At 39.0% G+C, this 62,120-nt stretch overlaps 2 protein-coding genes, 5 non-coding genes and 1 pseudogene across 11 annotated transcripts in view; 3 read left to right on the top strand and 5 right to left on the bottom strand.

The window, feature by feature from the left end:
* Positions 1-8,625: 8,625 nt before the first annotated feature.
* Positions 8,626-8,843, top strand: LOC119900015. The gene has a single exon (XR_005443985.1). It is a non-coding gene; the product is annotated as a small nucleolar RNA U3 (small nucleolar RNA).
* Positions 8,844-9,592: 749 nt separating this feature from the next.
* LOC119900016 lies at positions 9,593-9,778 on the top strand (annotated as a pseudogene).
* Positions 9,779-14,401: 4,623 nt separating this feature from the next.
* On the bottom strand, positions 14,402-14,615 carry LOC119900028. The gene has a single exon (XR_005443996.1). It is a non-coding gene; the product is annotated as a small nucleolar RNA U3 (small nucleolar RNA).
* Positions 14,616-15,826: 1,211 nt separating this feature from the next.
* LOC119900027 lies at positions 15,827-16,042 on the bottom strand. Its single transcript, XR_005443995.1, has one exon. It is a non-coding gene; the product is annotated as a small nucleolar RNA U3 (small nucleolar RNA).
* A 4,278-nt stretch (positions 16,043-20,320) lies between these two features.
* micu3a (mitochondrial calcium uptake family, member 3a) lies at positions 20,321-57,704 on the bottom strand. Of its 5 annotated transcripts, XM_038713928.1 has the most exons (16): positions 57,376-57,704; positions 52,373-52,520; positions 50,909-50,940; positions 49,743-49,821; positions 46,238-46,285; positions 45,015-45,097; positions 43,879-43,950; positions 42,047-42,088; positions 39,716-39,811; positions 32,464-32,558; positions 31,149-31,320; positions 30,151-30,156; positions 29,345-29,453; positions 29,046-29,203; positions 24,858-26,526; positions 20,321-20,567 (listed from the first exon to the last, which is right to left on the bottom strand). In XM_038713928.1, the coding sequence occupies exons 1-15, from the start codon at positions 57,637-57,639 to the stop codon at positions 26,428-26,430; spliced, it is 1,503 nt and encodes a 500-aa protein (XP_038569856.1). In that variant the 5' UTR covers positions 57,640-57,704; the 3' UTR covers positions 20,321-20,567; positions 24,858-26,427. The 5 variants fall into 5 exon arrangements, with proteins under 5 accessions (XP_038569856.1, XP_038569857.1, XP_038569858.1 ...); XM_038713929.1 differs by lacking the exon at positions 30,151-30,156 and having other exon boundaries at positions 57,376-57,703; XM_038713930.1 differs by lacking the exons at positions 20,321-20,567; positions 24,858-26,526; positions 30,151-30,156 and adding an exon at positions 27,450-27,518 and having other exon boundaries at positions 57,376-57,703.
* LOC119900025 lies at positions 22,164-22,379 on the bottom strand. The gene has a single exon (XR_005443993.1). It is a non-coding gene; the product is annotated as a small nucleolar RNA U3 (small nucleolar RNA).
* LOC119900026 lies at positions 23,541-23,756 on the bottom strand. The gene has a single exon (XR_005443994.1). It is a non-coding gene; the product is annotated as a small nucleolar RNA U3 (small nucleolar RNA).
* A 4,075-nt stretch (positions 57,705-61,779) lies between the features above and the next one.
* The window catches only part of LOC119899385 (fibroblast growth factor 20-like), a 2,893-nt gene continuing 2,552 nt past the window's right edge, over positions 61,780-62,120 (top strand). The window contains exon 1 of the mRNA XM_038713926.1: positions 61,780-62,120. This exon is cut by the window's right edge and continues 304 nt beyond it. Within this exon, the coding sequence (XP_038569854.1) occupies positions 62,091-62,120 (30 nt within the window). The 5' untranslated portion in view covers positions 61,780-62,090.

Genomic DNA, 62,120 nt, shown 5'->3' with positions numbered 1-62,120 from the left:
ATCATATTGACTAATCTAAGATAATGAAAAACAATTCCATAGCACTTATCTCTTTAGTTCTTTCTAATAATTTCTATTAAATCAAAATGTATTCTTTCCATTCTAAGATTTTGGATAATTTCCCTCGGTTTTCTCTCATACTTCTTACAGTGTACCATGATGTGTTTGATTGTCTCTTGTTGCTCACAGTATTCACACCAGCCGGTGTTATGTTTACCTATTTTGAATAAAGTACTGTTTAATCCTGTGTGCCCAAATCTAAGTCTTGATATAAGTGTCTCTTCTCTCATGTTTCTTCCTGGACATCGCATTTCTCCCACTCTCCTCTGAATTATGTAAAACCACCATCCTTTCCTCCCTTCCTCCCATTGCTTTTGCCACCTTTTCTTCAGCTTCTGTTTAATAATGCTCTTTATTTCCATCTTACTGATGCTGTCTGCCACATCAATGTCTTCTCTTTTCGTGGCCTCCTTTGCAGCCTTATCTGCCATTTCATTTCCTTTGATTCCAATATGTGCTGGCACCCACAACAATATGACTGCAATGCCCATCATTTTAATTCTATATAATGTTTGCTGTATTTCTATCAAAATGTCTGCTCTGCTGTCTGAGTGACTGCTCTGTAAACTGATTAGTGATGAAGTTAAATCTGAACAAATAATCACTCTCAATGGTCTTATTTCCTCTATCCATTGCACTGCTAACAGGATTGCTAGCATTTCTCCTGTGTATACTGATACATTATCACTGATCCTCCTCTCTATATAACAATAAAAGCTACTCCTATCTTGTTAACTAAACTCTTTGATGCATCTGTGTAGATCTGGATGTAACTATGGTAACTATTAATATATGCCTGAATTCAAAATAACCCCCCTGTCCTTGTTTTTCTTTTCTAATAATGTAAAATGAGGTTTCAGGTAGTACCCAAGGTGGTACTGCTGGCAGTGGTACTGTTGGACTGAATTTTAAATCAGTTAATTCTAACTCTGTTGCTTTTTGTCTCCCTCCTCTCCTTTTCCCAACAAGATTTTAAAGTGCTTTGTGCTGGATGATCTTCCATATGGCCCTGTAAATTAACCCAATAGTTCAGAGATAGCTGTATTCTTCTCAACCCAACCTGTTGGAGTTGTTTTAAATGCCCCTGTGCATAATCTCAAAGCCTGAAACTGAATGTTGTCTAACTTTTTTAGAGATGTGCTTGATGCAGATCCATACACCACACAACCATAATCCAGTACTGATCTAATTAATCCACAGTAAATTGCCTTCAGTGCTGTTCTGTCAGCCCCCCAATCACTTCCCACCAAACACCTCATTTAACACCTTCCTATATTTGTCCAGTACTTTCTGGATATGTACACCCCATGTTATTCCCTCATCAAACCATAACCCTAAAAACTTACAAGTGTTTCACTTTCCAATTCCTGATGATATAACTTTAGTTTTACCTCAGTACCAATTCTTTTCTTTGTAAAAAACATTGTCTTTGTCTTATCTACTGAGAATTTAAAACACCATTTATATGACCACTCCTCTATTTCCGTAATAGCTTTCTGTAGCTTTTTTACAATAAATTTCAGATTTCTTCCCCTCTTCCAAATCGCCCTGTCATCTGCAAAAAGTGAAAACCCCACCCCATTCTCTATTTCCCTGAAAACATCAGCAATTATTATGGAGAATAATAAAGGACTTATTATGCTCCCTTGAGGTGTTCCGTTCTCAACAATATATTTTCTTGAAAATTCCTATTCTAACTTGTATTAATCTCCCTTGTAAAAAAGTCCTTAATCCATCTATATATTCGTCCTTTGATACCTAATTGAGACAGTCTAATTAACAATCCTTCTCTCCACATCATTTCGTATCCCTTCTCTATGTCAAAGAAGACAGCCACTACATTTTCTCTGTTTACTTGTGCTTTTCTAATTTCATACAGCTGGATCCATTGTATTTCTTCCTTTCCTAAAGCCACTTTGGTATTTGGCTATATATCCTTTCTTTTCCATCTAGTATGTTAACCTTTCATTTATCATCATCATTGTGTAAATAAAGTGGAATGCATTTGGTTTACTCTCTTTTCAAACGACGGAATTAGTACCTGGGTGATCCCATCTTGTATACCGTACGTGTCCCCCTCCACCACCGTCATTACTCAGGAGAGATGCACCTTCCTGCGGATCGGTTATAACCTCTAGTGCACAAGGATTGAAAAATTAGCATATCGTGCAAAAGTTCATTTATTTCAGTAATTCAACTGAAAAGGTGAAACTAATATATTATATAGACTCATTACATGCAAAGTGAGATATTTCAAGCCTTTATTTGAAATAATTTCGATGATTATTGCGTACAGATTATGAAAACCCCAAATTCAAAATCTCAGAAAATTAGAATATTACATGAAATCAATAAAAAAAAGGATTTTAAATACAGAAATGTCAGCCCTCTGAAAAGTATAATCATGCATATGTAATCAGTACTTGGTTTGGGCCCCTTTTGCATGAATTTCTGCCTCAATGCGGCGTGGTATGGATGCTATCAGCCTGTGGCACTGCTGAGGTGTTATGGAAGACCAGGATGCTTCAATAGCGGCCTTCAGCTCTTCTGCATTGTTCGGTTCTCATGTCTTTCATCTTTCTCTTGGCAATGCCCCATAGATTCTCTATGGGGTTCAGGTCAGGCGAATTTGCTGGCCAATCAAGCACAGTAATCTCATGGTCATTGAACCAGGTTTTGGTACTTTTGGCAGTGTGGGCAGGTGCCAAGTCCTGCTGGAAGATTGAAGTCAGCATCTCCATAAAGCTCGTCTGCTGAAGGAAGCATAAAGTGCTCTAAAATGTCCTGGTAGACGGCTGCGCTGACTCTGGACTTAATAAAGCACAGTGGACCAACACCAGCAGATAACATGGCTCCCCAAACCAACACAGACTGTGGAAACTTCACACTGGACTTCAAGCATCTTGGATTGTGTGCCTCTCCATTCTTCCTCCAGACTCTGGGACCTTGGTTTCCAAATGAGATGCAAAATTTGCTCTCATCAGAAAAGAGGACTTTGGACCACTGAGAAACTTTTTTTCTTTAGCCCAGTTAAGACGCTTCTGACGTTGTTTGTTGTTCAGGAGCAGCTTGACAAGAGGAATACGACATTTGAAGCCCATGTCCAGGACCCGTATGTGTGTGGTGGCTCTTGACGCAGTAACTCCAGCCTCAGTCCACTCCTTGTGAAGCTCCCCCACACATTTGAATGGTCTTTACCTGACAATCCTCTCCAGGCTACGGTCATCCCTGCTGCTGCTTGTGCACCTTTTTATTCCACACTTTTCCCTTCCACTTAACTTTCTATTAATGTGCCTTGATACAGCACTTTGAGAACATCCAACTTCTTTAGCAATTACCTTTTGAGGCTTTCCCTCCTTGTGGAGGGTGTCAATGATGGTTTTCTGCACAACTGTCAGGTCAGCAGTCTTCCCCATGATTGTGAATTCCACTGAACCAGACTGAGAGACCAATTAAAGGCTCAGGAACCCTTTGCAGGTTTTTTGGATTAATTAGCTGATTAGAGTGACACTTTGAGCCTACAATACTGAACCTTTTCACAATATTCTAATTTTCTGAGATTTTGAATTTGGGGTTTTCATAAGCTATAAGCCATAATCATCAAAATTATATCAAATAAAGGCTTGAAATTCTCACAGTCTCACTTTGCATGTAATGAGTCTATATAATATATTAGTTTCACCTTTTCAGTTGAATTACTGAAATAAATGAACTTTTGCACGATATGCTAATTTTTCAAGTTTCGCCTGTATGTGCACGTCTTACCCACCAAAAAACATGCTTCAGCTTCACCAAAAGAAACGTCAGTGGCACACTGACTTAAATTTCTGTTTTGTAGCTTTTCTGTCAAAATTTGTCACCCTTGTCATCATGCAGTCAGTACATATTAATATTAATGAGGGGTGTTTCACTGACCATTTATAGGGAACTATGGACTTTAAAGGGCTGGACAAGGAGCTTGCTCACATACGCCACATTTCAAGTTGATTGTGATTTATAAATGGAAATCGGCATATTTTTGTTTGTACGCACTTCCTGCGTTTTGTACAAACGCAACCTTTAGAGTCTTTTCTACGTACAGTTGTATAAATGAGACTCCTGATCAGTCAAGTGAAAACACCTATCACATTAATAAAAACACAGGTATAAATTAAAATTAATGATGGCTGAATTCCATTTAGCTGCTTCAATTTCTCATTTATAAAACCTCACTAAAAGTGTACGTGCGCCCAAAAGCCAAAAATGGCGTTCGTCAAAAACTAGTCAAACTTATAAAACCGTGCGTACGCACAGGTGTAAGCAAGTTCCCTTTATAAATCACAATCAACTTGAAATGTGGCGCATTTGAGGGAGCTCCATGTCCGACCCTTCAAACGCCCATAGTTGCCCCTCATTAATATTAATACGTACTGACTGCATGAAGAAAAGGAGGCAAACTCTGACAAAGAGAAGCTACAAAACGAGATTTAACTCAGTGTGACACTCATGTTCCTTTTGGTGAAGCTGAAGCATGTTGTTTGATAGGTAAAAAAACGCACTTTCATGCAACACTTGTGCACCGGAGGAAAGGGGCACCGATCTTCAGGAAGGGGCATCCCTTTTGAGTAGTGATGTCACTGACTGGAGGGGGATACACACATGCAAGATGGGATGATCCAGGTACTAATTTGGATCCCCCAGTTTGAAAAGAGAATAAACCAAATACGTTCCACTTGTGTTTAAACATGTATTTAGCCCATTCACTTGACGAGGCTGGCAATGAGTTAAAAGAAATAGCCTGTGACTTGTTGTAAATGACAATAAAATAGTGTTATTTTTCCATGTGTTTTTACAAGCAGCGCATCACATTCACATGCTGGCGTACAGCGTTTGGCTCGATAAGGAAACGAACGCGTGATAATACATGAAACTATTCACTCGTATTTGCTTGACTGACACATTTAAACATAATTTGTCCTCCTTATTTATGAGAATAAATTTCAATGCATGAAATATTAATTAATATGATTCCTGATTAAACTGTCCAACATATTTGAGGTGTTCTTTTGCAGAAACAGATATCTCCGTTTGTGTTTATTATCCTCAGTCATGGTTCTTTTGTGCACCGCAAATTATCTTAAATTAGCCTATGTTTTTTTATTGCGCACTTCAGGGAAAATCAGTCAAACGGGTGTATGATTATTTAGAAAGGCTTTAAGTCTATACTACTCAGTGGTAATATTTCGATATATTTTACACAATAGTAGGCCTTCATTTCAAACAGTTTCATCCTTCTGCCATGTGAGTCACCGTTTCTCATTTCTCCTGTTTATGTGCGTACGCATGGTTCAGAGTTTGCTTACGGGACCACATTTTCCCGTCAAGTTTGTTTTTTATAGATCACAACCTTTGCTTGGGAAGTGGCGTACGCACGTTTCAAGCCCTGTTTTTTCGTACACACCGTTTATAAATGAGACCCCTGTTCTTCATATGTGGCTCGACTAATTCAGGCTAACATACTGTTATCAGGCTACAATAACCATGTTAATGTTCATGTTATTTCTCATATAGCTAATGTGGTTCTTTGAAAGCAGTTCAAGGATTGATGTGTTAATCCTGGATTAATTTATTTTGAACTCAGCCCTTAATTTGAAGTAAAGGCAAAACAAGTAAAGAGTTGAAACTGCAGCATGTGGGTAAGGACCAGTCATCAGTGTTAATATGACTGGCTGAGTGCTGATAATGTGATTGCAATTACATGAAGTAAGCCTAGTTGTTTTTGGAACCCTATCTGAAGGCATTGGGGCAAGATTCAAAGATGTGGAACTCTCATTTGATGTGTTCCTGAACTTTTACTGGTGTTATTTTGTTCTACATTGTGTTCCACAATGCTTCTACTGTCTCCATACGTTCATCACTATTAAAGACTAGATGTTACCAGTGAATGAAGATGGATTATGAGTGATGTTGGGTGCATGATTGATGTGTTCCTGATAAGAGAGCCTTTTCAGTGTTAATCAGAAGGTGGCATTGCATGAACAATTATTAAATTTTACTGTGTTCTGCAGTTAAACATTTAGTACAGTTTGGTGAAGATATCTTTTTGTTATCTGACTTCACTATCCCTAAAAACAAGACAACACAATGCTGGTTATCAACTCGGTAAATCAACCCAGAGTTTCCCAATCCAGCCATGAGTGCATTCACATAAAAAGGGCAGTGTTTGTAGCAGATGATCACATGGACAAGTCTGCTGGCAGCAGAGCAAACTACAATAAATAAGAATATGTTAAACACATAATCCAGACTAAAAGCAACACAGGTGCAGCTGCCACATGCAGGAAAGAGTGAATCTATACATTAAAAGGCTTATAATATCACTACCACATCAGCAGGGCATGAGTGGATCTGACTATAATTACATTTATGTTTCATTAAATTAATATGTTGCGTAGATGTATTAGTGGCTTGCTTGTATGACAATGTTAGCCTTAGACTTTCAGCTGCTTTTCTGCTTCCTTTAACTCCCTCAGCTGTGATGGCGGCCCACTGAGTAGCGTGAACAGATCATGTCCCAAAAAATTCCGGACAGTCCCTAATTTAGCTAGCGTTAGCTAACTAACAATACACAGCCTACATTTTTCTTTATTTGTTTCAGGTTCTTCTCTTCTCCTTTCAACATCTCTGGGTAGCGATTTTAATTGCTTGATTGTAAAAGCTAAAAAAACAAGGCTTTTTTTTTGCACACAAATCATTGGAGTGCAGCCATGAAAGTGTCAGACCTTAGTTAGAGCTAGTACTATACTGCACTGTGATTGGCCAGCTGCATATTGAGGGCGTGGCTTAGGGTCACTTTGCTTCAAAGCACAGCAGCACAGCACACTTCCTGGGGGCTTGCTCAAAAGCCCCTCAGCAGGCTTCTGGAAAATTTGCCAATCAGAAGAAAGTGGACGTTTATAACACCAGTAAAAGTTCAGGAACACATCAAATGAGAGTTCCACATCTTTGAATCTTGCCCCAATGCCTTCAGATAGGGTTCCAAAAACAACTAGGCTTACTTCATGTAATTGCAATCACATTATCAGCACTAGACGTTTAGAACTTTAAACACAACTCACTGCTTACACTCAATTACCAAATTTCCAACACACTCCTAGCAAAATTATACACATGTATGGCTATCATTAACACTATTTTGCCAACTGTCTGGCACACTTTCACATGTGAAAACTGTTTTAGATAATTAGTTCACTTTGCAATCAGCCTAAGCACTATAAATAAGCCACAGATAAGCTGTCTGTGTGGAGTACAATGGAACGAGCACTAAGAGTGAGAAGAGGGAGAGGACGTGGAGGTGAAGAAGTTAGAGGAAGAGGACGTGGAGTTGAAGAAGTTAGAGGAAGAGGACAAGGAGGAGCAAGAAGAGGACAAGGAGGAGCAAGAAGAGGACAAGGAAGGGAAAGAGGAAGGGTAAGAAGAGTAAGAAATAGAATAACTGATGACATCAGAGCTACAATAGTGGACCATGTCATCAACCATGGGATGACCCTGAGGGAAGTTGGCCAACGGGTTCAGCCTAATTTAAGCCGCTTCACTGTGGCAAGCATCATTAGGACATTTCGAAATGAGAATCGGTAAGTACTTTGTAGCACTGCCATACTCTAATGAGAAACACAACAGTACCATACATGCAAAAATACTGAAATTGTTACTTTACAGAATCGCTACACGTCCACATGTTGGGGGCTTCCATACGGCTGCTTTGGTCTGCAACTGGTTTACAGACCACCCATTCTTCATGGCACTCAACCTCCCTCCATACTCTCCATTCTTGAATCCAATTGAAGAGTTCTTCTCTGCCTGGCGCTGGAAAGTGTACGACGGTCATCCTCATCAACAGGTAGCCCTTTTACAGGCAATGGAGGAGGCTTGTGGAGATATTGACCAGGCATCATGCCAGGCATTCAAGGAGATATTTTCCCCGGTTCCTTGGACTGGAGGATATCGCATGCGATGTGGACGAAATTTTGTGGCCGGACCCAGAAAGACGACATGATGTAGGCTGATAGTTGTTGTTTTTTTGTGAAATTACTATTTTGTGTTCTGACTTTGTCTTGGTTTTGATGAGTGTGAATAAACACCAATACTTGAAGTTTGGATCCTTGTATGTTTACATGACACTATGACAAAAGTATGACCTCAAATTGACATCTGTACACAGAGAAAGCAAAAGCCAGATGTGTTTTGTATTCATACCATCAGTGTGTAGTTGGCACATTGTGTGCTTAGTAGATGATGGCTTGTGTTTACTGTTTGATACGAAAACACCATTTTTACGAAGGTGTGAAGAGTTAATTAGCTGTGCAATACACAATGTTTTGATAATTGGGTGAAAGGTTCTTATTTGTGTGTAGAGTTTTGCAAAAATAGCCAATAGTTACAAAAAATGTGCTTAAGCAATCAGAAAAAACTGTAATGTGAGGACACCGGGTCGGACATAGCTCTGTGCACGCTCCCGAAGCCAGGAACCCTGAGTGACATTACCTTTGCAGTGAATGGCTTGCAGTTTTAACCCACAGGCTTGTTAAGACTATGCTTTCAGGGACCATTTCTATAGTTTCTGACTTGAGAAATGTGTTTCTAAAGGGTTTGGTCTTGCTGGCTGCAATGATGAGTCGTGATGTTCTTTTTTTTGAGCAAGAAGAAGACAGAGGGTAATGATTCACTTCATATGCTCAATATCACTGATAACCGTTTGTTGCTACTTTAGGGAGTAATGATGAAGGGAACATGGACTGAGTGGAATCAGTGCAAATCTGAGAAAAACATTTTTTATTAGAAAACTACAATATCAAATCTTTAATTACTTTTAGGATTACATTAAAACTTTTAAAAAACATTTATTAAGTACTACTGGACAATAGGTTCAGTGAGAAAACCACTAGATGATGGATTGCCAGAAAAGTAATCAACAGTTTTCATAATCAGCTAAGCATTTTAGGTCATTCACGATTGCTGGTCAAAATTGTGTAATGTGGCCATTATTGTAGGAAATAAGGCAGAAACAGAATTATTACAGTAAGAAACTGTCTGAAAATCACATTGAAACACATTGAAGTGTATATTTCAGTGTTCTCAAAAACAATATAGATTTTCCCATGAGTCATCCATTTTGTTATTCATATGATCACCTCTGGAGGAGTTGATGTCTAGTAGTGATTAAAAAATAGCTCAGTCGAAAGAAATGACACAAAAATCCTTACAGTATTGTGAATGTTTATTGGGACTTTTCTTATTTCAATCAGTGAGAGAAATTTAGCTTCTGACTCGCTAGCATTTGAACCTCAACTTTTCTTACTTTGATACAATATTTTTCTTTATCATCACTCAGTTCTGCTTGTCTCTTCTATCTGTGTGCTGCCATGGTCAAGCAGTGATTGGCTGCGATATGATGTTATCACACGAACTGGAGGAGCTTGTTGATGTCAGAGAGGAACCCTGAGCAAGAATCATTGTTCTGTGAATGAGATTCTGTTTCCACCCTCAGTTAAGTAAGACTATATTTTCATTTTTATTATCATTTCTATAGTTTCTGATTTGAGAAGTGAGTGTCTAAAGTGTTTAGTCTCAATAACCATGATGATGAGTCATAATGTTTGTTTTTGAGTGTGAAGAGGGCAGAGAGTCATGATGCACTATATCTGTAGAGTGTTGGTCCTGGGAATATGATCTGAGTGGATGTAGGTGGTACAGTGACAAATGAATGTCATAAGTGTTTCCCCTAGAGTTTTCTTCAGGAGCAGTGGTAGACCCCTGAAATTACTAGTGTGGTGGAAAAAAAGACCTTTTTAATACCACCTAGGATAAAATTTAATACCAACTTCACTGCCATATAATGGAAAATCTGTATGAATTTTAAGAAATAAGACAATTATTAATTTCCAAAGTTACATTTTATTATTATACATTCGTATTTAACACAATAGTTTTTTGGGGTGTGTTTGATAAGATGAAATGAATCAAGGACATCACTTTGTGTTGAAAAGCATCCACACGAAAAGGGAAAGAAGACATGGCTGGTAGTATTGTCTTGGCAGGAAGCCATCTGACTGCGTAAGGAGCAAGCTCGTTGATGTGTGCAGGAAGAGTAGGCCAAGAGCTCTCCCGTCTGACTGATCCACCAATAGGAGAGAAGTTCACCCTTTGAAACACAGCCCCTCCTCATTTGCATAATGAGGCAGAAATGCATAGAGAAATGTAAAAAGGACAGGCAGAAATAAATACCATTGGGGAAATAAATAGGATAGAAAATGCAACTGAACAATAAAACACAAAAATATTAAAACACACATAAATAAATACACTTAAAAAATAAGTAATTAATAAATAAAGTTGAAGATTATAACGGACAATAAATAAATAAAAGGTCATTATTACAAAGGTGAATAAGTAAAGAAGCTAATTGAAATAGATATACATTTATGTCTCCTTGTATAATTTAATTACAGTCTACATTTATTTATTTACTTTTTATTTTTTTGTGCATTTAATCGGATGCTTATTTATTTATTGAGCATTTATTTATTTATGTATTTATTTCTGAATTTGTCAGGATCAGTACTCCATACTCTTAAGGTGTGAAATCAAAAATACAAAATAAATAGTGCAGTATGAGTTGTTACAATTAGTTACACCGTGGCTATATAAGGTGATGTAATGTAATATAATATGTCAATATAAATGTCAATTGCCTCAGTGATTATTCATCCTGTTCTGTTTTTGCATCTAAAGGCTGCTTGAAATATAGTATTGGCTTGAAATATAGTATTGGCTTGAAAGCAGCGGGGATAAGGAGTTGGGCTCTGTTTTTTTTTCCCTCATCCCAGTGATCAGCCCATCTGGGTGATGTAAGTTGAATGTGCGTTAGTTAGATGTTTCCATTTACATTACGTTACACTACAACAGCGGCACAACGGCGACACACAGACATCGTTTTGTTGCATTACATTGTCTTCACCAGCAGATGATAGTGTCGGGCATTTTCTGAATGAAACTTCGAATACTGAAACATTTTCGACACAACTGACGCTTCGCTAAGCCACGCCCCGAATACGCAGCTGGCCGATCACAACGTAGTATAGTCACGCACTAACTGAGGTCCGACACTTTCATGGCTGTGCTCCATTGACTCGTATTCAAAAAACTTTGTTTTCTAGCTTTTTTTGGCTGTATTTTTCCAAGATATGGTCAAACGCTGTTCTTTGCTACCCAGAGAAGTTGAAAGGAGAAGTATGATTTATTCACTTTCCAAAACCTATAACAAATCCAGAAAAATGTAGACTGTCTATTGTTTCTAATGTAATGTTATGCAGTTTTTCCATTACCACTACCAGCTCAGCTCGCCTCCACTCGACTCAAATATACACAGTATATTTCTCACCTCAAAACTTCTCAGAAGTGGACTTGGTGACTTTCTGTTGCTGGCCTCCGTCAGGCAGGCACAATGATGACGCAGTCAATAGTGACGATTCTCTCTGACCAATCAGTAGTCTGCGGTGTTTTCACATCACATTTTAGTATCGCCTCAGCTCGCTTGGAACCTCAACGGAGGCGATAGGCAAAAAAGTACCAGGAAGCAGGTACAGGCACAACTTTTCCACAATGGAAAACAAAAAAAAGCGAGTAGAATCGAGGCGAGTAGAGTAGAGCTGGTACCGTGCAGTGGAAAAGGCTTTAGTTAGCTAACGCTAGCTAACTTACTACTGAATGTAACGTTATAAAGCCCCATTGTTCTGCTTTTTAATGATTGTAATAATGCATAGAGACCTACCCAGCTTTACAGGAACAGTGTTAATCCTTAATATGGTTGTCCTTTGTCTCAATCGTGAGGTGATATGGTGGTTAACTTTTACTCTGTGATTGGTATGCTGGTCTGTATTTGTTTCACGTCAGTTTGACAGCCTAAATACAACCTTCAAATGTGTGATGCAAACCTTTCTGTCTCCTCTCTATCGCTTTTTTAAATTTTTCCAAAAATATATACAATATTTCTCCAGGAAGTGCAGTCATAGACAGTGGTAGCGCATTCATAAATCCCACACGTCCGAGTTTGTCGGACTTAGCAACAGTAACTAAGGGGGGTGTGGTTTGGTGAAGGGTCAATTATGTCAGAAAGCAATTATGCTTTGGAACGCTTTATTAGGCAATCACTAACCGTAGCTACCCCTGACTTGACAATGGACTAAATCACCAGCGTTATTAGAAATTTAAGATATCGATACTAGTAGGGATGGGACGCTTGATTCTGACGTGTCGACGCTGTGTCGATATCCCGAAGCACAGACGTTTCAAAACACTGCTCCAAAGCGTGGTTCAAAACATCAGTGTCAAACGAGGCTTCGGTGCGTTTCATCCCTGTTTCGACAGGTGGCACATCTGCCGCTTTTACGCTTGATTCACAGTGTTTGGAACAAATCACCACTCATCTGCGTGCCTCTAACTCCCAGAAGGCTTAAATGTGAAGCTAAAACATCCCAACTTCGAGGGTTTTACTGAGAGAAGAAATATTTCAAGAGACAGCAACATATAGAGGGATTGACTGATAGTTCGGCTAGATATTAATACATTAATTGATAGGCCAATGAGAGACATCAATTTGGTACGGATATAATTGGCCTAACATTTTAATAGTGATAGCTTGGATAAATTTAGTGACATGTAGGCCTATAGCCTAGTGATAGAGAAGGTGAAAGAGACAGATAGCTTAGCACTATACAGCCTAGGTGTGTAATAGATAGTTTAGATTAGGTTGGAGAATCCACGTAAGGGATCCCGATCTCTTGAGTGGGAACACATATCATTCACAGTGCAACTGCTGATGCCACTGTAGCGGTTTGAATATTTGACAGATGCTTTTGTTCCAAGGATCCTTTTATTTATTGGCAGGTGCTGTGTATCTGCACCTGTATATGATGGCACAAAAATACTTATGCATGCCTGCAACAAGTGTTCCATGTGAACAAATCTTTTCCAATGCTTGGGATGTCATTTATAATTTAAAAAACCAGCATAATATTTCTGAATAAAATTATTATTATTATTATTACTTATTACAAATGTGAGACATTGTTCCACTTTTAATTTATCATTCTTGTAAAAAACTTCAACTTTAATCAGCTAATTAATTAAATTTTTAATATAAGTAATTGAATGAATAATAATGAGTACTGTTTATTATTCATTATTATTACACTAGGGCCTATTTCTTTCCTGCTATTTATTATTAAACCTCTGTTAATAAGCTACTGTATAATACTGTAGATATCCACATTTATTATAATTTATTATTATATTCTTAGATTCATTTGTATACTTTATTATATTCTCTACTCAATAACTTCAACCATTATTTCCATTCCTTTTTTGCCTTGCGAGCATCTCTAACAAAGAATTTACCCTTGGGGATAAATAAGTATTCTGACTCAAAAATATGTGGCAATGGTGTAGTGGAGAAGACGCATTCTTTTGGTGTAAGAGACCCGGGTTCGATTCCCACTATGACACATACTAATGTGTCCAAGACACTTAACCCCTAGTTGCTCCAGAGGCCTCTGATATCCTTTATATAGCAATACATGTTTCACGTCAGTTCAACTAAGCGTCAACTAAATGACTGATTTGGCCTGCTTATGAAACAACACACAGATGTGTTTTATTGAAACACACTTTTATTGCAATCCCCATCTGCTTTCTCTGACAATCTGAAAGCCTTTGTGTGTGTATTGATAAGACGTTTAGAATTGTAAACGCTGGTCAGTCATTGTTTCAATGAAACCCCTATGAAGATGTGTCAATATCAAAAGTGACCAGTAGATGTCACTGTGGAGACGGGTGTCAGAGTGTTTTGAAGCCTCGACACAATTCTGGCACAATTGCTTTGAACGTTTCAATGTTTCACAAAGCCTCACTTTGCCCATCATTAGATACTAGTATATGTAAAGCTGTCTAACAGCTTCCATACTACAATTGTTCTTAATGTTGCAAGAAACAGCTGTGCTTTACATAAACTTATTTTTCACAAACTTATCTACCACTTACCAAACTTACCTGTTCCCTTCCTCCCTTGCTCCACAAGGAAGTAAAGGACAGTCATCAATAACAGAGAGCATATGGACTGAATCATTACTCTCTGTTTTTAATGATTTGCTTAGCGCAAAGGTTTTCAAAGTCTGAGATTGAGGGCCTACCCCTCAGAAACAGGTGCCGCCTCACCCCTGGGAGGGATAGACAACAACAACAACATAATAAAGCAGATTCACAGTATCAGGAATAAGCTCCCTTGTTACTATTGACATACTTTAAAACCACTCTGATCATGTTCCCTTCCTCATTACTCCACAAGGAAGTAATAAACGGTCATCAATGACAGAGCATATGACATGAATCATTACTCCCCATCCGCTTCACGCTCAGAAAAGAACATCACGACTCATCATCGTGGTTAGCGAGACCAATCACTTTAGAAACACATTTCTCAAGTCAGAAACTATAGAAATGATCCCTGAAAGTATAGTCTTAGTTTGAAGAACGGTGAAAAAAAGAGGTCATTCACAGGCCAATCGTTCTCACTCAGGGTTCCTCTCTGCCATTCACAAGCTCCTCCAGTTGCTGCTTCTAGTCCAGTCATGTGTGTTTATGTAAATGACACAGCACAGCACAGCCAATCACTGCATGACTCTGACAGCACATGGACAGCACATGGTAAGGAGAGGAAGGCAGTAGTACTGAGGTAAAGAAAACTCAGCTAGAAAAAGTCTTAAGTGACAAAGTAAGAAAAGAAAAGTTATGAAAAGTTACAAAAACTTTAAACTCAAAGTTTAAAGCACTGGCAAGACAAAAAGCTACTTTCTCTCACAAACTGGCAGAAGTAAGACAGGCTGTATTAAAGTCCACAGTGTTTCCCACAGGATTTTGTGAGACTATGGTGGGTGGACATCAACCCTCTAGGGGGGTTCAGGGGTGCCCCCCCTGACGAAAAATGTGTGTATTTTAAAGTTAAGTGTATTAATTTGGTACACTTTGCACTTAACATTACTTGATAGTGATCTCACACGTGACAGTTGAAACCCTCAACGCTGTTCAACATTACCGTAATTACCTCAAAAGAAAAGTGGTTGTCTCAAGTCAGATGCCAAAGTGTCTGCGCGAGCGAGTTTACAGCATTTGGGGAGAAGCGGTGCAAAACCGCTTAGAAGTCTTTAATATTAATATATTTTTGCTCAATTTTGAAACTATGATAGAACAAATGAGACTGTGGCGGACCACCATAGTGTTGTTAATTAATGGGAAACACTGAGTCCAAGTTTTCGTGACACTAAGATTTGACCCTGTTCTCATTTGTTATAACTCATCTAGTTTTTAATCATTAGACAAGCTTTTTTTTATGAAGACTAATTGTACTGTGAAGTCTGATCTTCAGACACTGACCTCTCCTCTATTTCTACCTGTTTCCTAGTATATTTGAAAACACTGTATTCTGTTTCTCATAACAGATAAAAATTTATTTTCTGAATGTACAAAACAAAAATTTAACCTTTATTTTTTAATGATTTGTTTGGTGCAAGGATTTTCTGTGACTGTGGGCCTACCCATCACAGTAAGCTTGGAAGAAGTGCTCCTTTGCCCTGGGAATACTACTCCCCCATTTTGCCAGCCTACAATTCATTTTACAATTAACCTATTTCACAGAATCTGGAACAAAATCATAACTTGTTTTATACACTCTATAACCACTCTGATCATGTTCTCCTCCTCATTACTCCACAAGGAAGTAAAGAACGATCATCAATGACAGAGAGCATATGACGCGAATCATTACTCCCCATCGGCTTCACGCTCAGAAAAGAACATCACGACTCATCATCGTGGATAGCAAGACCAATCACTTTAGAAACACATTTCTCAAGTCAGAAACTATAGAAATGATCCCTGAAAGTATAGTCTTAGTTTGAAGAACGGTGAAAACAAGGGGTCATTCGCAGGACAATCGTTTTCACTCAGGGTTCCTCTCTGCTGTCACACATGACAAACACGACCAGCTAATGTGTAGAAAACATAGTACAACCGTAACAAAACGACCATTATACAACTTTAGTCTAAACCGCTCTTGATTTATCGTAAGAGTTGAATAACATAAATCCCACAAGGCTTTGCGGTGTGAGTCACACCTTAAACTCAAAGTTTAAAGTACTGGCAAGACAAAAAGCTACTTTCTCTCACAAACTGGCAGAAGTAAGACAGGCTGTATTAAAGTCCACAGTGTTTCCCACAGGATTTTGTGAGACTATGGTGGGTGGACATCAACCCTCTAGGGGGGTTCAGGGGTGCCCCCCCTGACGAAAAATGTGTGTATTTTAAAGTTAAGTGCATTAATTTGGTACGCTTTAAATGCAAAATTAAGAGGTTAGATCTATGAAGAACTTTGGACTCCTGTTTACAATTCTGTGCCCTAGTAAACAATTTGATAATAAACACACTGTATAGATATAAATAGTGATGAAACAGCAAAAAGGGCAATTCGTGTAATGTTTTTTAGCAACCCTAAATAAAAGAATAATTTGTAAGAAATTCCCCTAATATTTTATTTTGCTTTTAATGGACATGTAACATATTTTATACATACTGTAAATATAATCCATTTAATCTTATTTCCATTCTGTATACATTGTTCTAACACCTTATTTTGAAAATCTGATTTTGTCACAGGTGTATCCTCCATCCTCGCACTACATTCACCAAGGCCGATTTTGATAAATTATATTGTATGTCGTGCTCGTATTGCTTGCTAGAGCCCGACTGAGCTGGGAATATTCAGTCTGGTGCCGATTTTGATATTTGAGGATTTTAAAATCCGTTATGTCGATATAATCCGTGCATGGTTCGTTCTATGATTATTTCATTTCAAAACCAAATAAACAAGCCGTTTTTCGTTTCTTCTGTTTTAAAACCAAAAGAGAAAAATGGAAAACCAAAAAACAGACAGACAGAGTTTTTTGGTTTTAACAGAAAAATATTGATTTTGATATTTAATGATTTGTGTATCTTTGTGTGTTACACTTGATAAACCTGCAGCAGATACACTTGGGCGATGGCGCTGCCTGATTAAATGTAATTAAGATGAGCTTGAACATCAACATAAGGGGGTTTTTAGTTAGAAAATCAGGACAATATTATATAGCTGCAGTACCGGAGGCTGCAGCTATAATATTGGCTCAATACTGGTCAAAGATAGAACGGTCAGGGTATCTGTGGATAATCCGTAAACAAAAATACCGTTCATTCGTTTTTTGTTTCAAAATGAAAAACCAAATAACCCTTTTTTGTGTCAGAATCAAAAAACGAAAAATCAACTAAAACGGCCCGTTTTTGGTTTTTTGGTCATTCATTCATTCATTTATCATTATTCCTTTTGGAACAAATAATGAAGAGAGTCTGTGAACTTCAGTCAATTCATTTCTCGTTATAAACCAAAAATGGAAGTCACATGGTCTATTCCTTTTTTGGAAGGGATAGTAACTGGTAAAGCCTTCAAAATAAAAGTAGCCCATGTACCATGCAATTAGAAAGGTGATTTTAGACTAAAACTAAACTAAAAGAACGTTTTTTTAGTAAGACTAAAGTAGCACTGGCTGTAAAAAAAAAACACTTTAGTTAACTGAAATAAAAACAATAAATAATAAAATAATAACTGTTAGGCTGTTAGGGAGAATTAAACATTTGTAAGACCATTGGTGACCTGTAACTTCAGATTAGGACAATTTAATTAATGTTATATGTAGCTTAGGATCGCAGTTAGCCTATTTATTTAAGTTTATATTATTTAATTCATATTTTAATTTCTTAACACATATAACATATAAGATTTTTAAGTCTTCTTGCTGTGTGTGAGTTCCACCAGCAGAGGGCACTCTGCCCCCTTGAGACCTTCTGTGGCGCCAACAGCCAACAAGCTTTTGACCTTTTGACTTGTGTTTATATCAAAGAGAACCAGAGGAAGCTAATCACTGAGTTTGAGGGGTGTGCAGAACTTCACCTGCCTCCAGCTTCTCTTTCTATGGAGCTGCTAAAAACTCTCAGCTTCCACCATCTGCTGTTATGAGTCAGAACAAAACTCTTCCAAAACAAATCTGTGGAGTTCTAAACTTCTTATTTTCCTTTGCTATTTTCGCCCGTGTAAACTACTTACGTTAATTAAGTAGATTAAATATTTTTAATGCAGCCTGTAGTTCTCATAAGTTAGGCATACTTATGTGTGAAACCTGGTGAGCATTAATAGCTCCCGGGTTTTCAGATTTTTTAATGCTTTTTTGGGTTTAATTCTGTTGGATGAACCACCAGATAAAGGCCGTGCTCTGTCCTGTTTATACTTGTGTAAAGTAAAATAAAAGTGAAGTTGAGTCATTTAGTTTTTCTCCCTGGTACTCATCTCATATGATATAAATGTGTATTAAAAGACAGAAGTTGACATCATCTTTATTTACAAAAACAGTGCCCAATTACAAGGTGTGGTTCCCATAAATCGTGATGTAAATATCTGAAAGTGCCAACAGGACCCTTTTATAATGCTGGAGGAAGGAGTGGTGTTCTGCTTTGTCCTGCCAGTCCAGCATTTATCTGAACAGAGAGTGATGGTAGGTGATGGGGCCAGCCTAGATACTATCATCCGTCCTCAAACCTGCACAGGCTCACATCCTACAGGTACTGGGGAAAATCTGGGAGGTCCTGAGATGAGTACCAGGGAGAAAAACTAAATGACTCAACTTCACTTTTATTTTACTTTACACAAGTATAAACAGGACAGAGCACGGCCTTTATCTTGTGGTTCATCCAACAGAATTAAACCCAAAAAAGCATTAAAAAATCTGAAAACTCGGGAGCTATTAATGCTCACCAGGTTTCACACATAAGTATGCCTAACTTATGAGAACTACAGGCTGCATTAAAAATATTTAATCTACTTAATTAACAAAATATATTCAATATTTTTCTGTTTTAGTTTTTAAAACAGAAAAACAAAAAAACATTTGTTTTTTTTGTTTCTGTTTTTCATTTTGGTTTTAAAATTAAATAATTAAAGAACAAACCATACATGGATTCGATATACTGGCTGATATTCTTTCCACCCTTATTATAACAAATGCATAACATAAACAAAGATTATCCCTACAATTTTATTATGTTGAGACCATACCAAGATATCCTTGACATAATGTAGTATAAAAAGATTTTGTTTTGTTATAAATAGTACTTTGAACAAAAGTATAACAAAACATATTAATGTTTTGATAAATAAGAGTCAAATAAAACTACGGACATTTTTTTAAATGTCTGATTTGTTATAATTTACAGAGTACTACTACTAATGAACATTTAAGTAAATAGTTGTGGGGGCCAGCAAAACAGAAACTATAAAAAATTCCTACATACTACTAATACCATATATCATTTCTCATGTCATTGCTATAATAATAATGATAAACAGGGCTCTCCTACTCAGGCAAATTATTATATATATATATATAGTCAATAGTTATTACCTTACATATCATCTGCCACAATAACTGCTTTCTACTATGTAGCATATTCACATCTAGTTTATCCCTTTACCAGCACTGTTAATTCTATCCAAAGCTGTGAGAAACCGTTTCCTAACCACTGGCTCTAAACATATCATCTATGGTACAGTGACACAGAGGAAACGCTGCTGTTTAATTAATTTAATACTACATGACTGTCTGCAACGAGGACCTGCAACTCTGACATTTCACACTAACGTTTCACATTCAAAAGAAGTGGTAATGTTAGAGAACTTTGTTGGGCAGGAAGCCATGTTAGATACTTGTACAGCTCACATTTATTCACAAGTCCGCTCTGGTTTAATCATTTCTGACACGCCGACTGTAACTAGAGACAAGCAGCTCGCAGATATATTTAGAATGCGTTAAACATTATAGTTTAATTGCTCATTAATGTTAGCGCTCCTCCACTGATAAACACAGCATTGTCTTTGTGGTTAATTTGGCAACGGGCAGTGTTAGCTGCTATAAGCCATGTTAAATAATATTTAGAAGAAATTAACTAGGGAGAAATGAGAGGATCGTTCACTAGGAGCGACATTAGCCTCCACCACTCACCCATGGTAATCCTGCTGTGACCCGGGATAGTGCAGTGAAAAACGGGAGGGTTAGCAAGTCTGGTATGAATGTTTTCAGGAGAGGAGAAGTGATAAGGGCTGTTTTTATTGTTATCTAAGTCATGTTATTGAAGTGATAGTGGATAGCACTGTATCCTCACAGCAAGAAGGTCCCAGGTTTGAACCTCTGTCGTCCCGGTATTTCTGTGGCGAGTTTGTATGTTCTCCCCCGTGTCTCCGTGGTTTCTCTCCGAGTGCTCCGACTTCCTCCCATCATCCAAAGACACACGGACTTTCGCCCAATGTCAGCTGGGATTGACTCCAGCCCCCTGCGACCCTGTGCGCAGGATAAGCAGTTGACAATTGATGTAATTGAAGTGACAAATGACCAACTCACCGGGAACACTGAGGGTGAGAGCTGCTGGCGTCCAGGCTCTGAGCTCCGGTAGACTGCGGTCAGCTGATGTTTTGTTCTGTGGTGCTGCAGTGTTTTGAACAGAGGAGCTGCAGCGCCCCCCCTGGTGGGGAAACTATGCAACACTGACCTTTAGTGAAGGATACGACTCTCTCTTTTTAATAGTCATATATCGGCTGTTATATAAACGCCGATGCAGATATATCTGAAAGTAGCTTATTTCGGCTGACAATATCTGCTAAAAGACAAATCAGTCACGCTCTATTGCTTACAAGTAAAACTTAATAGCCTCTCTTTAGATAAGACTCTCATACTGCAATACTTGTTACAAAGTGAGAAAATGACAGAATAAACTTGTTAACCCTGCCTTTCAGCTTTCTGTGCTCCTTTTAACTGCATTTACCATAAATGCTGTAATACCTGTGCATTCAAAATTTAGCAGCTAGCTTCATAGTGATCTCATGAGTGACAGTGGAAACCCTCAACGCTGTTCAAACCCTTAGTTAACATTACCGTAATTACCTCAAAAGAAAAGTGGTTGTCTCAAGTCAGATGCCAAAGTGTCTGAGCGCGTGAGTTTACAGCAGTGGGGAGAAGTGGCGCAAAACACAACGTTAGTCTTTAATATTAATATATTTTCGCTTAATTTTTAAACTATGACGGAACAAATGAGACTGTGGCGGGCCACCATAGTCTCGTTAATTAATGGGAAACACTGAGTCCAAGTTTTCGTGACACTAAGATTTGACCCTGTTCTCATTTGTTATAACTCATCAAGTTTTTAATCATTAGACAAGCTGTTTTTTTTAAAGACTAATTGTACTGTGAAGTCTGATCTTCAGATCTTCAGTCTTTTGGCTACAGCCTTTTTTTTTGCAGTTTTTATGGTTGTAGTAAATTTATAAAGATGCTGTTTGTTCTGTTTTTGTAGTTATTCCACAGTAAAGCTATATTTGTTAAGGTATAAGATGTTCACAGTAACCAGGCAAAGGCTGCTATGGTTTAAGTCTCTAACACAGATTGAGTGGAATCCATGTTTCCTAGCAATAAAATAAACAGTTGTCATTTCATGATACTTTATCATCTGTTAACCTTAACACTTAATACATTGTTTTTAGGACCAATTGAATGAATATACAGTATACTGTATAATGCTACATGATAAATAAAAGGCTCAAAATAGACCCAGTGATTGGTGATCGGTATCGGCCGATAGTGCTTTCACCAATCGGTGATCGTCCCACAAAATCCTGTTCGGAGCACCTCTACCTAGTATTTTGGAAAACACTATTCTCTTTTTCGTAAAATAACCAATAAATTTTCATTTAATTTCATAATAATCTGTTTAGTGTAAGGATTTTCAATGTCTGAGACTGTGGGCCCATCCCTCGGACAAAGTTTGGGAAAAGGTGCCCCCTCACCCCCGGGAAGGATAGACAATAATAACAACTACAACATAATAAAGCAGTTTCACAGTATCAGAAATAAGCTCCCTTGTTACTATTGACATACTTTAAAACCACTCTGATCATGTTCCCTTCCTCATTACTCCACAAGGAAGTAATAAACGGTCATCAATGACAGAGAGCATATGACATGAATCATTACTCCCCATCCGCTTCACGCTCAGAAAAGAACATCACGACTCATCATCGTGGTTAGCGAGACCAATCACTTTAGAAACACATTTCTCAAGTCAGAAACTATAGAAATGATCCCTGAAAGTATAGTCTTAGTTTGAAGAACGGTGAAAAAAAGAGGTCATTCACAGGCCAATCGTTCTCACTCAGGGTTCCTCTCTGCCATTCACAAGCTCCTCCAGTTGCTGCTTCTAGTCCAGTCATGTGTGTTTATGTAAATGACACAGCACAGCACAGCCAATCACTGCATGACTCTGACAGCACATGGACAGCACATGGTAAGGAGAGGAAGGCAGTAGTACTGAGGTAAAGAAAACTCAGCTAGAAAAAGTCTTAAGTGACAAAGTAAGAAAAGAAAAGTTATGAAAAGTTACAAAAACTTTAATCTCAAAAAGCTACTTTCTCTCACAAACTGGCAGAAGTAAGACAGGCTGTATTAAAGTCCACAGTGTTTCCCACAGGATTTTGTGAGACTATGGTGGGTGGACATCAACCCTCTAGGGGGGTTCAGGGGTGCCCCCCCTGACGAAAAATGTGTGTATTTTAAAGTTAAGTGTATTAATTTGGTACACTTTGCACTTAACATTACTTGATAGTGATCTCACACGTGACAGTGGAAACCCTCAAAGCTGTTCAACATTACCGTAATTACCTCAAAAGAAAAGTGGTTGTCTCAAGTCAGATGCCAAAGTGTCTGCGCGAGCGAGTTTACAGCATTTGGGGAGAAGCGGTGCAAAACCGCTTAGAAGTCTTTAATATTAATATATTTTTGCTCAATTTTGAAACTATGATAGAACAAATGAGACTGTGGCGGACCACCATAGTGTTGTTAATTAATGGGAAACACTGAGTCCAAGTTTTCGTGACACTAAGATTTGACCCTGTTCCCATTTGTTATAACTCATCTAGTTTCTAATCATTAGACAAGCTTTTTTTTATGAAGACTAATTGTACTGTGAAGTCTGATCTTCAGACACTGACCTCTCCTCTATTTCTACCTGTTTCCTAGTATATTTGAAAACACTGTATTCTGTTTCTCATAACAGATAAAAATTTATTTTCTGAATTGAAAATGATTTGTTTGGTGCAAGGACTTTCTGTGACTGTGGGCCTACCCATCACAGTAAGCTTGGAAACAGTGCTCCTTTGCCCTGGAAATACTACTCCCCCATTTTGTCAGCCTACAATTCATTTTACAATTGACCTATTTCACAGAATCTGGAACAAAATCATACCTTATTTTATACACCCTATAACCACTCTGATCATGTTCTCCTCCTCATTACTCCACAAGGAAGTAAAGAACGATCATCAATGACAGAGAGCATATGACGCAAATCATTACTCCCCATCCGCTTCACGCTCAGAAAAGAACATCACGACTCATCATCGTGGTTAGCGAGACCAATCACTTTAGAAACACATTTCTCAAGTCAGAAACTATAGAAATGATCCCTGAAAGTATAGTCTTAGTTTGAAGAACGGTGAAAACAAGTGGTCATTCGCAGGACAATCGTTTTCACTCAGGGTTCCTCTCTGCTGTCACACATGACAAACACGACCAGCTAATGTGTAGAAAACATAGTACAACCGTAACAATACGACCATTATACAACTTTAGTCTAAACCGCTCTTGATTTATCGTAAGAGTTGAATAACATAAATCCCACAATGCTTTGCGGTGTGAGTCACACGCGTCCGTGCTTATAGTATATTTGTTGAAGAACTGTACCAGCCAAAATCATTACAGTTGACCGGAATGTCTGGATAATTAACAATAAGACAACATGATCGACGAATTAAGTATTAAAAATACTTCAGTTTGGCTATACAACATTTACACGAAATACGTGCTGAACGGTGCGTCATTTGTAATGTTCCTGACAGAAACCTGACAAAGACAAATCTGTTCCGTTTCCAACGCCAGATCCGCCTCGCTGTAATGGGTTTCAGAGGCGTTAATAGATTATAAGTTAAACGTTAATACACACGCAATATAGGTGGTCTAACACTTGAGATAGCTAACAGCCTTATGTCGAAAACCGTGCTGACCCTTTATTTATTTTTGCCGTACGGACCCATGGGTACATCTGGACCTGTCTTCACTGCAGCCGTTTTTACCTGCAGTTGGTTTGGTAACGTTACGGCACATGAGGGCAGCATTTCGTCAACGTTATCTAACAATTTCATCGACGACAGTTTAAACCATAGACTGTATGTTTTAAACTTTACCATTAGTATCACAGCATAACATGTCAGACTAACAGGGTCAGTATAACTTTATAACTTGTGACAACTTATAACAACACTGTTATTATTGAACTTTACAGAAAAGCTCATTAGTCTAACATTAACGTTAGCTGGCGTTCCCATAGCGTCATCGCTTTAACTTGACGAGGCCAAGTGCGATTATGTTAATTTTTCTGTTTCTGTGGTTCGACGAACTGACGTTCATTCAGAGAAACCTAAGCAAACACATATTATAATAAATAAAATGGGGAAAGAGAAGACTCCACTTTCCGTAAGTTAGCTCATGTTAACGTTAGCTCAACAACCGTTAACGTTAACTTACCTTTACCGACCGCCATCGTGTTCGGTTAGCATTTTCACCTCACAGCATCCTTCTGTGCGGCCATCTAACTTTTTCTTGATGCCTCAGTATTACAAACATTGAGACACCCAGTTTAGAAACGGCGGGTCTGCAGCAAATTTGATTTATCTGGCAGGAGTTTTAACGCCTAAACTCAGGTTTAACCTTTCTGTCTTCGTCAATGTGTATGCGTAAAGGGATTCGTTGCGCATGCTCAGTGAATGTCTTTATTCATGCATGAAATGAATTCACCAGGTCAACTGATGCACAAATACATGAATCATTGGGAACAATGACAATAATTTACATTATGAGAAATAAACTTATAAACCCCCACCATTCCCGACTTCTTCCTTCATTTCAATATATTCAAACTAATTTCCATATTTCAGACATACTAAGACATGTTATCAACAATAAATGATTAATTGAATGAATGAATAATTAATTCATGTTCAATGCACGTTATCCAGTTCCGTTGCTGTTAAAAGCTACACAGTGCTTAATTATTTTCCTGAAAAAGTGTAGTTTCCTATGTGACATTTTTCAGATGAGAAAGGGAATGTATAGAAGGCACATATGTGGATAAGTATATAACCATATGTTATACATGCGACTAAGACACAGAAGAGGTCAAGACATTAAGGATTCATTCATGTCAAATATTGAAATTGCAAAAGAAAACAGCTGTCACATCCAGGTCAAAGGATATAGCAATATTGTTTATATTCTCTCTTAGTACAATAAAAAACAACTACACCAGCAAGATGAGATCAAACAAAATTTAAGGGAAAAAAGACTGAGATGATTAAAATGAGATGAGGACTATACATACCCCATTTAATTATTTAATTTTAGTGTTCTGCTATCTGTTAATATATTACTTGTATATTCCTGTTATTATGGATAGCGTTCATCATCAAATAATGTTATTTAATTATTGTTGTGCTCTATCAGTTGTGCAGTTCAGTGCAGCAGGTCAACTAGGTATTCTTAGTTTAAAAAAGCATACCTCATAGTTTTGATAAGTGATTGGTAACTTCATTTAGTGAAAATAGCATTTGTTTGGTAGAAGTTCAAACATGCTAACATTTGCTTATATATACTGTATAATATTGTTATAAAATGAATACTTTTTATGTATAGGCTGGCCAGAATAAGTAAGTTAATTAAAACATGTTTTTAAAGCTTAATTTTAAAAATTGACAGATTTATCCAAAATAGAAATAATGATTAGTTGCAGTTTTACTGACTGTTGCGGAGGAGCCATGCTTGGAGAGTAAAGTCGTATTGCAATTTAAATCTGTTTTGTTTTAGTACACTGTAAGTCATGCATGGCATGATTGGCATCAAGATGACAGGATGGCATTGCTTGTTATCAGCTTTCAGAGCGTCAGTCAGCTGTGTGCGGTCATGCTCGTAGTTATCTGCATTGTTGGTCCACTGGAGATCTGGCCTTAAAAATACTATACATGTCAGAGCTCAGTTTGATTTATTCCATCATCAGACTTCTTCCTTCATGTTTTTTTTCTGTCTTCTCCACCTCTTCCTTCTACAGCTTCTCCTTGTACCTCCTCCAGAGCTGGTGCATTTGTCTTCTGGCCCCGGAGCGAACACAGCTAGAGAAGGAGGTGTGGTGTCGGTCCTTCACCTGGTAAACACAGAGCAAAGGGACGGACCACGGTCATGCTCGGTGCCAGAATTCGGTTCTTTAAACTGTGAGTTATACTATAGCTGCAGTGATAACACAATAGTCCAGTTGTGAGGAAATGGAAATTCATGGGTTTTCCCTTGGTCTTTTCTTGCCCTATTACAAATTCATTGCACATCATTTTGAGTTGTCCACACATTCTGGACTCTCCAAAATGAAGACATTCAAGAACCCACTGCTGCAACTCTGTGCTTCTACTGGCACACTATGTAGTGACCTTGAAAATGTGCTAGTTCACAGGAAGTACAAGACTGTAAAATGGGATGAACAAATCCAGACATGGAATGTATTTCTTAAACAAGTGTATTTGATGAAAGAGAGACTTAGCCAGCAAAGTAAAACAGTAATGCATCAGGTAATTTTTCCGTAATGAAGTGGTCACCACATGACCTAAATCAGATTTACCCATGCTGTTAATGCATTGCAGTAGGACCAGATACTGAGTCAAAACGCTGTATGATTAAGGTAAGACAGGTGAATGAGAGATGTTAGAGATGTTTAAAGTCATACTGCTCCTTGTTTTTAAATATTTACAGAAGACACCGTCGTCTTTAGATTATATAGGTAGTAGATCAGAGGTATTGTTGTACTTTCCTAATTTACGTTGAAAATTATAGGTGACACTTTATGGTGGGGACTGAAATATCATTTAATCCAGTAATGGTGCTATTGGTCATATTCATGGTCAAATGGTTAAACATCAGAGGCAAGGTGAGGGGTACTCTTGATAGTGATGCTGCAGTCACATCAAGATATGGGATTAATACGTTTTTTTAAAAATCACTCAAACTCTAAATATAAAGTATAAAAATAATGATGAAAACAATGACCATCACAAACGCAATCCAACTTGTTGGTGATACTTATCTGCTTGCCAGCTCCCTCTTCAGACAGGATTTAAAAGAGGTGGCACGCTCCACCGATTTATAGCCCTGAGAGGTCAGTGCATCACAGCAGAGAAAAGACAAGGAGGAAGAAGGGAAACCACAGGGAGAGGTCGGAGACAGGGAAGATGGAAAGACAAAAGAGAGAAGGGGGAGGTCAATGCATAGGAAAGAAAGAATAAATAATGTATGGGTGTTGTAACACAAGAGAGGTTGAGACAGATGATAAAGAGACAAGATTGAGGATGCAAGCAAAACCAGGAGCAAGGGAGAGAAAAAGAGAACACTGTTAATAAGCCAAGACTGTGAGGCCAAGACAGCATCCAAAGAAGCCCATAGGCTCATAAATACAACTTCCAGGTTCACTGCAATATTAGTGATGTTGAAAATGTAAGGTTGTAACAACCTGACACTCTCATGTACGTGTATCACTAGTAAATGAGGTTCTGGACTGTAGTATTGTGTCACAATACACCACTAGAGGGCAGTATCCCTCCTCGGAAAAAACACTATGAAGTCGCTCAAGGTGATTTCCAATTCAGTGGGAATTTTTCATGAGTTCGAGTAATTCATTGAAGTTGTTATCGGCTTCTTCCTAAAAGATTTAACCTCCTGACAAAAAAACATAACCTTGTCAATATGCCATTTAAATGTTTTTTTCAGCCTTATATTCAATGAATGCTCATAATTAAAAACACACTGTATGGATTTAATTCTATTTAGTGTAGTCTTTGCACATGCCAGTGTACATGTTAAATATGACATATTTTCAAAGTCCTTTTTTTCTCTGTGTTAACTCCATTTGGGCAATAATACCCTTTGGTTTTTTAAACCCATTTACAATAAATGTGAACAACCTTTTAAACAGCATGGTGGTCTAGTTGTTATAGAGACTATTCTTCAACTAGATCAACTGGATTCGAACCAACAGAGCGCCTTTTACAAAAACAACTGAGGATGCTGGATGTTTGCCCTTTTTAGGTTATTCGCTATTGTCCACTTAATGTTTGTTTTTTTATGTTAACCCATGACTTCACAGTTCAGCACAGGTGAAGGAAGGCTGGATGTTGTATTAAAGGTAAAGATTAATTGGTCATTGTTAAAAAAAAAAAAAAAACGAAATAAGCCCTCAAGAATATTGTAATTGTTTGGCATGCTTTACCTGGAAATCGTATGGTTTTTATTCATGCTTCACAAAAGAAGATTCCTCTGTGAATTTCACCACAACGTGAGAGGTGATATCATTGGACTATCTTTATAAGAGTAACAACAAAAGATCTGTTTCATTCATAACCTTCATACACAAAATGTTAAGATTTTTAGGTATTGCTGCATGCCTTAGAATTTTCACTGCCACCTATAAGTTGCAGTAATTCCCAACAATCTCCTCATATCTCTCCTGTAGCAAACTCTGACCTCCAACCTCTAAATTGAGGGAGGTACGTTCCTCTAACGGAGGAAGTGGAATCCTGCTATTTGGATCATGGATCCACCCTCAGTCACTTTCCTATTGTTTTTATCTAAGTCAAACAGTTCAAAGCCTTTCTGTTTCTTTCACACACAGTTCCTCCTCACCCTGGCACCCCTGTTCAGACGGTCCTTCATTATCCCGATGAACTCTTTGTAGGAGAGCTGGTCATCGTGATCTACATCAAAGATCTTGAAGATGGTGTGTACGAGGTGACGGGTCAGCTTCAGCCCAGTGGCCACATACACAGCTCTTGCAAACTCATCTGGTAGGAGAGAGAGAGTAAAAACAAGTTAGATCATTTCGGCTGCTTGTTGCACAAGAGAGGGAAGAACACATCAGTGGTGTTTATAAGCAGGCAACCCCTCAGTGCCTGTGGCCCTATCTGCCACTGTTCTCTCCCTACCTTGTCCAATGGAGCGAGCGGCGAAATTGTACATCTGCATGGCAATGGCAAAGTCCTCGAGGTTGTTGAGAAACTGGAAGAAGGATCTAAACTCATCAAAGGTGATTCCCTGAAATACCAGGAAAACACAAGTTAAGCTCTAACCAACCCAAGAAAAAGTTGAGGGAGATGCATTGATAAAAATGTCCTTCTCTGGTCGAAAAAAGCCAGTGTTTCAGCACAGACTTCCATCCAAAGGGACCTCGACAGACGTGCATACAACATTCCAGGAGGCACATCCAATCTCACTTGTCTAAAATATGATCTCCCCCGCCAAAGAAATAAGCAACTGACCACAAATCATACTAACATTCAATAACTCAGGGGTTCCATGAAACAGTCCCATTAATGACATAAGGTCATTAATGACAGGATGTGTGTTCATGATATGGAACATTTCAACAGCAGCCTTCTTGCAGTGTTTCAGAATCCTAATAATGTAAAAGCCATTCAACAAGTAGCTTTAACCATCACATGCTCTTTGCTGTAAATCAAGATCAAAGCTACGGTGACTAGATTAATAACAAACATTACACAAAAGAAGCAATCTGTAACTTTAAACAAATCAGGGAATGCAATCTTCATTGATTGATAAGAAAAGATGCAGGTTAAAATACACAGATAAATACAAAGAAGTAGGTAGCCGTGTATCTTAACCTGCACATTCCTAGTATGGAGAAACAAAGGAGATGGCGATCTAACTAAATAGCAGGATAGACTGACAGATTGTAACTGCAGGTTGTATGTTGTACGAGGTAGAGACCAACCTCCTGCTTCTTCCACAGCATGAAAAGGAAAAGAAGGGAGGGACAGAAATAGAGTTGGGTTGCATAAGGACTACATGCCATCTATCTTTCTATCTAGATAGATGGATAGACATTCACATGTAGCTGTGTGTTTGTTTGTGTGTGTGTGTGTGTGTGTGAGTGTGGTCAAGTGGAGCAGTGGAGCGCTGAAGTGTGGAGAGCCACAACAGCCTCAGGCAGAGACAGTGGTGGGAAATTACGAACGCTGTAGATGGCTGGAAGGCGGGAACACCCGTAAATAGAATAAATTAAACAGGTAGATAAAGGATCAGAAACAAATATCTGGTGTTAACTAAAGGAAAACTGAGAATCTAAAATCCTGGTCAAAACCGTATAAAACCGTAAAATAAGTTCAGCATTCTATATTTTCACAGTTTACTACCACCATTTGGCTATTCTGCAGTTCTTTTGTATTTTTCCCCCATGTTTTTACTTCTATTTGCTGAAGCTGTCCATGCTACAAAGAGGACCCTCTTTACTGTAAACTGATTATCACATTGCCATCTTTATGAGAGCCATTAATTCCCAAAAGGCAATACAGGCGCCAAGTAAGATGAGCAGGGAAACACAGTTAATCACCGCTAAAACTACAGCACACATTCTCATGTTAATTTTGACGGCCCTTTTTTGTTAATGTTTTGATTACAGTAAATATAGTCAGCTATTATAGCTCACAACAGACCTATATAAACCATGATTCTATAATGTTTTTTGTTGTTGGATAAGGATATAGGTCTAGTTCAGCGGACTTACAGCAACGTTACCCAACATTATCCAAACAAACAAAAATTTATCCAAACACATGACATTATATTGTAGAGATACATCCATGCACAAATAGTCAACATGAACTCAAATTAACTGGAATGAGATAGATAGAGTTTGTGCATTTTCACTGCTGTTGATTTGTCTGTGTGTTCCTCTCCCAGTGAAGAACTGTGGGCATGTATGTACTGTACCTTCTCATCAGGTATACACTGGCGGACATTCTCCAGGTAGGCGCTGATGTTTTCCACATTGGTGAAGCGCAGAAGGATTTTAGCAAAGTCTTCTTCACTGATGGTGGTCATCCCTTTAGAGTAGGTCAGAAACTCAATTTCCAACACTTCTGTTTGAAGGTTATCCATAAACCTGAAAAATATCAAGGACGGGAACAAGGGAATAAATTTCATCTAACAGTTGGGGGGGTAAACATAAAATGTCTGCCACTCAACATCATGCTGAGCAAAACCCAACACAACAGTAGATCTACAGCATTAGCCCAAGATCATTCACACACAGGTTTATCGCTATGTTAGTTGTAGTAAGAGAAGCTTTGCTTTGCTTTTTTCCTGGCTGATTCCAGTTATAACTGACAGCATACACAAACATCTTTGTAACTTTTCTTAGTAATTTTTATTAGGATCCCCATCAGCACCAGCATAAACATTCAACTGTATGGTCAACAACGCGTCTCTTTCTGTGTGTTTCTCTGCAGATGTAAATTGCAAGCGTTATGTCTTCTTCACTCCAGTGAACAACGTTCACACCTAAGACATGTTAGCGTGTGTTTGGCTGTGACAATAGGCAGTTACTGTCTGTGGCGCTGTGTCCATGATGTGAAACACCGTGCGTGTAACGTCCAATGTGACCGGCAGAAAATTGGATATTTGACATTGACATTGGATATCAGGGCAGATTAAGCTGTACAACAGATTATTCCAGTCCCTATTCGATTGATCAGCGCATCTCTTGCTGTAGTGGGCGACTTACTATACAACAAAAAACACATAGGTTATCATATTTTTTGTCATGATTACTTTATTAATGACCCAGCATCATCTCTATTAAAGAGAAAAAATCGGTTCATCTGATGTTCTAAGTGAATAACATAACCCGGCCAGCCTTACTGGAGTTCCACAACTACTGAAGGGTGCAAAATTTCTCTCCCTCTGGAGAGTTGTGTGTGTTCGTGACGAAAAGGGGGAAAGCAGGCAGTCGACCAAACTACCATGAGGCAAAGGAGGGGGGACTCGAAATGTTTCTAAACTTAAAACGCACTTTTATTTCCCCATTTGCATTTGTATTGTTTTACTACTTACATAGTTATTTTAAGTATATATCATTATTTAATGATTTTTCAGGGGTGGACAACCTTCAGAAGGAGGGCGCCTGACCCCCCCGACACCTGCCAATGGATGGTAAAGAGATTTATCTAAAGAAACGTGTCTATTTTGTGATTTGGTTAATACTGTTTATAGCATCAGTTTCTGACCACTGTGTATCTTCTAGTACCTGTAGAAGTCATCAAACGTAAGCTCTGCCTTCCCTTTCTTCCCAAAGAAATGGACCAGTAGGGTGGTGTCGATGGTGATGCTCTCATCTGCTCGCTATGAATCATCAGAGGGGAGAACAAGAGAGAAGATCGATGAGGGACTAATCAGTAAACATCAGGTATTTTCATTGGATGAGAAGCAGTGGGCGGGACGAGGTCCATCATCAGTCCAACATGGTTAGCAGGAAGCAGGTTACCACTGCACGTGTGCAGAACGTGCACCAGATGAGCAACAAAATTCATTCAAACAAATCAGCTCAGACAAACAGTCAGCGGCCATCATGACTTCAGACATACCAGTCTAGGCAGCAATAATGATTAAGTTAAACTTCTGGAATTGGATAAGTGTCAGTATAAAAAACAGGCGGTTTCAGTACACTGCCAAAGTTTCTGTAAGATAGTATGGTACAGTATGGGCAGGTAAAATTAGGTAATGAGGTAAAATATTTCAACATCATCCTTATCATTGGTTTTTAAAAGCAAAGGACTAAAGCAATAAAATAAGGTATGGAGCTATTTTGTTCCCATGCCGCCTAGACTGGCAAGGAGTGTTGCTGTTGCAGCATGAAACACAGACCAATACTGGTCTGGTGAAGACAAGAGGTGTTCAGGTAGCAGCACACATAAAGATACAGAGTCACGATGAAACACAAGAGTCGTGCAAATTCTCGTTGATCCATGGTGTTGTCGTGTTGATCAGAGAGAGCACAGTTGTCAGAGGGAAACAGAAGAGGTGAAAGAAAGAGGGAAAGAACACGTGGAAAAACAACTACGGGCGAGACAGACAAACACACTGAGCAAACAAAACATACACAGATACATTAAAGCCACCACATCTCATGCATTTCTCTGCTAATGCCACATTGACACACCCCAACAGAATGTAATTTCACAAACACGTAAGCACAAATGCAGAGAATGTGAGCCGATTCCACCTTTTTCCGACAATGGACAAGAATCAGTGTCATATTGGCAACTTTGCTCTTTTTTTCTCCTTTCTACATGTTTACTCTGTTTACATATTCTACTATTTTAATCCCTCTGTCTTCCCTCCACAGTTTGCAAGTGTGTCTTTACTGAATGATCCTGGTCATTTGAAACCCATTCAACAGGCTTTGGGATGTTTGTTATGTTTGCTGTGTTCTCTTAATCCCTTACAAAAACAAGATGACATGGGAACGTTTTATGAGCCTTTAAGAAAACTGTGCTTAAGTGTGCATTTCACTCGTTTGTATATGTTTATGCTCGTTGACATACTATCTCAGAAAAAGGTGACAGTGCTTTCGAGCAGTTCCAGGAAAGACTCAGCCAGCGTCAGGGCAGAAAGAGAGGATGTTCTCTCTCCCTGCCATGCTCCTCCCAGCCAACCCCCCTGTCCAATCCTTTGCCATGCTGAGGTATATGCAGACATCAGATTGGGTGGAATCTCATGTCCTTCTAAGGAGGAAGAGCAATTAGGCCATTTCCATCATCATCATCATCATCATCATCATCATCATCATCACGATGCCATTTGTGGTTCTACCTCAAGAGTAAAATCCTAAAATCCGATGTGGGACAAGAAGAAAATGTCAAACAAGATGACACAGGTTTATAAAAGAGAATAAAAAGATGTTCAAGCTGGTAAACTACACAGATTCACATCTTTGGCAGATGTTGCGTTGTTGTTATGTAGTTTTTTGTGTACTCATTCTCTCAAAATTGAGCAGATGACTATGACTGAAGTACTGGGATAATGATGGAGAGAAAACATTGTATGTCGATCTGGGTGAGAACACAGTAAGCGCTGTTTAGAGGTCAAGTTATCTTCCAAGGACAAGTTGCAAGAGAACCAGGAGTTTCTATCATAATGGTGAAACTGATATCAAAAGTCATGGGCTAAGATTAGACAAAACATTTATACTGAATACTTTTTGGAGGCATAAGGAGGTAAAACATACAAAAGAAAAAGCAAAGATAAATGTCCAAAAAACTTGTTGATCATTTCTTCCCAGGTTGGGAACCACTGGGAAAGATTATTAGTAAACTAAAAACTACACTGGCTAAAGTCCAGTATGTAAGCACTCAAAACTGTTCAGGTCATAGGTCCCTTTAGTTTTTTAGGTATTTAAGGCTACCAACGCACATTAGTAATATTCTCTACAGTGAGATGTAGTAGATTAAGGCACTAACCAAGTTGCTAACAAAATGCCTTGCTTTACACTTCAGTGTGGGTTAAATGAATAAATCAATGCTTCAAAATGTGTCTGATTTTATTATCGTATTATTGTGTAAGTAGGCACATTGTGAGCAGTGTACAATCCTGAGTCAGATTCCTTGTATGTGTACACATACCTGGCAATAAAGCTGATTCTGATCTTCTGATTCTGATCTTCTGAAAAGTTCGACAACCAATAACAAGGGGCCATAACGGTAACAATTCAAGTGCAAGGATGGATCGCCATGGACTGTCCGTGACCCGACTTCAAACACAGAAGCTGTCCTTGGACATTTTGCCATGTTTTATGTTGTTTTACTGTTTATTTTGTGGAACTGTGTGTGTTTACTTGATAGACGTGCCCTGAAGGTAACGAAATAGCTACTTGTCAAACTGCAGATATTATTTTACTTGGCAACATTGTGTAACTTTGACTAGCACCCAGCAGCTAGCGTGGTCAAAGCATAAAACTGCAGTTAGTGGCTTCCTGGGCAGTGAGGTGAGATCCAAAGATACACTTACTGTGCATTATTTCACCAATTAACTTAATTTATCATAAATAAAGTAATTTGCCAAAAACGGCCATATACAGTCTATGGTAATACCACATACCACACTGTTGAGCCACAATAAATCACTGCAGGGGAAATTTCTTTCACCGCGACGGCTCTAAGAAGATCCCAATGTACTGGATGCAGATTGGTAACTCACTGGATAAAAATGTCTTCTGGAAAACAAAAATTAAAAGTAAATCCTCGATAATGAGAGTGAGATTGAACAGAGTGAAGGAAGTGGTCTTAAATCTCGCGCCTGAGTGATTTGCAGGAACCTCTGTCCACTTGTAAACGCGCAGGTGGGTCCAGAGTATAACTGGATCTAAGTGTCCTGCGGACAGACATGTCCTGGTTTCTCTGTAGTGTACGAGGGTTTTTGGAGTTTCAGTGGACCCAAAGATTGCTATGGACTATTGCTATTGCTATTTGAGGGTCTTTTAATTATGCCTCTGATTATGGACAAAGAGGACAAAAATATTTTTCTTTTATCTTATAACTGACACATTACTGCTGTCTTTATGACACATGAGCTGCTCATACATCTAGACAGCATCCAGGTGGTGTGTCTCTGCCTCTCTTCCCTCCTTTCATCCCTTCTATCCTTCCGTAACTGTTTGTTTTGCTGTTTTGATACTTCCAGTGACAGGAACACAGCAGACAGGTAAACTAAAATCAATCTTATTGTAAACGGAGATGTGTCATGAAGAAATTCAAAATGAATCTGATCATTGTCTAATCACTGTTGCAGTGACTTATATATAAACATTTATTTAAACAGGAAATGTCCCATTGAGTCCTGTATAGCACAGAACTTATCAGTCACCAAGAGGTTTGAATGTCTTATGTATGATTAAGTATAAACCCATTTGGTGATTTCAGATTGGATGGGTTCATGTGGCACTGAGTGGAAGATACTTTGGTAGTGGTGACTGATTTTAGTTGAACTGAGCAAACTAGCAAGAAAGGTTATTGACTTTTGGATGCTGTGCACCCTGGGAAATTTAATGAAATTAAATATGGACCTAGAGGCTAACATCTTCATCTGCATCTGTTCTATTTTCCCTATCACCACTAAAACAAATCTCATAACTTAATTAATAAAGCTGCATTGCCATTTTGGAACTGCAGAAAAAGTTGTAAACACAATATTGCCTTATAAAGTTGTTACGGTGAGCATGTTAACATACATTTAATAACAAATATTGGTATTAATATCAACCCTTTAAGTAATCCATATCAGTCTAACCTCAGATAGACCTAATGACACATGTATCATAACAAGCGTATCATTCCTGGAAGTGGGGCAGCACCAGCGTGAGCTCATCATCGCCATGAAGACGTAATGGTCACCACACCCACAAGGCACGAGCCAACACCTGGTGTATGCCTGTGTCTATTTGTCCATCTGTTTGTGTGTGTGTGTGTGTGTGTGTGTGTGTGTGTGTGAGCTTCGACAGACTTTGATCATGAAGCCGAAGGTAAAAACAGTAATTACTGATGTAAACACTAAACGGTCTTCCTCACCCTCCCAATCTGTGAGTAATATCTTGGAGGAAGAGCTCATTGCCGGTCTTTAGTCAAGTCAGTCAGACTGTCAGTCAGTCACACCTTCCAGGGTAAAAACAGCTAACCCTCCCTTTCCCTTCCCACGACCTGTTCGTCTCTCTCCCTGCACCTCCCTCTTTTTCTTTTTCCTTCCCTCTCCTATCACTTCGTTCCCTCTTATCCTGCCCCTGCTCTGATTACTCTGCTTTCCTTTCTCCCCATACTACCCGTCAGTACCTCCTTCACCTGACAAACACAGAGGTGAATCGTTCTTCCCTTCCCTCCCTCCTTCTCAGCCTGTCAGTCAGTCCCTCCTTCTCCAGACAAAAGCAAAGAGGTATAATTGTGACTAATCTGTTGAGTAAACACATCTTTGTCTAAATACAACCTGCTTCTTTCTTTACTTCTAAATGTGCTTCCCGAACTTCTTCTCTCCCACCCACTTTGTTCCTCCACATTTGTTCCCTCTGCTGACCTGTGTCATCTTCTTTGGGCCTCTCTCACCTGCTTGTTGTCTCTCTGATTTTATCTCTTCCTCTTTTTTTTTTCTTCAAAGGCTTTATACATTTTCAAGGCTGTATACATTTTCTTCTTATCTGATCTGGTGTTCCTATAGATTGGTTACAATGTTTTCTTTTTCTTTAACTAATCCCTTTTTCTTGTTATTGTGTCCTTATGTCTCACTAGTTTTGTTCAACTGGCTTCATTTTATATTTTTTAATCCCTAACACTTTTAATGTCCTTAGTTTTCTTCCTTTTATTCTCCTCACACCATCCGTCTCAAGAATCTGCTTGGTGTAAATACAATGTCAGGTTTGTGCTTCCAAATCCGAGTCATTTTTATTTTTTTGTCACGTGCAAAACAAATTGTCTTTTCAATATGTCTAACACAAGGTGATGTTTCCGGTAATGATTAACAATCGCTAACAGTGCTAGCAGGCTAGCTGAGTAATAACAAGCTATGTGCTGTGGTGGCAGGAGAAGCTGATGTGAAGGTAATCACAGTGGAGTGTAAAGGGACTGACCTGGTATTTACACCGAGCAGCCTTTCATCTGCCAGGATGTCAGATGGAAATCCTCCAAAATGTGAGGTTTTGTACATAGACGGCATTTTTATATTAGCATTTAGCTGCTGGCATGGCTGTAGACATACTATGTTTTCAACAGATAGCGGCGGGACGGGGCACGTGGCGGAGCGGTGGAAGAAGGGAATTAGAGGAGTTAGGGTTAGTAGTAGTAATCTCTCTAAAAGTTGCTCTGATGATCAGCTTAAAGCTGATGATACACCAGCAACATTGCCCAGCAACATTGCTCAAAAAGTTGCCCCTTGTATCATCAGCTTTAGGCTACGTTCACATTGCATGCCTGAATGCTCAATTCCGATTTATTGCCCAGATGCAATATTTTTGTTCGACTGTTCATTATTTTTAAAATGTGGCCCATATCAGTCTCCACTGTGAACTAACCACGGCCTGAAAGTGACCCGCGTGGCCAAAAGAATGATATGACAATATGCGTAGCACACTGTTTCAGATGGAAGAAAGGGAATATCTGAGCAAATAATAACAAGGACGAGGAGAGAGAGGGTCACATTTTTAAGTATGGCTTTTTGTGGAGCTTTTGCGTTGACTGCTGCTCCTGCTAACGCAGAATTGTGACAACGGTCGCTCTAGAGTGATGTCAGAGTCACGTGATTTTCTTATGACTCTGGCTATTTTGTCAGATCGGAGTCACATATGAGTAAAAAACTAAGATTTGATTCACTTTTGCCTGTACTTTGAATACAGCCTTAGTCTTGTTTTTCTATCAGTTCTGTACAAAATTACTTGAATGTGTGATAAATAACATTTAACATGTCTAATCTTAGAAGCAGAAGGTTTTTCTTTTTTTTTTACAGACTGCTGTTCTCAAAATTACTCATAAATTCTACGTGATAGTGTGGTGGTCTAGTGAAGGTTTTCGTATGTGCTCTGCGGTCAGCCTTGTTATCATTATACCAGTGTCATTAAACATGTTGTGGTCTAAATTGACAACGATTTGACACCAAAGCTACAACACTAGTCACAACACAACACAGATAAACAAGGCACAGATATGCATACAAAAGCATAATGAAAAGACTAAATGACAGAAGGCAGGTGAGAACCAGAACAGGTTATTAGAACACGAATATTAGAATATCTATCATTTAACTAGCATTACTTGATCAATACAGTCATACCAGCACAAATTCTTTAGAAACAATAATCAATAAGAACAAATATAAAGAAATATATCATATTTGTTCATCAGGAATAAGTGAGTGACACAATGCAATATGGAAAATACTTCAAACACTTCTCTCAGTTTTAGAGACTTTTGTGTTACCAAGTATTTTAGAGCTCACCCAAAAAGAAATTATTTCACATGGGGAAAGGGAATGGAGGAATGGACAGACAGTATTACTTAGGTTTCTAAAACAGTGAGATAGAAGTATGGCAGATATTGGGTAAACTAAATTATATAATGAAGTAATGTTGGGAAGAAAAAAAGAAAGGAAGAGAGAAAGATGACAAGTCAGTCTCTGTACATTATCAGTACCAAGCCAAACCAGAATAAAATAGTTGGGGTGGTCATAACTTTTTACAACAAGCCCATATTGACAAATATGTTTCGTTCTTGGTCCAAAAGAGTGTTGAGCAGCTAGGCATGGTTGCTCCAGAAGTCAACAATTAAAAGCTGGCATGTTCAAGTGTCAAGGAAAGATTTTATTTTGAAGGTCAACAATTCTGGTTTTATTCTGGCCAAGCTTGATGCAGCTAGATGAATCTATTGGGCTAGTTGGAGGATCAACATGAACTACAGGGAACTGATGCGAAGGAGTGAAGGATGAAAAATTGAGAGATGTTGGGACAGAGAACAGTTGGGTCTGTGTACCTCCGCCAGATCAGAAAAGAGGACTTGACTGGCGCTTCGCCTCAGAATGTCCCAGTAACTCCGCGCCACAAACTCTTGACTGTCTTTTTTTAGCACCTGTAGGAGCGGTCAAGCAGGGCCAGGGTCAGTTTACCACCAACCAATTCAGGAAGTAAACTTCAAATATTCACTCTATCAATGCTCAATAGGTACAAACAGATACATGAAGTTGTCTCTTGTTTTAGAGTAGATATACTGCATATTCATGAACAGTGTCACATAGAGAATTCATACATAATAAATACTTGATTAATTCTGATCTGGCATCTGCCGCTCAGTGAACTACCAAATATGGGGTAACTCATCCATTCTGTTTTTCCAAACTGGAGAGAATAAATATTAAACTATAGGAACTGTAAAAGGATTTGCTTACCCTAAACTGGTGAAATGCTGTTTATTAGAAACAATTGCTAATACAACCCAGGAGAAAGAAACATCAATACAATTAACAGGGGTAATATCTATTTATAATGTTTAATTTAACTACAAATTCACCCCATACACTGTAATAAGCGCCCCTCTAATATCAAACAAAACAGGAATGAAGGGAGGAAGGCTTAGATTTAGGTAAAAACTCTTGTCTTCTCTACAAGTGGAGATACAGTAAATCACAGATAAAGAGAAAGATGGAAAAAAATAAAATATCTAATGTTTTCCAGTAGTTTTGATTAACAGAACTTTAAGAAATCTGCTAAACTACCATTCCTTACTTTGCTTTTCTATCAACAACAAACACCAGCAAAATCTGGCATATCTAACTGATCTATGACGTAAATACACAATTCCTCCACTCAACAGCAAGTTTTCACTCTTATGATAGCGAACAACCTGAACATATTGCTGTCCCAGACGCCACAAACAAGAGCTGGTTCTGTCAAGGGTGTAACTGCCTTTATAAAAGACAACCACGACACTGAGCTCCTGACCACCCACCATGTCTTTCTCTCCAGGGGGAACTCAGCAGCAGCCATTTTAACATGACCCTGCACCGCTCTTAACTTCACAGTGACAATGCAGCTATCCATCACAACACTGACAGGACAAGGAGTGTCTGTGTGTGTGGGTAAGAGAGAGAGAGAGACATAGAAAAAGAGAAAGAAGGGAAGCTCATAGTTTGAATAGAGACTAGTGGACTAGACATCTGCTACACTGTACTCCATCTCCATTACAGTATTAGTATTAGTATTAGTAAGTATTCACATTATCACTCTGGGTGATTAACAGTGTATCTCAAGGGGCAATGAGGACCAGTGTCCAAATCTCACATATTCCAATTTTGTCATGTTGATTTTGGAAATTTAACAATATAATCTTAATTTTGTTCTTAATGTTCTGTCGAGTGAATTTCTTTTATTTGAAGTAAACTGTTTAATTTTGGATTCCATGCCACTCAGCAGACACATGTAACCTGTTTGCTTTCTTTACAATATGAATGAATATAAAATGTGAATGTGTGTGTAGCCCAAACCGTCCTTCAATAAAAATTCCCTTCTCTTTCTTTCCATTTAGAAAACTCCCCCAGCAGGAACACATACACTACCAAACAAACAGCATGCGTCCTAAAACAGCCTGAAATGGACAGTGTATGATTGTGTTTGGAGCTTTAGGGTGCCTCGAGTCATTCTAAATCACATCACTCTCTTTTTGTAAGAGTTCATCTCTCCTGACCCCTTAAATCTATTACTGATCTTCTGCCATCCCTCTCTCCATTCATCCCACCCTCTGCCATCTTCCCTCGATCAATCACTCAGCTGACCTGACAGATGGACACCCTGTCTTGAAGGAAGTCGTTCCCAATCCCTCTCTTTCTTTCTAGCTATCCATCCTTTCAAGGAGTCCACTGTGTACATTTTACTGACAACAGAGGATCAGGTGGACTGGGTTAGGGTTAAGGCTTTTTCAAAGACCGGGTCAGGACACAAAGTGGGTGACGGGGGCATTAAACAGAGTCCTCTTAGAATCCCCATATCATTGACATTTACATCTAACAAACCTACTAGAGTCGCCAGAATGATGGAAAATAATCCAAACAAAAATATAATGAAATGTTGTGCATAAATTAACTCTCTACCATGACTGCTTAACCTTTAATCACCTCCATGTTAAACACATTGTGGTTTCATCTCGTGAAATTGTCAAATTTACTGCGTTATTTCCCCCCAAATGACACCATGTAGTAACCCAGCTGACACACCTAGCACTCGCTTTCCCTGTTCATCCTTCCATCCATTTCTTTAACTATCTACAAAAGAGCAGAAAGGAAACTAGGGGGTTATGGTTTTGGATACATACGCTGTTCATGGGGGCAACCTGATATCCATAGAGCTGCATACTCTAACACAGAGAGAGAGAGAGAGAGAGAGAGAGAGAGAGAGAGAGAGAGAGAGAGAGAGAGGAGAGAGAGAGAGAGAGAGATACACGAAGAAGAGAAAGGGGAGGACAGAGGACAGAGCATGCAGTCAGAGGAGGAAGAGGAGAGAAGGTAAAAGACATGTTAGTACATGCAAGGAAAGAGGCTGTGGATACACTCTGCAGAGGGATGTGTCATTTTCAACACATCTATGATTACATTTTAGAACAACACACGCTTTGCATTACAACCTTACCAGGACAGATCTACAAGACATTAAGCGCTCAGAGCAACAGATGCATAAACGATATCACTTAACATGATTCATTTTAATCAAAGCATCTCTTTGATTGGATCACAGTGTGTCCTCTGCTAACATCTCTTAATGAGTAATGAATAATAACCATTTATGAATGACTTATCAATAACTGAAAACCAATACTGGATTTTAGAAGGAAATACAATGTCTGTATTTGATTTTAAATGATATATCTACCATTTTTCATATATTTACAAAAAAAACATTTTTTAAGTAGTCTATTAAGGAATTGTGACTCAAATACAAGTGAATGTTTACAGTTGAAAAATAAAGTTTCCATGGTTTAACAACTATGCCATGGCAACACAGTTTGGTAAAAAAAAAATAAATGCATTCCAGTTCTTTGGCATTTCTGTACTGACGTATTGTTACTTATTAGCCAACATACCTATATCTCTGTAAAAAGCTAATATTCACCAAGCCTGAGCGATTTATTATTTGACTCTAATTCTACTAACAGGCTTTAAAAAGAGCTTAAGTCCCTCCCCTTCCGGTGGACCACCATGGGACCTTACTTCGGAGAAAAAATGTACGGTGGTCAGTGGCAAGGGACAACAATTTTTTGATCCCGTTTGAATTGTGCTCTGAATTACACATATGATGATGGTCAATTTAAAATATACATTTAAATGTCAGGAAAGTTGCAGTTTGATGTAAAACTGTTTAAGTAAGACTGTGAAAATACATAATTACAAAAACCACAAAACCCAAAAGTCGTGCATGTGATGTCGTAACCATTTCTCTCAATTACTGAAGCTAACGTTACTGAAGCTAACGTCAAAGAACTTACATCAGAAGATGATGTGATAAAAGGACAGAGAGTCGCTGGATTAAGCATATTAGGTGAGAAATATTTCTGTGTGGAACATAGCTAAGTTACATAGCTAGTAGCAACCAAGCAATGAACGTTAGCTAACATTACCGCGTTAACATGTTGGTGACATATATTGTGCAAGACGAGAGATGTAGTTTCACACAAAACGACACGTAACTGATTTACAACAAACTGCAACTTTCTTGACGGACAAAATTATCTTTTAAATTGACAATACGTGTAATTCAGGGCAAAGTTCAAACAGGATTAAATAAAAGTTACATGACTGACCAGAAGGTTACATGACTGTCTCATAATCGAACAATTCGGTGTAGTAAAGCAAGGTGACTTGTGTTGTTCAAAAACTTCAATCACAGAAGTGTTGAAACGGACCAATTCTTTTAAGAGTGTATCCAATTTAACATGTACACAGTAGGGATAACTGTCACAGTAAAAAGAGAGAAACCACACAATCAAAAACCTATAAGGCGGCATGCACTTAAACATGGTATCAACATATATCAAAACCCAGGACATTTTGGATCTTTGTGTGTCAAGTTTCAAGTTTTTTACATCCACACACAAATGTATCTCTCCTCACACACAAACAGATCCTCGTCCTTCGTTACCAACTTTCTTACCAGCTGTGCTGACTTATCAGCATCTCCTTTCCTCCCTCTCTTCTCATTTTTCTTCCGGAAGATCTCCTGAAGCTGTAATAAGATAAAGAAAGATCTCATTGACATTTCAAAGCCAGATTCAAAGCTCTGTTTGAAGCTTACATGTTCATCTGTACAAACATTCACTGAGTTCACAAAGTCATTCACTCTTTCATGCTGGTCTATGATGTGATTCAAGCATTGGCTTTCTGACAACATGATGAAGAGAGTGTTGGTTTTCTAGTTTGGCTTTCAAAGGGACTTTTGGTCACATATATTAAAGGGTAAATCAATGCTGAGTCACATCTGGCAGAAAACTGCAGCTGTGCAGCAATCAGTATTTCAGTATTACTAGTTCTTCTTAATTTAATGAGCAAGTGGTCATTTGTTTGTAATTTTCTTTCAATGCACTGGATCAGGAAAGTATCATCAACTGCAGCTTATACACTGAAAGATTTTTCATTAATTAATTTTTATTACTAATTTGAATTGATAATTTAACTTGCCTACAGCACTAAAGTATACACTTCCATTTCAATTATAAAGGGACATCTCCAGGAACATTTTAAGAGACAACAAGAGCAACTGACGTGGATTTGGGGATTATTTTAATTAAATATTCCCTTTATTTGACTAAAGATGTCCTTATCTGATCTGAAAGTCTGAATTCAAGACAGCAGAGAAATCAGAGCCTCCTGCCAAACCCGCAATGTGGGAATTCTTTTTTTGGTCCCGCACCTGCCCACTCCCACAGGATCTTCAACCATCAGCCCGCACTCCCGCTGATGTGCCATCCCACTCCCACCAGCCTCCACAGAGATTCTGACCACTTCCTGCCTGCAGCAGTGTTTTCAATTGAAAATCTCTGTCCCATCCCAGATGGAAAGTAAGACACATGTAGCCCTTATAGCTTTTAAATCTAGAGAAATGCTATTACAGAAAGGCTACTCCGCTGTTTAAAACACTAAAAGTGAACTAAAAATCAGCTTTTAAATGCTTTAAATGTGAAAAAAGCAAAACAAAGGGCAGTGTGACTTTAAGGTTTGTGATGGGAGAAAAAGGTGATGTTAATAATAACATAAATTCAGATGGATTTTCTCTCAGTATCAGAGACTTACCACCAAGAACTCCCTCTTGTCCACCATCTGGTTGCCGTCTGCATCAAACATATTGAAAGCAATCTTAAAGCCAGCATGGGGCTCTGGAGAACAGAGAGGAGAGCACATAGGGTGAGTGTGTAAGTATATACATGGGTGTGTGTTAAACAGAAATAACATGGAACAGGAAGAAGTGGCATATAGATTAGACAGGAGGGAGACAGGGCAGGTGGATCAATCTATTTAGACTATGAGCTACAGTTAACATTTGAATATGTCCTATACCACTGGTCATGTTTCTTAGTGATCGGTTTTAACTGTTGATCTACCAAATCAGATAAAGATTGTATTACTTTTGTCTTTATTTTAGAAATATAAATGTATGCTACTGATTAACCACACAAAAAATACATTTTTGGTACAAAACAGGAATTGTTTCTACTTCAGCCAAGACATTGTATACATTCATTTAGTATTATTATTAAAATTTATGCAGGTACAAGGAGCATATGACTAGTTTAAAATTTACCAACTAAATTTCAACAATCAATTCAACAGTTGTTCTTATTATTTGTAAGAAATGAAGACTTTTTGTTTTTGTCTTCCCATATAAGTTTCAAATTGACGTTGATTAAACTGATCAAACAGCGATAACACAGACCCTTTACTGATTAATGAGGTCATGATTAATGGCTGCCCTCCCTTTTGATGCGGACACACACTGAGCTGCACTAGATGCAAAACTCCTGTGACTTTCTCAAGGAGGCAATGTCCTCCAATTTTCATTTTATTCAGTTAAAAAGGATAAAAGCATTGACAATTTGGTTTTCTGATCAATTACAGGAGAGAAAAATACTTTGTTTCCTGAATTTAGGGAAAGAAGAGCAGAAAAATACTTTTACTTTAACGAGTGAGAAATGAGTGCAGTAGTTTTTCGTGGAACAAGCCTGACATTCCTGTCTATTTAAGTTTTGAAATGTTAAAAGTAGAGGTTGTTTTTTTTCTTCTCTGTCTCGCTCTCAAAGTCTGTCTCAGCCCAAGGGGAAGGGGAAAACCACCAGATTTGTCTCATAATTGCCTCTTGTTAACTTGTGGGTGGGCCCGAGGATAGTTCATATCATGTACCATGTCCTCCCAAAATAATCATAGCATGCTGCTATAGTAAAGCGAGAGAAAGATAGAATAAGAAAGTAGAAAATGAGCTGGAGCGATGAAGGATGTGTAGAGAGACTGAACTGACTCACTTGTAAGGATGCAGAGCAGGAACAGGTACTCTGTGTATGAGATGATGCCTGGTAATGAGACAAAGACAGACAGAGTTAAAGAAAAGGTCACATTCAACACACACACACACACACACACACACAATGTTTACAGATGTTCAGAGACTGTGGGCCTCCTGACACACACACACACACACACGCACACACACTAACACACATAATCCTTCCTTTCATGAAGATAGTATCTTAAAATGTGTCTTCTGGAGCTGAGCTCCCAACAGCCATTTGGCCACACACCGTTTCTTTTTCTACACCCCAAGTGTCCAAAGCAAAGACACTGGCTGGTAGGGGTGTGTGCATGCGTATGTGTCTGTGTTTGGATAAGCCAGTGAAAAATGTTTTAGGAGATGATCCTTTCTTGCCTCAGGCCCATTTAGGAATCTTTGTAGCTCCAACTCATCTCTCTCTCCCTCTTTTTCGCTTTCTGTCTGATCATTCAGATAGTTCAGGGTGACTCGCTTGAGTGTTATGGGAGACTGCTTTCCCATGTGTGTGTATATGCGTGAGTGTGTGTATGGGTGAACATGACACCAGCTAAGTCCAGTGTGAGCCTTGTGTCTTCCTGATGCTCGACTGCTTTGTGTAGAGGAGCTGGTTTGGAACTAAATTCTCTTTTTCCCCATGTAGCCTGAGCTGTGCAAAGAGCAGGAGATACACTCTGAACCTACTCAGGTTTCTAAAATACATCTGTGTATGTTTACACTCACTTTCAGTGATAAGTAGCTGAATAATAAGGTGGGTTAACACTGATACCCAGATAGTACATCATTAGGGGAACAACTTTCAGTCAAAGTCAATGATCAGTCAAAATTATATTTAATTTGATACAAAATTTATTTATCATCACATTAACTTATCATTTATTTCTGCAATGTATTTATATTTGCTAGTGTCTGAGTTAACTATACAGTAAATAAGAAGGTTGGTGTTTCCATTATATCCCTAATTACCTAGCATGTTAAAAAAGTTTTCTGCAGGAAACACATATTAGGCATGAAGCTTGTTAGAAGAGGAGCTCTGATTTATGATCACTGAAATCTAATCATTGCTCCACAGATACTTTGGTTCATCCTTTCGAAGCTTTTCAGCTGGTCAGAGGTTTTAAATAAATGCTTAAAATGTAATCCATATCATTCCTTTTAATATGAAAGTGTAAATCTGATCCTACTGAGAATCAACATCACAATCCCCTGCAGCTTTCAGCTGATTAGATTAGCAGTTCCTCATCAGTCACAAAAACTCTCACCAACCCCCCACATAAAGCAGACATCCCTAGCTAGCATATTCCCTCAAGTTCACAGTGAACTAGCTGGCCACCTTGAAATGCCACATACACAAAGTAAAAATGATCGCAGGTAAGGAGAGATAGGGATCAAGCAAGTATAAACCACCATATATTTGTGGACCAAACCAGAGCTAACATGTAAACAAATCTTAGACTTGTATTTTAGCCACAACTTGATCTGCTGATAGTGTGTAAAAAATAGCACCGTCAGGTTTATTTGTGTTATCAGTATCAGTTACCAATATCAGATACGACATCTCAGTGGAATAACCTTTCGTGACTTAAATTAAGTTCTTTGAGAAAACAAGAAAAACCTCCTAGCTTTATAAAAGCTGCAGTTACCTAAATAAATCAATGCCACACACATGTTCAAATCTCAAATGAGATAATTTCCAATGCTATCAATTTTGGGGTTTGTCAAAACTTGATCTGATAGAAAAATAATAAAACATCATCCATAAGCACATTACAAGCATTGAAATGACATAAAACATCATTATAAATACAATATAGGAATCTGTTTCGTGTTAATGTGCATTAGCACCTTTGTCATACTGGGTAACATACAGTATAGCAGCACTGTAACATAGATTTGAAATCACCAAGATATGGGACAGTTCTAGTTAAAAATAAAGCTTTTACATAGGTAAAACATAAACATAATCTCATTACACTGTACTTAAACATTTACTATGAGCTGTTGTCTGTCATGTAAATTTCCTGCATGCTATGTTACAATAATCACCTTAACAAAAACTCAACACAGTGCTGAATACATCTGATCTAAATTAGTAATAATTTCACTGTGCCAGGTTACTGTGTAACACATGGCCAAACAAAACTGACATACTGATACACACACAGACAGACACACACACACCCACAGACAGCAATGTTCAGGCAACACTCTGGATTCCTTTGTTTGACATTCTCAGAAAACCAAAGCCATCCCAAGGATTTTAACTGTCCTCGCTCATCATGGCATGAAGAAGAAAGCATGTCCTGACATCAGTATACACACACACACACACACACACACACACACATATATACAGCTTATCCACATGGGATTGGCTTGCTGAACTGATGTGTGAATCAACAAATGAGTGGTTTAGGGGTAATAAAGTGTGTGTGTGTGTGTGTGTGTGTGTGTGTGTGTGTGTGTCTGTGTGTGTGTTTGTGTGTGTGGCCTGGGCAATATGCCATCAGTAATTTGAATAGACACATAGATAGATTTACAAACATTCTCTGTTCCCTCTTTGTCTTTGTACTCCCCACTCCTCTTTTACTCCCTCAGTCCTCATGTATTTTATGGTCTTTTTCTCTGCTCCCCTTTCTCCTTCTCGCCATCTCTTTTTTCATTTTCTCTCAGCTTTTTGCCACTGTTGTTGCACTCCCATCTCTTTGATTTAAAGAAAAAAAATGATGAAGGCAATACTCCTGGATACTGGTCCTAGAAGTGCAAACATAACACACACTCACATACACTAGTTACATCGTGTAAAACATTATCATGGTAGAGGAAGAGAGGGTGTGTTATATTTAGCATCCCCCTGTGTGTGTGTGTAATTATCACTACGGGGACTCATAACCAGACTGTGTGATTCCTCTGTCACATACTCCTGAAGCAAATGCTTTAATTAGGGGTAGCTTCTCTCCCTCTTCCTCTCTCTATGGTGCTGTATAATTTGTTCTGTTCCCGTATGCAAAGAGAGGAGAGAAGAGGAGGTTTATTTTTAGTTTTTTCAGCAGGTTGTTTGGCTGTTAGGAGGGACAGCATGGCTCCAACCCCGGATTAGAGACACCTACAGTGACACATACAAGCTCACATGCACTATTTAGTCACACATCGGCAGGTAAGCCCTGGTATACATACACACAAAGAAGTGTCCTGAAAAGCTGCAAAAATTAAGCAAAATGTATAACTGTTCCTCATTTACTCCTCATATCAGCAGAAAATTTAAACGTATATATTTAAGATATAAAGTATATTTTTAAAAAGCAAATTAAACTGTAATGGATAAAAAAATCCTAATCCTACTCCTCTGACATTCACTGACCTTGTTATTTTCTGACTGATACTTATTTACTTTGTGTGTTTGTATTAGTGGGTGCAAAAGTACTCAAGGTGCCTTTGCTTCTGTTTTTTGTATGTGTGTGTGTGTGTGTTTTCTCTCCGACCTCGTTCTCTCAGGTTGCGGAACAGTTTGGAGGATCCTCGCCATACTGGTGGAGTTTCTGTCAAAATCTTCTCCAGCTCCTGAGGCACATGCACAAAAACATTTTGCAAGTGAGTTGTCTGATGGCACACCACAGAATCACAAACCTTCACTGCCAAACTTCAGACTTTTACATAGACAGAAACAGAAAGAGAGGATGGCATGCCAATGAAGGGAGGATAGGGTTCATCAATATACTGTTCATTGTCACTTGTTTAAAGAAACATTTGAAAACAAATACAAGTGTCTTGAAAATATATGAAGTTGCACGTGAAGTGCCACTGAGATTGTGCTTTAAAGAGAAATGTATGGACACATGAACTGCATACATCCATTGGTGGCAAACGGGTAACTTGTGGAGTTTTTGACTGCTAGTGGCGCTGTGGAGCAATGTTTGATTAGCAGGTTCCCGTATCGCTGGTTTTTCACGCTCTACTGGAACGACCTGCCTACTGTAGGGAGCAGTAATACAAATGTGTACTGCATGCAAGCCGCAGGGAAGGCGGGGCAGAAGAAGACTGCTAGCTGGTATAAACATGCATGTAAAAATATGTTCTGTGGAATGAAATGCATTCAACCCATTTGTTACTCTTTAAGGATAAACATGATACCTTTGGTGAAGATGTACTGAATGTAAACATAACAGTTTGTTTATAAAAAAACTTAAAAAACCTTTAAGACTGTCTTAAGATTTCATCTTGGTAATAGTAATAGTACTTATGGAAGCAAAGGACCTGAATTGCGCTAAATGAATGGATCAGAGGCTGCAGAATTCATAAATATTTGTTCTTTTGTAATAATTCATTCATTCATTCATTCAAATTAAAATGATAACACCATAAAGTGTTCAAAACGTGAATGGGTCAAGCCTGGCACAGCATCCAGTGTTTAATGCAGTTTGGAGGCCAATAAAGGCTTGCAATAGTCTCAGTTGTTTTTTATAATAGAGTGACAATAAAGAATTATCTGCAATCATGCACTGATGAATCATGCACTTGATGTAGAACTCTTACATTTACATAAAGAAACTCGTCAGCAATCCTGGCAAAATCTGAATTTTAACTTTGTAGAGTATTAAAAAAAAAGCCTGCAATAGATGTAAAACGCAACATGGAGTGTGTCTCCCACCTGTTTGGTCAGGGACCTCCAGGGCTTCTTGTCTGCCAGGGAACAAGACAAAAGAGGAGAGAACAAGAAGAACAAGAAGAACAAGAACAAGAAGGGAAAGAGGAGAAGAGAGTTTGGGTGGGCTTGGTCAGATAGCATCTGTATGATCTAGAAATGGGTCTTAATGTGCCGGGTACAGTCACAACACACACACGCACGGACACACTCACTATATATACACTGTCATCATCACAGGCCCATTTGTACCATCTAAAGTGCCCCGTGCTCGTCTTTGTAGTAGGTGGAATGTCCCCGTAAAAGCACATACTACTTTTGTTCTGTTTTATACAACAAAGTTCATCTAATTCAACTTCAAAGGGGGCATTAGAGGATGTCGGCCGCTGAGAGGGTATGTGCGGCTGTATCATATGTCAGTGAGCCAGGGTAGATGTAAACACACACATACAGGTGCACAGTTTGCACGCAATACAAACACATGCCGCTTGCAGGGACATTTTTAAACCAGTTGTCACAAAGAAAAAACAAGCTAAGTGTCTGGTTTAGATATTTACTGGTTAAGAGAGAGGGTAAATCTGAGCAAATGGAATGTGGCCAAGAGTGTGTGTGTGTGTGTGTGTGTGTGTGTGTGTGTGTGTGTGTGTGTGTGTGTGTGTGTGTGTGTGTGTGTGTGTGTGTGTGTGTGCGCGCGTCTGACTAACATTAACCTCAGACTAAACAATAGTTGTACAGCCATCTGCTTTGAGGCTGGCTGGCCAGGACTAATCTGTTACGACTGCAAGCAGGCTGACAGAAAGAGCAAAGGCGTGTTTAAACCCAGGATTTTAAAGTGTTTTTAAACTTGGTTTCACTTAAAAGACAAAAAGGGATCTATTTTACACTTGACAGTGACTTCCATGTTGGAAAATCAATTTTAGATCAGAGATGGCCATCAACAAACTAATAATCCTTAACATTTTGTTGGTTATTAAAGGCACATAAAGACCCATTTACAACACAAAGTGAGTCTTCACATATGGAAACTAAAGAAATGTAACTAAACTGCACATATGTGTTCAGTAAAATAGCAACTTGGTCAACCCTATTGACAACAACAACATTGTAATATTATGGAAGCATGATATATTTAAAATATTTTCAAAATCTAGATACAGTCCTAATATAAGTGACATGTTCATACCAGGAGAAAGTAACTATATACTGACATCAAATTTAAATGACTTTCAGAATTGATGCAAATAGAGAATGTAATTTCTCTCAAAGTAACAACCTACAGACACTTTCTATCTGAAGTTCAAAGATACTTTGGGCCAGGAAAGCACGGTGTCTACACAGTATACAAACGGCAACAATTATCTTTTCTACGCAAGGTCTCATGTGGATACAAAGCCCTTAATTTGACTATATTCTGTCCTGGGAATTTCGAATCCAAGCGTAAAAGCTCATTTGTGAGGGTGTGAAACGTACTCCTGGGTTCGCTCATGGTGACTGACTCGATGAAGTTCTGTGGAGTCATGTACAGCTGCCCATCATACTCCACAGAGCTGAACGTGCGGAAGCGATGCTCGTGGGATGACATGTACACGTCTCCATCATCGAAGTCAAACGGACGTCCCTGTAGACATAAAACCAAAACGCAAAATAAAATACACTATTAGTGACTGTGTTTCCCTCTTGATTAGCTGCACTACTTTTTGTCGGTTTTATTTTATTATTTTTAGGATATTTTTTCCAATCAAAATATTTTAAGGGGGCAGGCAGCAAAACAACAACCAACGAGGCTGGAGGCAGGAGACAAAGCAATCAAAGGAGTGCATTTTGGTTATGTCAATGTTATTATGAACATCATATTTTGTGTTGTGAAGAGTGTGAGCTATAAGAAAGGCACATGTAAAAAAATACTTTGCTATTTAATCAGCAGAATTAAATAATCCATGCAGCGATACCTGTTACTTTGCCCCAATGATTATAATTTAAATGTGACTTCCTCCGCTGCGACAGCAATCTGAGAAGAGAAAACTCTCTGGCCTCTCATACAGACAGCACAGTTTAAACTGTATGTGCCTCTTCACTACTTTTGAACCTCTGTAATGAGGTGTTCCATCTATTCTTGGCATCAACTCTCTCCATTTAGCTCTCTGCGATTATAAACAGTCAGCACCTCTGGTGCAGTACAATAACAGAATAGGGGCACACACCACACACACAACTACTTTGTCACTACTTTCTACTTGATTAGCATCTCTCTCTCTCTGTGCGAGGAGCCAGGGCTTCCACTTGATTAGCTGCAGTGTAGGAGAGCTTCTATGCCAACAGACTGTGCTGCATGAAGCTGTGTAATCAGTAGAGAGGTTTCCAAATTTAAACCTGTTTGGCCGCAGGGCCCAGTGCACCGAGGTTCCTGCTCAGCTCAGCTAACATGCTAATGAGCACACAGATTCATTCATAAAGCTTTGATGCTGCCTTCACCAAGGGGGCTTTTGAAGACACGAATAGGAGATGAGTGCTCGGCTTCATAGGAATGCACTGTAATCAAGTGTAAGAGCATAGACGCCCATGGCTTTGACTCTCACTAATGAATGAAGTTTATAAAGTTCTGCAAAGGCAGCTAGGTTCACATGCCATGCTGCACAACATGATGTAAAAAGTAATGTCAGCTCCTCAGGAAAAAACGTATTACATGGCAGTGATTTAAAATTACATTCAGTGAGGTACACTGTGCACACTTCTTGTGTAGTTATAATGTCATAAAGCCCCAGTCAAACCTGTTCCTGTCGCCTAGTGTTGTTCTCCTGACTGCACAGCAGATGCTCCAGGTGCTTTCCCCTCAGGCAACTCAGTGTTCTCTATTCACAGCTGCAGCTTTTAGTCCATCTCCTCAGTTTTCTAAGAGCTAAACTGTCCTAAACCCTAACCATCATGTGTTCCCTCCTGACATCAAGTTTTTCTGTTCCATAAAATTAAAGTACAAACTAGGTCTCAGCAATTGCAAACACTGTTTGCCAGCTCCTTATCTCATTCTCTGTTGTCTGATGCTGAACTTGCCTCTTCTGTGCCTCTGAGCCTAACAGTTTCCAAGCTGATTTGCTAAGTTGAGGAGTTCAACCAGCGTAAATGAGAACACAGCTACCAGAAGAATCCGAGCCCAGCCTTGCCACAAACACAGCCCAGCATCACTGTGGTGGAGCCACTGCCTACTCATGGGATCTAACATGCAGTCTTAAGTGTCCAGACTGCCAGTCAGCCAACCAGACATCAAGTCACTTTGTGTGTCAGTCATTCAAAATCTGAAAAGTATTCTTATCTGGAGTCTCGGCTAAAAAGTTTGGTCCTGTCCATCTCATATTTCTGGGCTTTCGCCCAAAAGCAAGCTCTTCTTGCTAGTAAGCCCCCCAAATCCAGGTCTCTGGAGCATCAAATAACCCACTCTATTGTTTCATGGCAGTATGGGTTTTGTTGTTTCCTTTTAGAATTACTGTCTTGTTTTTGAGAATGTATGAACTTATGTTCTCTTGCAGCTTTGCTCTCTTTCCCTGCATGTAATTTCTCACAATTTCTTTAAACCAAAAAATCCTTACAGACTACCTTTATTGTGTCACAGATGGTCGTTTTCCCCTTTTCCCACTGGAGCTATCCTGTTCCCCAGTTGGGCGGCTATCTAGCCAGCTTGTTCCCCAGTCAGGTAGCCTGTTTGCCTGATTATGTGCTAGGTCCCCTGCTTCTAAACTGGCTACCCCTGCTTCATTGTGTCCCAATAGGCACCTCTTCTACCCCTGGCAGTTCAGAAGATATAACCTTACACAACTTAACATTATTGATTCATGGCCATTTTTACCACAAGTTTTAGATTGATTTACTATGCTCCAATAAACTATTGGTACTGTCAGATCATTTCAGTAGGCCTACAAAAACAGCTGTTATTTCAGTGTGCCAGATACATAATTGATCAACAGTGCAAATCTTCTGAAATCAAGTTCTATCTTATCTCATTTTGAAGTTGTAGCTTGAGTGTGCTTATTTTGATGAATACCAGCATTAGACTGGACTCTATATCAGCAGCTACCCAGTATTACAGGACTCTGACCTGGGCCCAAATCAGGACATCTAATATTTATTCCAATATTTATGTTAGCTGTTTAACATGAGGTGTCACCATTAAGTTAGTAATCTTTCTGACATATGGATTTGAATATTCATGTAAATGTGCTCTGGTGGACCGCCTGGTAACTTTTACAAGCTACATGTCAGGATAGTGGTGTGGTGCTCTACTTTACTAAAGGGGCTACAAAAAAAATGGTGGTTAGGTTATTAAGTAATGCATTCCCAGTAACAACTCAATATCATACACTAATACAATAGTAGGGTAAAAGCACATAAAAAGGAAGTCATGATTAGTAATTGGGTTTGTGCCATTTAGCACCTGATTGTGGGGTAATTATTTAATGATTCATCTTTATTTTATCTTTAATTTAAAATAAATACTAAGAAAAAAATGTACCGAAGTGCATACTTTGCCAAAATATGTGAATCAATATCAAAAACAGATAACAGTGATTCAAAAGTTGTAGTTAGAAGCGGTACCTTATTAAACCTATCATTCTTATTCTTAAAAGGTCAAATTTATAAAAATTCTGAACAAGCCACACACGCAGTGGACAGATAGGTTAGGTATGCATGTACACACATATAACAAAATGCACATACAGAAATATCTGCATGCACATGCAGATATTTCTGTATGTGCATGCACACATGGATCTAGACATGCAGGCACATCAAGGATACACGCATTAAAGTAGCATGCAGATTTACAGATACATAAGAACTAGGACTACAACTAACAAATTCCCCTCACTGATTAATCTGCTCATTATTTTCTCAACTAAAGGTTTGGCCTATAAATGGTCTGAAAATATTGAAAAAGATTATTATAGATTAAGATTTTTAAAGCCAAAGTTGTCCTTCAAATGTACTGTGTACTCAGAGTACGATTACAAACAAGAAAAGTAAAGTGCACCCTTACAAATGCGATTTTGGAACTAGATAATGTTTTTAAAAATTTTTGCTTGAAAACTGATATAAATGTTTATCTATTATTCAAATTCTTGCTTATTATAATATTTATTATTAATTTTCAGCTTATTGTTTCAGCTCTGCTGAGCTGCTAATCATTAAATAGCCTACTTCCGGTTGTCAAAAGTCAAAAATTTTGAGGTACTTTCTTCAATATATTAATTTTATACTACTTATGCTAATACTTCTACCCCTCTATATTGTGGGGAAATACTGTACTTTTTTTGACTACTGGCATAGGTGTCATTTACACTGGGGACACTGGGGATATGTCCCCACCACTTTTTTAAATGGCTGATTTTGAAAGCATTTGCTAAAAGTTTTCTTAAAGCTTGCAACAAGAAATGTTAAATAACAAATAAAAATTCTATTAGAAAGTTTTACTTCCCCATAAAGGAAACATGAAATGCAATGTAAATATAGAAGAAACAGATCTGCCTTTGCCAAAAAAAAAGTAACTTAGGCTAATAAAACAAACTGCTAATTACTGCATTATGTTCCATAATATTTTTATAGTCTGAATTGTCACGGGCCACATGAATTTATGAATTAACATATGAATATACATGAATTATGTTTCCCTTGATATAAATAGACATTTCCACCATAAATTGGTGCAGAAAATGTCTCTAGAATGCAAGAAATTTAATGTAAAGAGTTTTAAAGAGTTTAACGCTAAGCATCTTCTGGGGGAGGACCCCAGAGCCCCATTCAAATAGCCTATTTCATCTATGAATATTTCCTCTAAACAGCATTGGGGTATCTTGTTGTCTTGTTCTCATGACTCCAGTATTGTGCATTCTCACGTCTGGTGGACTAGGTGTTTCGTCCCACCCCTAATATAAGCCCTTAAATGTCCCCACCACTTTTCAACACAAAGTGACGCCCTTAACTACAGGAACTAAGTGAAGCTATTCAATAAGCAGGCCTTGCATTAAATCGCTGTTCAAAACATCCCTCTCTGTACTGGCAGTCCCTGCACACAGCTGCCTGACTGACAGTAACATCCTCAACGAGTTGTCATTTCAGCACCAGCTCGAGCGGAAAGCGCCATTCATGCATCTGCGCGCGCACATCGACGTGCAGCCAAACAGTGACCGAACTGTTTCCACAGGGCGTGCTGGGAATGAATGACACATTTTTTCCCGTCCGAGAGGCAAACTGCCAGCCACACCAGGGCTACAAAACAGAAGTGGGCCGTCTAACTGGCCCTATGTGTGTCAAATCTTAGCGGAAGGAAATGTGAAAATACTCAGCGCGCTCTGCGTTTTGTCTCACTGGTCTGTAGTTTTATCACTTTTATGTCAACACTGAGGACAACGCATTTTCTGTCACTGACCTCCCAAGTGTAGACGTGTCACTAAAGCCTTGTTGTCACTGATCGCTGAACCTCCTACCTTCTCCTTGGCTTCCACGGTCGGGATGGACGGTAGCAAGCCGTCGATGCTGTGACTCTCCATCCTCTTCCTGCCTCTGCCGCTCGTCGTATCGTTGTAGAAGTAAAGCGCCACGGCGCCTCCTGTTGCAAGACACATCCCGACAGCCAGACACCTCCGTGTCCTTCCTCCATTGACCGTCTGACCACCGACAAACTCGTTTCTCGCCGCCGACCAGAGGTTTAGCTTACCGGCCAGCGCTGACACTCTGCGGAAAGCGGCCATTGCTGCTGCTGTTGTTGTTGCTGCCGCTGTGCTGCTATGATAATAACTTTGCTTGCAGCACAAAACTATCGCGTTTCCTCGCTTTCATCGCGAGATGTGTGGGAACTCGCTTGATGCTCAGGCTGCGAGAAAAGTTGATGATTCAGTGAGTGAGAGTGAGTGATTAATGATGAACCGCGGTCAATTATAAACAAGAATGGAGTCGAAGACTACACAGTGGATTTTCAGTAGCTACACCAATTCAGTAGCAGTAACATAATATTGAAATAACATGACGAAAGTCTGATAGTGGAATTAATTGATTTAAGATCATATATTACCAACATAACAGTAGTGTAAGGAGAAGGCCTAATCTTTTGCCTAATTAAAAATAGGAATAGACTATCACAATATTAAAATTCTCTGTTAGAAGTATAAAAGTCCAGCATTCAAAATAAGTATTCTAATAAGTAAAAGTACATTAGTATTAATCAAAATGTAGCCTACTTTATCAAAAGTAAAAACACTCATTAATCATTCAGTAGAAATGTCCGTGTCATGTGTTATATGTTATATAAATATTCTCTCTTTATATGCTGCCATGGGGTAGCTTAATCTAAAATACATCATATTTTGTAAATTGATCAGATATTTTGTAAAATATTAATCAGCAAAATAACATTGCTGTCAGATAATAGGAGTAAAAAATTCAGCATTTCCTTCTCAAATGTGGTGTAAAGTAACATAAAAAAGAAAGTAGTAAAGTACCACCTCAAAGTTGTATTTAATAAATGTACTTTCCACCTGACTGTTTCCACCACAGCAAAGGCCTACTCCCACTCACTGCATGCTGTGACACACATGCAAAATCTGGCAAATCACATTCAAAAACAGTTAGAGAGACTCAACATGTGAGTCTACATCTTGGGATAAACTTAAAAGACATCTTGGTTTGGGGGAAATTATAAGTGACCAATGACGTCATTTGTCAATCTTCACTTTTCATTGAGGTCAGCGTGGTATCAAATTTCCAGTGGGAAGTGCAGGATCAAAGGAGCCAATGGGGGGCAGATATCAAACGAATATCAAAGATGAACTCCTCATTTAAGTCTTCACATGTAGGACTAATGTTAACCTGATGGGGCTTTTCTTATGACTTTGATGCCTTGAGAATAAAGGACAGAAGTCTAATAGATGGGCCTGTCACCTGTTCACACATGAAGCAAGGTGGATCACTGCAACCTGTAAGCTCCATTTAGCCAAATGTTGAAAACAGATCAAACAATGACTATCAAAACCTCTTGGTCGAAATAACCCTTTTAAAATGTTAATTATAGCTATTAATCCCTTAATTCCTTCCTTTCATTTATATTTTGCTCACAACCCAAACAAGATTAGCCTAATATGATGACTAATCATATCAGTAGGTTACCTAATTGGCTGACTGATGGAGATGGAAATGTTTAATAATTCATGCAAACTAACCTGTAAAACACGCACATGTTAAATGCCCACAATTTTGACTGATCTGTTTTAACACATATGGTATTTCAAAGCTGACTGTTGCATAAAATCTGGTCATTTCAAATATTTACATATAACAGAGCTCCAACAGAAACACACTGCTTTCAAGGACCCTTGGAGTTCCCCAAACCCTGGTTTGGATACCACTTACATTAATAACCTCTAGGCTACTTATTCAGTTATTCCATTATCCAGGCATTCGATTAGGTTGTAATTTATTTGTGTGTGTGTGTGTGTGTGTGTGTGTGTGTGTGTGTGTGTGTGTGTGTGTGTGTGTGTGTGTGTGTGTGTGCCGCGCCTGTGGGTGGTTGGATGAGGGGTGGGGGTATAACCCTGGAGGCCTCCTTCTCTTCCATGACTGCAATGGTTGGCTTCACTCTGTCACTAACATGTCACAAACAGAGCAGCAAACCTATAGAAAATACATTTTAAAGCAAACCACGTAACCCTGGGAACTGTTTACTTGCTCATTGTAAGCTTGCGTGGAAATGTGGCATTGCAGTTGACATCTTCATTGTGGCCAGGTCGATATCCAATGCATCAGGATCTGATCAGCCTGGAGGCGATTCCGATCGATCTCCTCTCCTTTAAAAAAAAGTTCCGTTTTTTTTGTTGCTGGTCATAAATACTAATGACGCGAGGGAGAAGGACGCACGCCACGCACATAGATGCCCACTCAGTCCTTGTGTGTCACACACACACACACACACACACACACACACACACACACACATCATCATCATCATCATCTAAACCCATGACATAACATATATCCTAGGCCTATATACATATAAAAAGACGAAGTCAATGGCAAAAATAAAGTCCCACAATGCCCCTGTCTTGCACTCGTGCTGGAGAAATCGACAGGAGTAGCACAATGACTTACGTATAGCGACTTCACACGCGCGCCCACTCACACAAACACCTCTGCACCGTCAACTCATTTATCAACGCTACTCCCAAGGGTGGGGGCAGCTGTGCGCGCGCGTGCGTTTCTGTGCGCGAACGTTTAGCTGTCAAAATCAATGCCATATAGGCAGGATCATGGGCTCCCGTGCCACTGTTTAGATTTAACAGTCTGAATCAACCATGAAAATCTAAAACACATTAGGCTATACGGAAAAGAGGTCAAATTTAATTTTTGGTTACATATTTGGCAACCAATCTTGCATTAGGGTATTACTTGACAATCATGACATTTTTATTAGCATTAACATGCAGTGCAAATAAACAAAAGGTCGGCAAGCTATGAGTGAGTTACCACAAGACCAACGACCATCATGAACAGCCCATGTTACGATTCATAAATATTGACCGCAGAGTGTCAGCGCTGGCCGGTAAGCTAAACCTCTTAAAATATAAATATCTACTGTTTTGTTCATTGTCAATAAAGCATCATTAAATTTTTACATATAGAGTAAGTGACTGATACATTATGGTCAGTTGTTACACAAATAGGGAATAGAAAATGTTGGATATGATCAATAAAAAGATGTATATGCGTAACAAACGTATTTACATGACGGATTAACAGCTTGATTTTTTTCTGAGGCCCTTCAAGTGTCAAGTGTTTGCAGTTCAAACAGGTATATTCCCTTCTTCTAGTTGTTATTGCCTGATCTCCTTACAAGATCCCTGCACTTTGAAGCATAGTCTTTGATTCGTCTTTTAAGACCACAATTAAGGATATATGGGCTCCTGTGCTGTTCAAAGCGTCGTGGAAAGATCAATGAAGGGATTGACAGTCAAGTGATGTCGTTTGCACAGGTGTGTGTGGGTGCGTGTGTGCAATTGTGTGTGTGTTTGTGTCTGTGCGGGCGCTGTAAACGTGGGGCTGGGTTACATAAAACAGGGGCGATAAATCAACAGCCGGGTGCGAAAATTACGCAAATGGGGGCTTTCCTCTCTCTCCGGCCGCACCTGAGTCATTTATTTCGAAATGGGGGGCGTGGGGTTGTAAAGCGTTTAGGGTAATGGAAATATCACTTTCATGCTGTTTGACGTATACACACACTCTCTCTTTCGCTCTACGTCTACTATTTCACACACAAGTTGCTGCTGAGTTGCGCACTCCTTTTCTCTTTAACACACACTCACACATGGTTCAATCTGGAATAACTGGCTGCTGGAAGTGCCCACGAGCAATATGATATTGCGTCGGCTATATAGCCTATGAGTTCAGGGAAGCCGTTGTGTTGCTGCAAGGGGGAGCAAGCCAGTCAGGGTAATTTTCATTTGTAGTTTTCAATTTCCACTCCAACTCCCTGTGCTCTCTGCACTGAAACTGAACATCAAAGGTGAGGCAGGAGAAGGATGAGCAGAGGGATGAAGGGCACCATTTCAAACGGGAACAGAAATGAGCCACAATAGGGGGATATCGTGGTGCATTTGCATAAAAAGGCAACTCAGGTTGAATTTCCATATAGGGGTGTTGCGTTATATAGCCTGGATGTGGAGTGCAGCAGGTCTACTGGTCTCACTGCTGCCTCTGGAGGAGCTGAGAGAGCGGAGGGTACCGCAGAAATAAAAGGCTGTAGTGAGTTGAGAAGAGCAAGAGAGAGAGAGAGAGAGAGAGAGAGGAAAACCCTGAAGTGCTCAGGAGCAAAGGGGAGTATCCCGAGGTGAAGAGGCGAGAGAGGGAGCGGACAGAGAGCACAGGAGAGAGGGATAAATAGCAGAAGAAAGGAGAAAAGGGGACACGGGCTGCTGCAACCGGGGATACCTGCACACATCAACGCGGGAGTTAAATCTTAATTAGATGACAATCTAATTAACAGTGCTGGTTACTGCGCCACAACGCGCACTCATTGAGGATTTTCTCAGCCCGCACGTCCAACTTTTCTTTTTCTCCACTCCACGGGCCTCGCTCGTTGGCTCGTGTCGAGGCTCTCTGCTCATCACTTGGATCTCTACTTGGATCGCCTGTGCTGTCGGGTGTCTTATCTGTGATGGGGGCAGCGGCGGAGGTTGGGAGCTTC

This window comes from Micropterus salmoides, unplaced genomic scaffold, assembly GCF_014851395.1.
Source record: "Micropterus salmoides isolate LMB-PRFRI ecotype aquatic unplaced genomic scaffold, ASM1485139v1 Ms_hic_scaffold_12, whole genome shotgun sequence".
In the NCBI taxonomy this organism is placed as follows: domain Eukaryota; kingdom Metazoa; phylum Chordata; class Actinopteri; order Centrarchiformes; family Centrarchidae; genus Micropterus; species Micropterus salmoides.
This window is presented reverse-complemented; position numbering and strand designations above follow the sequence as displayed.

Bases quoted from the DNA above. Each gene is read 5' to 3' on its own strand.
- micu3a (XM_038713928.1), bottom strand. From the start codon at position 57,639: ATGGCCGCTTTCCGCAGAGTGTCAGCGCTGGCCGGTAAGCTAAACCTC. The intron at 50,941-52,372 runs GTACGTTTCACA...GTTCCCTGGCAG, and splicing joins CACCATGAGCGAACCCAGGA to ACAAGAAGCCCTGGAGGTCC. The intron at 26,527-29,045 runs GTGAGGAGGAAC...TGTGTTTACCAG, and splicing joins GTCTGAACAGGGGTGCCAGG to GTGAAGGACCGACACCACAC.